General features: G+C 54.6%; 5 protein-coding genes across 8 annotated transcripts; 3 read left to right on the top strand and 2 right to left on the bottom strand.

Moving 5' to 3' along the window:
- Positions 1–7,576: 7,576 nt before the first annotated feature.
- On the top strand, positions 7,577–19,839 carry LOC111161471 (ATPase H+/K+ transporting alpha subunit). The gene is made up of 22 exons (XM_022525141.1): positions 7,577–7,599; positions 7,694–7,834; positions 7,920–7,979; positions 8,382–8,585; positions 9,640–9,753; positions 9,993–10,245; positions 10,433–10,701; positions 11,320–11,518; positions 11,873–11,982; positions 12,062–12,196; positions 12,667–12,859; positions 13,633–13,808; positions 14,918–15,054; positions 15,135–15,285; positions 15,370–15,538; positions 15,647–15,801; positions 16,883–17,006; positions 17,370–17,515; positions 18,739–18,872; positions 19,128–19,229; positions 19,321–19,412; positions 19,586–19,839. Exons 1-22 carry the CDS (start codon positions 7,588–7,590, stop codon positions 19,612–19,614), a joined length of 3,105 nt encoding a protein of 1,034 aa, XP_022380849.1. The 5' UTR covers positions 7,577–7,587; the 3' UTR covers positions 19,615–19,839.
- Positions 19,840–22,019: 2,180 nt separating this feature from the next.
- On the bottom strand, positions 22,020–23,768 carry LOC111161495 (transmembrane protein 147). Of its 2 annotated transcripts, XM_022525193.1 has the most exons (7): positions 23,592–23,768; positions 23,454–23,523; positions 22,953–23,012; positions 22,731–22,867; positions 22,509–22,593; positions 22,300–22,421; positions 22,020–22,219 (listed from the first exon to the last, which is right to left on the bottom strand). In XM_022525193.1, exons 1-7 carry the CDS (start codon positions 23,666–23,668, stop codon positions 22,096–22,098), a joined length of 675 nt encoding a protein of 224 aa, XP_022380901.1. In that variant the 5' UTR covers positions 23,669–23,768; the 3' UTR covers positions 22,020–22,095. The 2 variants fall into 2 exon arrangements, with proteins under 2 accessions (XP_022380901.1, XP_022380902.1); XM_022525194.1 differs by lacking the exons at positions 22,509–22,593; positions 22,731–22,867 and having other exon boundaries at positions 23,592–23,756.
- A 213-nt stretch (positions 23,769–23,981) lies between these two features.
- Positions 23,982–33,813, bottom strand: LOC111161515 (glyceraldehyde-3-phosphate dehydrogenase, spermatogenic). 3 transcript variants are annotated; one of them, XM_022525231.1, is made up of 12 exons: positions 33,747–33,813; positions 31,077–31,138; positions 30,940–31,040; positions 30,134–30,230; positions 29,866–29,972; positions 27,059–27,149; positions 26,845–26,963; positions 26,402–26,483; positions 25,738–25,889; positions 25,415–25,577; positions 24,260–24,357; positions 23,982–24,176 (listed from the first exon to the last, which is right to left on the bottom strand). In XM_022525231.1, the coding sequence occupies exons 1-12, from the start codon at positions 33,811–33,813 to the stop codon at positions 24,104–24,106; spliced, it is 1,212 nt and encodes a 403-aa protein (XP_022380939.1). In that variant the 3' UTR covers positions 23,982–24,103. The 3 variants fall into 3 exon arrangements, with proteins under 3 accessions (XP_022380939.1, XP_022380938.1, XP_022380940.1); XM_022525230.1 differs by having other exon boundaries at positions 30,940–31,138; XM_022525232.1 differs by lacking the exon at positions 31,077–31,138 and having other exon boundaries at positions 30,940–31,066.
- Positions 33,814–37,905: 4,092 nt separating this feature from the next.
- LOC111161604 (suprabasin) lies at positions 37,906–42,038 on the top strand. The gene is given in 5 exon segments (XM_022525363.1): positions 37,906–38,472; positions 38,474–39,499; positions 40,952–41,017; positions 41,120–41,164; positions 41,989–42,038. Coding segments are annotated over 5 exon segments (1,728 nt in total). The 3' UTR covers positions 42,013–42,038.
- A 6,120-nt stretch (positions 42,039–48,158) lies between these two features.
- On the top strand, positions 48,159–61,203 carry LOC111161563 (dermokine). Its single transcript, XM_022525304.1, has 20 exons — positions 48,159–48,685; positions 48,945–49,160; positions 49,276–49,332; positions 49,624–49,674; positions 49,839–50,057; positions 50,658–50,711; positions 51,094–51,159; positions 51,421–51,471; positions 53,056–53,100; positions 53,712–53,765; positions 54,700–54,750; positions 54,898–54,945; positions 55,155–55,202; positions 57,386–57,442; positions 57,729–57,776; positions 59,396–59,440; positions 59,560–59,601; positions 59,915–59,983; positions 61,019–61,042; positions 61,156–61,203. Exons 1-20 carry the CDS (start codon positions 48,308–48,310, stop codon positions 61,201–61,203), a joined length of 1,671 nt encoding a protein of 556 aa, XP_022381012.1. The 5' UTR covers positions 48,159–48,307.
- The last annotated feature ends 6,131 nt before the right edge of the window (positions 61,204–67,334 follow it).

Genomic DNA, 67,334 nt, shown 5'->3' with positions numbered 1-67,334 from the left:
TAATTAACCTGGAGCTGTATGGCAGGAGAGCTCCCCCTTCTGGCCTACCATGTTATGTTATGTTGTTATGTTATGTTATGTTATGTTATGATATGTTATGTTATGTTATGTTATGTTATGTTATGTTATGGAGAATGAGAGAGAGGGAGAACATGAGAAGGGGGAGGGTCAGAGGGAGAAGCAGACTCCCGGCTGAGCAGGGAGCCTGATGCAGGACTAGATCCTGAGACTCCAGGATCATGACCTGAGCTGAAGGCAGTTGCTCAACCAACTGAGCCACCCAGGCACCCAGGCCTACCATTTTAAATGAAGTTTCCCTTGATTACCTTTCAAACCCTCATACTTGGTTTTTGAGCCCTGTTCTGAGCTTTTGCATACGTCTCCATCCAAGGATACCTTTTCTAACTCCATTTTTCTCAAACTTCCCTGCCAGAGGTGGAGAGTGGGGGAGTTGGCCTGCCCTAGGCATAAATTGAGGCCGTGGAGGCCTCAGGGTTTGTATCTAAGTGAGTTTTGCCTTCAACTCTCCCATGTGTGCCCTCATTCAGCAGAAAGTGAACCAGCTGCTGTGTGCTAGGCTCTGTGCTGGGCACGGGGGTCACTCAGGAATGCTGAACTAAACCACTGCTGAACCCATCCCCCTTCTTGAGGCTCCCTTTTCCTTTGCCTCCTGACCCCCCTACCACCCACCCCTTCCTGGTTCTTCCTATACCTTTCAGATTGTGCTTTTTATAAGCAGTGGCTCCCCTCCTAGCTCTTCTCCCCACCCTTGCCAGAGGCTGTTCCACCTCCCCTACCTCACTCTACCCTTTCTACACTAACAAGGCCCTCATCACAGTTGTGAATTCCATCTTCTTCCAGAAGCTCCAAGACCCAGTTGTCCCATAGCTTCCGGGTCCCCCATTTCCTATGTAGGCTCTAACCCTTCCACAAACCTACCCCTCCTCCTGGGTCCCATCCCAGGGGAGCAACCCCCCGCCAGGCCAGACACCTCCTGCCCCAGCCCATGTCCTCATAGGAGATCTCCTGAGCCTCCCTCCCCCAGCCTCCCCCCCAGGAGGAAGCTTCTAATCTCAGCCTCCCTTGAGTGTCCTCCACATGTCAGGCAGTGGGGACATCTTCCAGACTCAGTCCTGACCATGCCCCTCTTCTGATCAAACCTTAAATGCCTTCTGCTTCTCCTAGACTAAAATACTAACTCCTCCCCCTGGTCCACAAGGTCCCACATAAACCGACCCCCACCTTCACGTTGTGCCACCCTCCCCTCACTGACCTTACCCAGCCTTTCCACCACCGCTCCTGGCTGACTCTTACTGTCACCCTATTCCCAGACCTTTTCCCAACCGGTTGGGTTTTGTTCTCGCTGTTCCTTTCCCTACATTATTTATTCCTAACTGTCTCCTCATCCTCAAAGCCTCAGCTCAGGTGTTACTTCCTCAGAGCCCCTTGCCTAATACCTAGTCTATCAGTTTTCTCCCCTCTGCCTCTCTCCTCCAGGACCCTGTGATTTGCCTTAGTGTTCTTATCTGCCAGTGAAGATTCATTTGTTTGATTACTCCAGGAGAGTGGAGTGTAAGCAGGACCATGACTGTTTTGTTCCCTGCAAATCCCAGGGCTTAACAAAAAGCTTGGCACATAGCAGATGCTCCAGCAACATTCCATAAGTCATGGAACAGAGTGCAGTTTTTTTTTTTTAAAGATTTTATTTATTTATTTGACAGACAGAGATCACAAGTAGGCAGAGAGGCAGGCAGAGAGAGAGAAAGGAGGAAGCAGGCTCCCTGCGGAGCAGAGAGCCCGAAGCGGGGCTCGATCCCAGGACCCTGGGATCATGACCTGAGGCGAAGGCAGAGGCTTTAACCCACTGAGCCACCCAGGCGCCCCCAGAGTGCAGTTTTAATAGGAGGTCTCTATGAAATGGTGTCTGGCATGATTCTGTGTACCCACAGGGGAAGACTTTCTAGCCTGACTGCTTGGGTTCAAATCTTGCCTCTGCCCCTTACTAGCTGTGTGACCTTAGGCAAGTAGGATAACCTCTCTGGGCCTCAGTTTCTTCACAGTAAAACTTGAGTACCTTCCTTGTAAGGTTGTTGGGAGGATGAAATGGGCTCACACAAGTGACACACTGACCCAGGGCCCGAGGGCAGTGAGCTCTTAGTGAGCGTCATTCTTATCACGGGTTTCCTGTCATTGTGGCTGTTTGAGCCTGACCCTCTGCTGTAGGTTGGGGCAGTGTGTTTTTGGGGAGCCAAGAGCATCACCCAAAGGCAGGACCACGTGTCCATGTCAGTATTTGCGGCTAGGATTGCTGCTGCATGTTGTGGAGTGTCTCGGAGACCTGAGATTTATTTCTTTCAACAGAAGTTTCTTGAGTGCCTATTATTTGCCGTTTGACATCAGTCCGGAAAAGAAAAAAAATACCAGGCAAAAATCCCTGCCTTCATGGAGCTCACATTCTGTCAGGGGGATTCGGAAAACACACAAGGAACCTGACAGATGAGAGCAATGACCCAGTGCACGAGAAGATAATGGGGACAGAGGCGCAGGGGAACTGCAGGTCACGGTGTGAATTCGGCCCGTCAAGGAGCTCACACTGGGATGGCATCATTTGTGCAAAGACCTTGGAGGGGGAGAGGGAGCCATGCAGGTGTTGGGAGGAGAGCATTCCAAGAGGAGGGCAAGGGCACAGGCAGAGGCAGGAGGCTGTTTGCGGTGTCTGAGGCAGAGCAGGGAGCCAGTGTGGCTGCAGAGGAAGGGGGCAGGTCTGGGAGGCCAAGGCCAGACCATTGGCTCTGGGCACCAGCTTACAGACTTCCTTTCAAGAGTTCGGTGGAGCTAAGGGAGGGTCAGCCCGGAGAGCCCAGACTCCAGAGGTTCACAGGCTGCCTCTGGCTCTGGGTGGGGGGCAGGTGGGGCAGGGATGGGAGCAGGGAGACTGGGGCAGACGCTGCTCTGATGTCCAGGCAGGAAGGGACAGAGGTGGAACCAGCATGGGAGCCGGGAAGGGAGAGATGGTTGGGTTCTGGATATGATTTTAAGATCCCAGATGAGGACAGCCATGCAAATCTCTTGAGGGTGATTGACATTTCCACATCTGAAAAAAGCTGGTAGAGGAACAGAACATGGGAGACCTGGCTGCCAGCTTAGCCGGGCTGGGGCCGGACTTTGTCCCTAACTCGTTGACCCACTGCTTGCTCCTATACCAGCCTGAAAGGGAGGGAGAAGCAAGGTTCCTTCCGGCTCTGCCCCTCTCTTCAGTCTCCCCAGGGCCTGGAGATGGCGGGGGATGGGTGACCTGCCCAGGAGGCGAAGGGCATTGCTGAATGCACTATCTTATCAGAGAATCCAAACACAAACCAAAAGTCACGGTCACAATGAGTTCTTTCAGTCAGCAAACACTCCCCAGACTGGGTGATACAGGGCACACAGGGGCGACTGAGACATCCTGGGTCCCGTCCACAGGCGTCCTGGGGGCCAATGAGACATCATCACATGGAGACTGCCCAGAGCCTGTGATGGAGGAATTACGGGTCAGAGGGGTCGGGGCTGGAATAGGGAAGCCTAGGGGCTCTGGGAACCCAGGGGAGGTACCTGCCCTAGCTGGGGTGGTAGTGGTCCCAGAAGGTTCCCTGGATAAAGCAAAAGAAGGGGAGTAGCTGAAGGTGGGGAGGGTGCAGGGTGAGTGTTTTAGGCAGAGAAAGCTTCACGGGGCCAAGATCTTGAAATAATAGTTTTGATAAACAGAAGGACTGCGAGGGCTTCATCCCAAAACATGAAAGGGGAAGGCATGAGGAAGGAGGCATGGTCAGGCCTTGTAGGGGGCTGAGTTATGTGTGGCCATGATTCCAAGACACTCTTGTTCTGATTCCCCCCCCAAACCCACTCAATATTCACCAGCCATTGAAGAGTCTGTCCTCTGCCCTTTCTCAGAAAAAAGAAAAACTCAATTCTGACCATTAATTTTCTTTTTAAGATTTTATTTATTCATTTGAGAGAGGGAAAGAGAGAGCATGAGTGGGGGGAGGGAGAAGCAGATTCCCCATGGAGCAGGAAGCCGGTGGCAGGGTTCGATCCCAGGACCCTGAGATCATGATCTGAGCAGAAGGCAGACGCTTAACTGACTGAGCCACCTAGGCGCCCCTGTGACAGCGTTTTAAATAGAAAATAAAGAGATCACTGAATAGCCCTCTAGTCATTCCTTAAGCCTCCAAACGTGCTTCCCATTCCAGACAGCCTGAAGACTAAAAAATGGGGCCCGTCCTGCCGAGAATGTCTGAGAAGGGCGCACATCACTGCTGCCTTCCTGCCCAGCACACACGACCTGAATCTGATCCTGAACTGAGCCAAACTGAGGGGAATTCTGCAACACAACTGACTGATGCTTTTCAAAAAATTTCAAGGTCATGAAAGACAAGGAAAGAGTAAAGAAACGTCACAGATTGGAGGAGACCAAGGAGACATGACAGCTAAGTGCGAAGTGTGATCTCGGACCAGGAAAAGGACACGACTTGGAAAACATGAAGTTCAAATATATTCTTTGGATTAATTCTTTTTTTTTTTTTTAAGATTTTATTTATTTATTTGTCAGAGAGAGAGAGGGAGAGAGAGCGAGCACAGGCAGACAGAATGGCAGGCAGAGGCAGAGGGAGAAGCAGGCTCCCTGATGAGCAAGGAGCCCGATGTGGGACTCGATCCCAGGACGCTGGGATCATGACCTGAGCCGAAGGCAGCTGCTTAACCAACTGAGCCACCCAGGCGTCCCCTCTGGATTAATTCTTAATGTCTTATCAATGTGAATGTCCTGGATTTGACTACCAGACTGTGGTTATGTAAGAGAGTGTCCTTATTCACGGGAGACCCACACCGACGTGTTCATGGGGTAACAAGCATCCCGTCTCAAGTGGGCCAGCCTGAGCTTTAAAAAAAAAAAAAAATGAATCTATTCTCTCCCTCACCTCTTGTCTATGTAGAAACTACAATATGGGAAAATCATTCAATTTAGCTGAAGGTCAGGCAGGTCTTCGTTTTACTATCCCTATAACTTGGGGGTCTGAAATATTTAAAGTAAACCATTGAAAATTAATGTAATAAAACTAAGAAATGATAAAAAGGGGGGTGGGCCACAAATGGGGCAGAGAGTAGAGAAGGACAGTCCGATTTTGACAGACGTCTGCCCATGTGGAGGGTCAGTCACCTGCTGCCAGTGATGGTGCCTTGTTCTCCCCACTGTGACTTAGGTTGTTCCTGAATCTGTGCAGACACAGTCCCATAGTTGCCCCAGGCTCTGGATGCTTTCAGGGGTGGTGGTCATGGTGGAAGAGCTAGAGAGAGCCAGAGGCACTGGAGGAACTCCCAACGACTGAGACTTCCCGGGGGCCTTCCCCGGAGCTCCAGGTTTGTTAGTGACTAGTTCACACTCAGCAGTGTCTACTGACCATCGACAGTGTGTCTAGGGAACTGGTATGGGTGCTGTGCACACAACAGCAAATACAACCAAGTCTCAGTCTTCCTTCTAGTGTGGCAAGGTTGATACCAAACAAATGAAAATAAAATACAGTGTCAGGTTGGGACAAGGGGTACAGGTAAAGCAGGGCAAAGGGGGTGGGGCTTGAGGGGGGTCCCATATTAGAAGTGAGGACTCTCTGAAGAGATGACATTTGAACTGAGGCCTCACAGCAAGAAAGCGCCGTGCGGGTATCTAAAGAAGAGAGCATCAGGCAGAAGGGATCACATGTGCAAAGGCCCTGGGGCAGGAATGACCTTGGCCTGTAGGAAGCACAGCAAGAAGGCCAGTGCCAGGGGAATTGTCACAGAGACTGAGCCGGGGTGGGGGGTAAGGCTGGGCTAGATCTTGCAGGAATGGTTGTGGAGTTTATTCTGTGTGAGAATGGATGCCTCTGGATGGTTGTAAGCAGGGGAGTGAAGGGACACACGGTGTTTCACACGTACAGTTCAGAGAGGCAGACTCATTGTTGGTGTGACTTCACCCCACCTGCTTCCTCTCTGGGGGTCCCCGGTAGTGGGCTGGGGTGACCAGCTGGGTGGCTCTGGGGAGGAGGTTGGGCTGCTTAGCAGCTTAGCCTTTCCCAGGTGACCTGCCCCAGGAGAGAAGGACGTCGCCCCAGTGATTATCTTATCGGACACATTCACTCTGTGCAGCCCACACAGGAGATACCGAGAACCTGCCATTCCAGCGGTCCAGCCCCTCACTGCGGCCCACAGAGGTCCCTGCATGGGGGACCTCAACCCTGGCACCAATACCAAGATCGAGCCCAGGAACCTTGTACACCTCTTTTCCCCTACTTTGCACCTTTGTTTCCCCATCTGGGCAGTTTGGGGTGGAGATGGGGATGACAGAGCTGTGATGGCTACAGCTGGAAGTGTGGGGCACGTCTGGGACCCTCCCTGAGCCCCTCCAAGACTTGGTTACCCTCTGTGCACAACAGGAGTGATAGTGCCACCCACACAGTTGTGGGGATGCTGGGGGTCACAGTGTGCAGCTCCTGGTCCGTAATCGCTGCGGCTGCTGTGAGGTCTGGGTTCTCTCCTCAGTGGCCCCATGGGAGAACTAGGCTCTGGGGTCAGACCTGGGCTAGAACCCTCTCCTGACACTTAGTCACCACAACTTTATTTATTTATTATTATTATTTTTTAAATTTTATTTATTTATTTCACAGAGAGAGAGCTCACAAATAGAGAAGCAGGCAGAGAGAGAGGGGGGAAGCAGAGAGCTGATGCAGGGCCCGATCCCAGGACCCCGAGATCATGACCCGAGCCGAAGGCAGAGGCTCAACCCACTGAGCCACCCAGGTGCCCCTATTTATTTATTATTTTAATAAAGATTTTATTTATTTGAGAGAGAGCGAGTGCGAGCGGGGGTGAGGAGGGGCAGAGGGAGAGGGAGAGAAGCAGACTTGCCGCTGAGCAGGGAGGCCAATGCGGGACTTGACCCCAGGACCCTGAGATCATGACCTGAACTGAAGGCACAAACATCCCTGGGCAGACCCGTGGCACGGAAAGTCCTCCCTAAAGAACAGCCGCTACAGCCACCGTTGTGAGCATCTTCCCCCTCCAGGAGTCAGACATGGGCAGTGTGGTCTGGAAGAGGACACTGCAGTCCAGATACCTGGTTTTGAGTCCTGACTCTTTCCCATCCTAGCCTGGGGACAACTGGCAAGTGACTTAATTTCCCTGCGCCTCAGTTTCCCCATCACTGTGGTAGGGGGAGGTAAGAATGGTACTTGCCTCAGAGGGTTGTTGGGAGATTCCATGAGTTAGTACAGGAAAGCCCCCAGCCCAGTGCTCGGCACACAGTGAGCACCATATGCTTGATATTCTTGTTGTCGTTACCATGGACCTACTCAGAGATCCCCTGATCTCAGTGGCAGGTAGAGATGGGTCTGGGCAGTTTGGGGCAGCCCAGTAGTTAATGCCCGAGCTGCTTAGGCCTGGAGGTCACCTCAAGGAGCCCCGCAATCAGTTCTAATCAGGCCTGTCTTGCTCCATCCCCTCCCTCCCCGGGTATATCAGGGCTGGTCCAGACCCTAGGCTCTGTCTGAGCAAAGGAGGGTGGCTGTCCCGGGCACCATGGGGAAGGCAGTGAGTGAGGCCCGGAGTCAGGGGTCGGGGGGATGAAGGCTGGAGGCAGGAGTTCCAGTGGGATCTGATGCCTCCCCCCTCCTCCCATCCCCAGGAGAATTACGAGATGTACTCGGTAGAGCTGGGTCCTGGCCCTGGTGGGGATATGGCCGCCAAGATGAGCAAGAAGAAGGCAGGCAAGGAAGGAGGCAAGAAGAAGGACAAGCTGGAGAACATGAAGAAGGAGATGGAGATCGTGAGCGTGGGGCTGGGGGCCTGGGCGGGGGACAGGAGTGTGGCTGGTGAGAGCTGGACAGTGAGTGTCCTGCCCCTCCCCACAGAACGACCACCAGCTGTCAGTGACAGAGTTGGAACAGAAATATCAGACCAGTGCGACCAAGGTGAGCTGGGTGCAGAGGGAGGGGGGCGCGCAGAGAAGGGGAGAGAGGGAGAGAGAGAGGGAGAAAAGGGAGAAATGCATTAGAGAGAAAGGGAAAGGACCAAACAGAGAGAGAGAGATGGAGTAGGAGAAGCAGATAAAAAGAGGCAGAGAGACAGAGACAGGTAAGAGAGAGAAACAGATCGGAGACAACAGGAAGAGCCAGGCGGAAAGATGAGAAAGACACAGCGGAGGGCAGGGGGAAGGGGCAGGACAGAGGTGAGGATGGACACAGAAATGAAGAGAAACAAGACAGATGGGGGGAGCGGGGTGGGGGAGGAGGCAGAAGAGCTCCCCTCGTGGAGGAGCGTGTGGTGAAAGGAAAGCCCTTAGCAGCCACCATGACCACCCGCCCCATCCCCAGGGCCTGTCTGCTGGCCTGGCCGCCGAGCTGCTCTTGCGGGACGGGCCCAACGCTCTGAGGCCACCGAGGGGCACTCCCGAGTATGTCAAGTTCGCCCGGCAGCTGGCAGGTGGTCTGCAGTGCCTCATGTGGGTGGCTGCCGCCATCTGCCTCATTGCCTTTGGCATCCAGGCCAGCGAGGGTGACCTCACCACCGACGACAATGTGAGTGGCAGATGTTGCGGGCTGATAAGGGACACGGGGACCTGGAGGAGAGAGGACATTGGGCATGGACTCAGGATGCAAGGGACACAGGATGGGGATATGGAGATGTGGAAATTCAGTCAAGACATGGGTCATGGGCGCTGAAGGACACTGAGGTGTGGGGCAGCCCCAATGACCCAGGTCACAGGGGACCCGGAGAATGTGTCTCAGATATGATGGACACAGGTGGGGATACAAAGACATGGAAATGTGATCCTTAAGATAGGAGACTGGGAAACAGATGACATGGGACAGACCAAGGGCACAGGGGACATGGGACACAAGGGCATAGGGACATTGGGGATGCAAGACTCAGGAGAGACAGAACACAGATAAGGAAGCACAGAGACAGAAAATACTGAGATGCAGGACAAGAGGTCGGAATAAGGGACATGGGGACTTAGGGACATGTGGCATTGGACAGGCGTTTGAAAGTCACAGGACATATGACACAGGATGGGGACTTAGAGGTACACAGATGTGGGGAGACACTGGACATAGGGATTTGGGATTTGGAACATGATCATGGAGCCTACAGGGTATGAACCATAAGATCGACAGCACACAAACATGGAAATGGGGACACGGCCTAGGGCACCCAGAGGACAGCGAGCAGATGATGACAACACAGAGTACAAAAGCTGGAGCACGGGCTACAGGGCATGAGAACATGAGACAAAGGATAGTAACATGGGGAGCACAAGACTTGGAGGACACAGGAAAAGGTGCATCGTGCCACCGCAAAGCCACAGGATATGGGGACACAGGGGAGGTAGGATCCGGGACGCAAAGAATATGGGACACAGGGGACGAGGACACAGGACACTGAGAATACAGGGAAGCTGAGAATGGAACATGAAGAGGCCCCAGGAACAGCACACGTGACTTTCTAGCAGAGCGGGGAAAACCCCCAGGTGAGCCCAAGAACAGGGGGACAGGGAGCAGGCAGGGGCCCTTGTTCCGGGAGCTTCGGGCCCCTTCTCATCCGCCCGGCCCCCTTCCCTCCTCTACCCAGCTGTACCTGGCCCTGGCCCTCATTGCCGTGGTCGTGGTCACTGGCTGCTTTGGCTACTACCAGGAGTTTAAAAGCACCAACATCATCGCCAGCTTCAAGAACCTGGTGCCCCAGGTGGGTGCTGCAGCCCGGTCACGTCAGTTCCGGGTCTGCACTTGGGGGAGGGGGCACAGGGAGGCTCCTGGCATCTGTGTGGGCCCTCCCACCAGGCCCAAGCTGCTCTGCACCCGTGGCCTCCGGCTTGCCCCTTGGGTTCTCAACGCTCCCCCTTTGCCCCTCCCCACCTCCCCCTGCACTCCGCAACCTCCACTCCCATCCCCTGCCCAGCTCAACCTTGTGCCCCTGCCCCACAGCAAGCAACTGTGATCCGAGATGGGGATAAGTTCCAGATCAACGCGGATCAGCTTGTGGTGGGCGACCTCGTGGAGATGAAAGGCGGGGACCGAGTGCCTGCGGACATCAGGATCCTCCAGGCGCAGGGCTGCAAGGTGGACAACTCCTCGCTGACTGGAGAGTCTGAGCCGCAGACCCGCTCGCCCGAGTGTACACACGAGAGCCCGCTGGAGACCCGCAACATCGCCTTCTTCTCCACCATGTGCCTTGAGGGTCCGTGAGGCCCCGGCCTGCCTCCCGCAGCTGACCACACTGTCTGCCCTGCCCCTCTTCACCCCATACTGAGCCACACTGCATCCCCGCCACCCCCCTCCCCCCGCTACCCGCTTCAGTTCCCACGATGCACACAGCCCTGCTGCCACCTGCCGGGCCCTGAGGCGCCCTCTTGGCCCCGCTACAGGCACAGCACAAGGCCTGGTGGTGAACACGGGTGACCGCACCATCATCGGGCGCATTGCGTCCCTGGCATCAGGAGTGGAAAATGAGAAGACGCCCATCGCTATTGAAATCGAACATTTTGTGGACATCATCGCGGGCCTGGCCATCCTCTTCGGCGCCACATTTTTTGTGGTGGCCATGTGCATTGGCTACACGTTCCTGCGGGCCATGGTCTTCTTCATGGCCATCGTGGTAGCCTATGTGCCCGAGGGGCTGCTGGCCACTGTCACGGTGAGTGGGGGAGACAGAAGAGAGGCGCAGAGAGCCAAAAGGCTCATCCATCCGTCTGTGCATTCACCCAGGATTGCCTCTGTCATCTGCGGCCCACCCACTCACCTGCCCGCCTGTGCCTTCCCTCAGCCATCCTCCCCACTCTCCTTCTCTCCACCTATCCACCCACTCAGCCACCACTCACCAAGGCCCCTCTGGGTCGCACCCTAGACTGAATGCTGAGGACTCACAGGTGAACAGGCCTTGTCCTTGACCAGAGGAGGCTGAGACCCAGCGTGGGCTGCCCTCCGCAGTCAGCACCCAGGGCAAGACCAGCCCCAGAGAAGACTCGGAGGATGTTTGTTTTCTCGGTGTGGTTGCGTTGATGAGAGAACTTAGAGAACCTCAGCTCTGGCAGCTTAGTGAGGGGCCTAGTGAGATACCTTCATCCGGGCCCACTGGGGAGGCATCCCAGGTGGCAAGCATGGGCTGGGAAGAACGCTGAGGCAAGAAAAGTATGGGTTTTGCTGTGTGCATAGTACGGTGGCTGGGGTCAAGGCTCCCTGCGCTGTGAGAGAAGGGAAGGAGGACCAGAAGCAAGGACTGTGCCCCCTAACTGCTTCTCGCCCCTTCTGACAGGTCTGCTTGTCCCTGACAGCCAAGCGGCTGGCCAGCAAGAACTGTGTTGTCAAGAACCTGGAAGCCGTGGAGACACTGGGCTCCACGTCAGTGATCTGCTCGGACAAGACAGGGACCCTCACTCAGAACCGCATGACTGTGTCCCATCTCTGGTTTGACAACCACATCCACACTGCGGACACTACGGAAGACCAGTCAGGTGTGGTGGTGGGCGGAGACCGGGCTGGGCCAGGATCTGGTAGAGGGCAGACTGGAAAGGGAACTCTGGGGAGGGCTCTGCCTGGATCGAGAGGGGCTCCTTCCCGATCAGGGACAGGGTCTATGAAGCTGCAGGTCTGCGAAGCGGCATGGTATCAGAGGTCCTAGGAAATTCAATACTGGCTCTGGAGACAAGGCTCCGCCCCGGGGTATGAGGAGAGGTTTGGGTCCCACCAGTCTGGGAGGGGACCTTCTCATGAGTCTAGGGGGAGAGGCTCGCTTCTGGTATGGGAGAATGCTGCTCCGGGCTTGGGGCCCGCCCCGCTTGGTCCCAGCCTGGACGCCTGGCCTCCAGGGCAGACGTTTGACCAGTCTTCAGAGACTTGGCGGGCGCTATGCCGCGTGCTCACCCTGTGCAACCGCGCTGCCTTCAAGTCCGGCCAGGACGCGGTGCCGGTGCCCAAGGTGAGACCCGCGGACACTCCGGGGAAACCCGGGAGATGGTGCAGCCAGGCTCGCCCCTGACGCCAGCCTCCGCTTCCAGCGCATCGTGATCGGGGACGCGTCCGAGACGGCGCTGCTTAAGTTCTCGGAGCTGACGCTGGGCAATGCCATGGGGTACCGCGAGCGATTCCCCAAAGTCTGCGAGATCCCCTTCAACTCCACCAACAAGTTCCAGGTGTGCGCCCGCCGCGCCCCACCCCGCCCACGGGGCGGCCCCGCCCACCTCAGGCCCCACCCCCACCCCGGGCTGGCCCATCGCTGGGCTTCTCTCTGTTTCCTCCCTCTCCACCCACCCACATCTCCCGCCCCTCCCACAGCCGCTGCTCATGTGTGGTCAGGGGACTCGCACAGTCCCTTAGCTGGGGGCTCACCGCCAGCTCTTAGGCCCTCCGTTGGGGTAGCTCGCAATCCACATCCCGCCCCAGCCCAACTCCGACCCTAATTCTGCCCAATCCCAGCCCCCAGGCTTCTTACTACTCCCCTAACCCTCAATCCCTACCAAGGCCATGCTCAGCACGCAAGCGCTTCACCCCAGCCACACAGCACCCTCTATACCCGCGGCACCTTCGAGCCGTCAGCCCCGCCCCTCTACCAAGCCCCGCCCCCGGCCCGCCTCCTAGCCACCGTTCCCTTCCTCGCCTGCAGCTGTCCATCCACACACTGGAGGACCCGCGGGACCCCCGGCACGTGCTGGTGATGAAGGGCGCCCCCGAGCGCGTGCTGGAACGCTGTAGCTCCATCCTCATCAAGGGCCAGGAGCTGCCATTGGACGAGCAATGGCGCGAGGCTTTCCAGACTGCCTACCTTAGCCTGGGAGGCCTGGGTGAACGTGTGCTTGGTGAGACCCCCGGGGCTCGGTGAGCCCCCACAGTAGATGGTAAACCTGTGGGTGAGGAGGAGCTAGCACAGAACCTGCCCAACCTTCCTGGCCTATCCCTGACCATGACCTTTGAGGTCCCTGGCTGACAGCTAACCTGTCCAAGTGCACACACTCACATTTGACTTTCCCTGCCTCAGTGCTGACCCTTTCCCATCCTCAATTTCTACCTTGACCCAGGCCCTCCCCACCTGTCCTTTCCCTGGGATCTTCCTTATCCTGACCTGACATCCCTTGATTTTTCCCAGCTCTTGCCTCAGCTTTGACCTGCCATCACTTTTACTTCCACCTTTCAATGTCCTCCTCTTGACCCTTCGACCCTCCCCAGTCCCTGCCTCAACTCAAGACTCTCCAGTCCTTGTCCTGACCTCTGACCTCCCTGAACATTTTGTCCGGACTGCTAAACTTCCCTAACCACTGCCTCAACCCTGGAAGGCGCAAACCTGTGATTCAGTTCTGGATCTTTCATCTTACTTGCTGTGGGACCGCTGGCAAGGATTGTTCCCTCTCTAGACCTCAGTTTCCCTATCTGCAACATGAGCGTGCTAATAGCCTCCCTGGCTGGTGGTGAGGACAGACTGATCACGTGAAGGATTCAGGACAGGGTCAGGTATCTGTAGGTGCTTGGTGTGAGGGGCCTGGTGATTCTGCCTGTCACCTGATGATGGTCTGATGGCCATGCTAGGCAAGGGTCTGCCGAGGACTTCTCTCTGACTTCCCTGTTTTCTGGTCAGGCTTCTGCCAGCTGTACCTGAGTGAGAAGGACTACCCGCCTGGCTATGCCTTCGACGTGGAGGCCATGAACTTTCCAAGTAGTGGCCTGTGCTTTGCGGGACTTGTATCCATGATAGACCCGCCCCGGGCCACCGTCCCTGATGCTGTGCTCAAGTGTCGCACGGCAGGCATCCGGGTATGCAACCAGGAAGAGGAGGGGGCAGGGGTGAGAACAGATGATGATGGTATCTGGGGGCAAGGAACCCTGTGACAGAGAACTCCCTGAAAGTCGTTTGAACCAAAAAAGGAATATATTGATTCACAAAACTGAAAAGTTCTGGGGACTGAAGCTTCAGGTATAGCTGGATCTAGGAGTTGAGTGTCATTAGGAATTTGCCTTTCTCCATGTCTCAGTTCTCCTCTTCTTTCTGGTGGCTTTATTCTCAAGTAGTTCCTTTATTTGGGTGGAGAAAGATGATCACCCCCAGAAGCTCCAACCTACATCCCACCTATTTAGCCACTCCAGAGAAAAGAGCATCTCTTCTGCTTTTGTCCCAGATTGGTGCACAGGTTCCTTTCTGAACCCAGTCACTGTGGCTGGGGGGATGGGGATACCTTGGTTGACCAGCTCTGGGCTTACTTGCCCATTCTTGGCCAGAGACCTTACTTCAACTCTGGGGGAAGGGGGTGGTCCCTGATAGACAAATCAAGAGTTGGGGAGCCAAGGCTGGGCAAACAACACCCACGTCCTCCCCATGGTCTCTAAGCCCTATAAGGGTTGGGTCCTGTTACCTTTCTAAGCTGATTCCTTAGCTCCCCACCTCTCATTTACTGCTCTCCAGTGTGCTGGCCTCCCCGCTGTTCCTCCAACAGTTCACGCATGTTCGCACCCCAGGCCTTCATGTTGGCTGTTCCTGTTGCCAGGAACACTCTTCTCTCCATTTGTCATGTGGCCAACTCTCTCACCTCTTTCAGACCTCCGCTCAGTTGTCACCTTCTCAATGAGGCTTTCCCTGGACATATTGAAAATCGACACTACTTTTTCCATCCAACATTTGCCATCTCCTTTACTCAGCTTACTTTCCCCCTCTCCTAACATGCTGTATCATTCGTCCCCTTAATTTGTGTCTCTTATGTCTCCCGCGCTAGAGGGTCAGCTCCACAAGAACAGAGATTTTCGTCTCTTTTGTCCCTGATATTCAGTGGTTGAATGAGCGAATGGGTCATCAGTAGAGGTCCGCCAGGGAGGGCAGGGAGTCGGCTGCACTGAAGGCATCAGGGTTCTGATGGTCCCCTCCCCAACAGGTGATCATGGTGACGGGTGACCACCCCATCACAGCCAAGGCCATCGCGGCCAGTGTGGGTATCATTTCGGAAGGCAGCGAGACCGTGGAGGACATCGCCGCCCGCCTCCGTGTGCCTGTGGACCAAGTTAATAGGAAGTAAGGACGCTGCTGCCCTCCCCGTGGTTCTTCCCACAGCCCGCGTACACAGTGACCCTGGTGATACCCTCCTTTCCCAGGGATGCCCGTGCCTGCGTCATCAATGGCATGCAGCTGAAGGACATGGACCCGTCAGAGCTGGTCGAGGCACTGCGCACTCACCCTGAGATGGTGTTTGCTCGTACCAGTCCCCAGCAGAAGCTGGTGATCGTGGAGAGCTGCCAGCGCCTGGTATGGCTCTGCAGAGGAAGGCGGCCAGTGGGCTAGGCTGGCCCTCTGTGGGCCTCTCCCTGACTCCCTGCCCCCGCCTCGCAGGGTGCCATTGTGGCTGTGACAGGGGACGGTGTGAATGACTCCCCAGCCCTGAAGAAGGCCGACATTGGCGTGGCCATGGGCATTGCTGGCTCGGATGCTGCCAAAAACGCAGCAGACATGATCCTGCTGGATGACAACTTTGCCTCCATTGTGACAGGCGTGGAGCAGGGTCTGTGCCGGGGCGGAGATGGGGGCCACGGGGAGGCGATGTGGGCACAGGAGGCGGTGGGTGGCCGGAGGCTGAGGTGCCCACTGTTCTCCCCGATCCCCCGCACAGGCCGGCTGATCTTTGATAACCTGAAAAAGTCCATCGCCTACACACTGACCAAGAACATCCCTGAGCTGACCCCGTACCTCATCTACATCACCGTCAGTGTGCCCCTGCCCCTCGGCTGCATCACCATCCTCTTCATAGAACTCTGCACCGACATCGTGAGTCTCCAGTGCCCCCCCCCCACACCCTGCGCGGGGCCCACGGGCGCCTGCCCACAGACATCATGGATGATGCCCTTGGATGCAGTGTGCAAAGGCAGCCAGACAGGGACACGCAGGCAGGCGGGTGATCCCAGACAAAACTACAGACATAGACGCACAGGTGGACACTCAGGTTGGCACAGACCTACGGACTCAGATAAGGACCCTCAGATACACACACACACACACACACACACACACACACACACGTATCTCTGGTGACACTTGGATCACAGACAGACATCCCTCAACAGCCTTGGACAGATTCTGTCAGGCCCCGGGGGCAGACAGACAGACAGACAGAGAACCACAGATACAGGCATGAATACAGCCGGGGGCGTGGCCATGTTGACTTTCTTATTCAGCAGCACTCGCCTGGTGTCTTCTCTGGGCCAGGCTGACATTAATTTCCTTAATTTTGTTCTCAGAAACACTCTAGGGAGCAGCTTTATTTATTTGTCATCCCCATTTTACCGACAAGCGAAATGAGACACAGACAGGTTGAACGGCTGGTCCCACAGCGAATAAGTTGCACGCTGGGGTTGGAGCCTGGGCAGTCCGGGGCCCCAGGGCCTCTGCTCTTGACCAGGCTACACTGTGGCCACTCTGCTGTGATGGACAGATGGGGTGGGGGATGGGGAGGACAGGGGGGGGAGGAGCACAGAGACGGAAGAGATGCAGAGAGAGTGACGGGGAGAGACAGGACACAGGGATACAAAAGCAGAGACAGTCACAGAGAAAGAGACCAGAGACAAGGACAAAAAAACAGTAGGGGAGGAGGGGGTGGGTAGTGGCAGATGTTCTGATGGAGATGGACGGCTGGTCAGATGTGGACACAGCTGTGGAGGGACATGGCAACATGGCCTTGTTGGGGGCCAGCTGGTCTGTGCTGTCCGGGCAGGTGTGCCTGCACGGCCACCTGCTTCCCAAGCTCAGTCCTGTCTCTCTCCACTGGGGTGAGGGTTGCCGGGGTGGAGGGCACTTGGACACATAGGGGATGGGCAAACCCATAATCCCGACACTTTCCGCTCCTGGCCAGTTCCCATCCGTGTCCCTGGCATACGAGAAGGCAGAGAGTGACATCATGCATCTCCGTCCCCGGAACCCGAAGCGCGACCGGCTGGTTAACGAGCCCCTGGCTGCCTACTCCTACTTCCAGATTGGTGAGTGCCCGTGGGGCCAGGGAACCCCGGGTTTCCTGCAGGGCTGCTCACCTGCCCTGGTGTCTCTAACCTGAGCTGTGGCTTGTTCTGGATCGTGGGGTTGGCATTCAATCCTGGGTCCCTGTTGTTTCCTGAGTCTGTCTGCTGTGATCCCCGTGTCCCTTCTCTGTCTCTCTCTGCCTTGTCTCTTCCATCCCCTGTTGATCACTCTTAGGATCCTTGTCTCTGTGTCTCTCTGTGTCTGGCACTGTCTGTGATCCTGTGTCCTTGACCCTCTTTCTGTGGCATCTGTGTCCCTGTCTTTCCATGTCCGTGTCTGGGTCTCCATCTCTGTCTCCCCATGTCACTTCGCCTGCCCCTCAGGTGCCATCCAGTCATTTGCTGGCTTCACTGACTACTTCACGGCCATGGCCCAGGAGGGCTGGTTCCCACTGCTGTGTGTGGGGCTGCGACCATATTGGGAGAACCACCACCTACAAGATCTGCAGGACAGCTACGGCCAGGAGTGGGTGAGCTCCGGCCCCTCACCCCTGTCCCGTGGCTCCCTCATTTCCAGTTGTCCACACGTGACGGAGCTCAGCCGGGGCATCCCAGGTACCCGGACTCTGTGCGGGTTCTGGGGCCTCTCCCACCACTGTCTTGAGCTCCGCCCTCCTGCTGCTGACGGTCACAGCAGCCCCTCGCCCGGCAGTGGCCTGTCATCTCTGGGATGGACAGCATCCCGATGCTGTCACTGTGACTGTGGCATCACTTACAGAGTATTCGCCTGCGTGGCTGCCTTTAATGAAGGTTTGGTGCCCGGAGAGTCGAGATCTGGCTAGCAGGGTTGTTAGTTTGCCCTGTGTTGTGACAGTTCAGGATGTTCCCCGATCAGTTGGGAATGCAGACCTTGGGAGCCAGGCTGCCTGGATTCATGGCCTGCCAGCATTCTTCACTAGCTGTGTGATCCTGGGCAAGTTGCTCTGCCTCTCTGTGCCTCAGTTGTCCCATCTGTAAGTGGAGATGCTCTCTGCCTCCGTGACCTCGCAGTGCGGTCCTCACACCAGCAGCAACACCATCACCTGGAAACTCGTTCGAAAGGCAAATCCTCAGTCCCCACCGCAGACCTCTGGGCGTGGGGCCTGGATGGCTGTGTTTTAGCTAGCCCTTCCAAGAATGCTGAGGATACTGTAGTCTGGACCCCCCCAATCTTCCTCGTAGGATTTTTTGGGGGGATTCAGTGCGGTAATCCAAGTGTAACACGTGGGGCCCGAAGCATAGTGCGTGTTCCTCACAATTAGCTGGTATTATAAACAGTTACATTGAAGAAATGGTCTGAGTAGTGGTTGCTCCTTTTAAATGGGGCATGCGTCCTGTTCCCCAAAAGCCCTTCTGGCCCACGTCACTCATTTTGGCCATTTGCCCGGGCACCAGTCACTGGACTTTGCAAATTTGGCCCTAGGAGTCCGACTCTCTTTTCCCAGGTGCCTTCCCGTGTGCGGGAAAGGCTGTAGTGCTTCTTCATTGTGAGAGTGACTGGCCTGAGCTCCCATGTGCCCAGGTGTGATGTCTAATCTCTGCAAGGTCACGATCTCCAGCCACCGCCCCCCCGCCCCAACCTCCAGGGTCCGGCAAACCTGGGAGAGACACCGTCTCCCTCCTCTCCCCCACGCCAGCCTCTGATGGGAGGGCTTCATGGCCACAGGCCGTCTCCATCCCAGCTCAGGCTGCTTCTGCTCCCCTCTGGCTGCAGACGTTTGGGCAGCGCCTGTACCAGCAGTACACCTGTTACACCGTGTTCTTCATCAGCATCGAGATGTGCCAGATCGCTGATGTCCTCATCCGCAAGACGCGCCGTCTCTCCGCCTTCCAGCAGGGCTTCTTCAGGTGTCCCCAGCTGGCCCAGCACCGCCCCCCTGGCACTCCTCTCCCAGCCCTGCTCCAGCTCCCACCACCTGCCTCCGCAGCCCCCGGCCCCTCTGTTTTTATCCACCAAGGGGGAGATGGGACAGGACCCGAGTCCACTGTTGAAGCATCTCCCTGCTCTCCCTGCTGCTGATGACATGTGGTCCCCGCTCCTTGTGGCCTGTCCTTGTCCTGAACCCCCTGGTCTGAGCCTGTCCCACCCCCACCCGCCCACAGGAACAAAATCCTGGTGATCGCCATCGTGTTCCAGGTTTGCATCGGCTGCTTCCTCTGCTACTGCCCCGGAATGCCCAACATCTTCAACTTCATGCCCATCCGGTGAGGGGCCGGGAGCTGCGAGTAGGGGGATGGGCACAGGGACATAGACTTGAGCGTAGCCTTCACCTTGTCATCTCGCCTGGGCCTTCAGGTACCAGTGGTGGCTGGTCCCCATGCCCTTTGGCCTCCTCATCTTCGTCTATGATGAGCTTCGGAAACTGGGAGTTCGCTGTTGCCCAGGGAGTGAGTGTGGAGACCAAGGGCCTGGGGCTGGGTGTGCTGGGAGAGCCTCAGAACAGCTGCCCTTGACCTTTGACCTCCAAGCCCTTGACCCTCCATTGATCCATACCTCTGAGCCCTTGGTGCCTGTGACCCATGTCTCGCAGCCCTGAGTCTCCTCTCTCTCTCTCTCCCAGGCTGGTGGGATCAGGAGCTGTACTATTAGAGGGACTGCTGCGTTCAAGCCATCCTTGCGCCCCTGACAGCAGAGGTGGGGGGCATGGACCCTCGGGGCAGCCACGTGAACATCTAAGCGACCAAGAGCCCCAGCACCACCTGTGTCTGCTCCCGCGGCCCACGGCACCCCAACCTTGGAGAGACCGTCCCATTCCCCTTCCCCATCCACAGAGAGCACCCCGCACCACCTGGCAGAGCCGTCCCTGGGCCCAGTGCTCTGGGTGGGTGGGCAGAGGGTGGGAGCTCCCTGCCTGGGGCTCTTCACACACACACACTTGTGTTGCGTCGTAGTAATAAACCTGCTCACACCAATCAGGCTTTCATTTGGTGCCAGCGCCTGTCCAAGTGTCTTTCCTGATCCCCTTTCAACTCCCACAGTCCTCCAGCTCAGAAGCTGTTTGCTCAGGGCTGTAGCTCAGTTCCTAAACACAGCCTCGTGCAGAGTAGGGACGCTTGGCACCTTCCTTGGGGGAATGAATTCCTGTTCCTTTGCCTGGGGTGACAGTGTTCACAGCGAGCTCACAAGCCACCTCAATCTTATTCCAGCCAATTCTTGTTTCACTGGAAAAGCCAGGCCTGCTCTCTGACCTCAAGGCCTTTACACAGGATTCGCTACAAGGATTTTCCTCCTGCCCCAAAAGCTTATCCTTTAGGTCTCAGCTCCCATCTCCTTTTCCAGGGAACTCCTCCTGCCCCCAGCCCAGCCCTGGTATGGCCTTTGCTCCCCTCACTTCAGCCCCGGCCGCTCTGGTCTCTCCAAGCCCCACATAAGCTGGGATTATTGCGCACAGTTAGCCACCAACAGGGGCTCCGAATCAGAGTCCCTGCTCAGCAAAGAGTTGAAGTCATTTCTGCAACCTTCACTTGTCCCCATACTGGTCCGAGGCTAGGCAGGGGATGGGAGGGAGGTGTGGGAGCGCAGTCCTATCACAGGCCCACCCCACTGGGCTGGGGGAGTGCCCATATTCTCCATGACCGTTCAATTGCTCGCCTCCCCACCCCGGACACCTGTGGACCACTTCTCTGGGACACAAGGATAAGGGTGCAGGGCTAGGTGGTGGCTGCCCCACCTGAGGGCAAATACTCCCTCTGAACACACCAAGACTCACAGCACAGCTGTGCTCTGTGCCTTCCCAGCCCGGGGTTAAGCAACAGTGTGGCAGGACCTGACAGCCAGAGGGACGGAGGGAGCAGGCACTTGCCCTATTGCATGTGACTTGGGAGATCCATCGGGCTGGAGAGCTCCTTCCTGGGTGGGCATAAACATGACATTCAAAGCCCTGCTTCTGACCCGTGTCCCTCAGGGAGGGGGAGGGAATGGGGCAGGCAGCTGGCTCCACTAGGGAAAGGCTGGGGTGATACTGGAGCTGGAGAGCCTGTGAACGTGACAGGTTGACCTGTGAGCTGGGAGGCTCCTCACCCCCTCAGTCCTGGGAATGTGCATTCTCAACTGCCCCTCCCTGATGCTGGACATGGCCTTGAGATAGCGATGCGGTACTAGATGGTGTGTGTGACTGAACCCAGTTAAGGCCCCAATCTAAACTTTTAAAATTTGGAAGGTGGGTGCAGAGATCTAGGTGTCTTGCAACCCAAAGAAAAGCCTTGAAAAGTTCCCTTGCTTCTTAAACCCGCCACCTACCAACCTGGAGTGGCCACCTTTCTCCTCTCTGCCCTCTGCCTAATGGGGGCAGTTTCTGATCGCACCTGAGAAGCTCCCAAAGAGTTTGTGAAACAAGAGGTAGGGAGGGCAACATCTGGGACAATATCCAAGTTGGTGGGCTCAGCTACCGTGCTAGTGGGCTGCAGTGGTGTCTATACCCCACCCTGAGGAGACTCCCGCCAGGACTGGATGGGAGGGCTACAGACCCAAAGCAGGGAAGAGCTCGGAATCATGGATGTCTGCTCTCAAGAGCAAACCCGAGTGTGCAGGTGGCTGGACTGTTCAGTGTGCAATGGGGAGTCTCAGATGGTTGTAGACAAGGAGGGTCACTAATAAAACTGGGATTTCAGACAGATCTCTTTGGCTGCCATATGAAGGGTGGATCAGAAGAGGAGAGCAGGACTGAGAGCCCCGGAGGAAAGCAGCCAGGGAAGGGCCACATTAAGGCTGACAGGAAAAACCTCCAAGAACTGTATTCCTGGATTCTGGCTCCCTTCTATCACCTGTTGCCCCAGGGCCCTGGTCTCTGCAGCTGCTCAAAGATGATCTCTCTACTCTAAGCCCTTCTATCCTGGGAAAACAAGGAGCTGGGGAACCGCTGCAGAACACAGAACAAGCTAGTGTTGGCCAGTTTCCAGCCTGTCTACTGGGCATCAAAGCCAGAACAAGGACCTCTAGAACCCAATGAGCGTGGTACTGGTAGACCATTCTAGAGACAGAGATGAAGGCAGAAACAACGTTCCAAATACTGTTTACTTCACTGAAACCTGGAGGCAGAGAAAGGGTATGTGAATGCCTGGGGCACCAAGCCTAGGAGTGCACGTTGACAACGGCGACATAGAGGGCCAGGGTGCTGAGGGCCAGCAGCCCCGTCACTACTGCCCGGGCCAGCAGTGCTGTCCAGCTGCCCAGGGAACAGAGGTGGACGAAGGTCCTGTGGGGAAACATCATCATGAGAGGAGAACAGATAATCCACCCCCACTGGGACCCAACCTCAAACCCCATGCAGCTCACTCCATGACAAAGGCCTTGTAGACGCTAAGGAACATCAGTAGGAGTACCGCGGGCCGAAAAGTGTGGTAGAGGTCATAGCGTGTTATCATCCAGACCTGGGCAGATGCGACGATATAATGGACCTGCAGGGAGGCAGGAAGTCAGGGCCAGGCCTCGAGGGAGGGCACAGCCACTGGCAAGGAGGTGTGTGGGAGAGCGAGACTTCGTACCAGACTGATGTTGGAGTCAATGCTCATCTGGATATACTTCCAATCAAACTCAATGCCCCGGGCTCCAACCCAGAGGGGGATGCAGCTGAGGAAGGCAAAGGGAAGGATTCTCCAGCATCCAAACACCCTCAGCACTCAGAATCTGAGCCCCCGCCCTCCAGCACCTCCCTAGAACCCAGGTGTCTTTTCTCAGGATTCTGGGCTCCAGGCTGCTGCACACACCGGGACATAATGAGCTCGGCGGTGGCCCAGCCCAGGGCAGCAACCATGATCTTGTACTCCCCCTTGCCTGCATTCCGGGACATGACAAGGTTTAGGCCTATCAGGTCTGCCACATCCACGCTGGCCTTCATGAACTCCTGTGGGTCAGATTGAGGTTTGAGTGAGCACAGGTGCCAGGGGGCCCCACTCCTGCACTCCCTCCCCCTCCCTTGCCCCACTCACCCCAATGAAGTCATAGATGCCGCCTTCCCAGGTGGGGAAAAAAGTGGCCAGGAACAGCATCTGAGGACAGCAAACAGAGAGATCACTGCAGGGGAAGAGAATAAACCAAGTGGAATACGTAGGAAATCAGTGTGGATGTGGAGGGTAAGACTCTGAGATTTAGGGGACCCTTGTGGAGAGAGACCACCAGAAGGGGGACGAGATTACAGGATCAGGGGAGACAGAGGATAGGGGTCTCAAGTTTGGGTTTTGTGGTGATCCCAGGCCATCGGGTAAGGCATGCAGGTGCCAGGGCTAGCTACCCCAGCAGTGTTAGCAGCACCGAGTGGACCCTGGGGTTCCTTCGCGCTCCCTAAAAGTACAAAACGCTCCACCACACAACTGAGTTTTCTCCATTTTACTAAGGTGCTATACAAAAGTTGCTCGGGGACCTCTCCCCAGTCCCACCCCTTCCGGAGCACGTCTTCCAGGGTATTTTCGGGGGGACCCAGGCGTCCTCACCTTGCACAACTGCACGAAGAGGTAGGTGACCCCGGCCTGCACACACTTCCAGAAGGCGTTGTACTCAGACCTGCAGGAGCGGGCGGTGAGGATTAGCCCGGGCCCGCGCCCTCCCGCCCGCGGACGCCCCGCACTCACAGGCCGCTGCACTTGTAGGTGATGAAGTAGGGGAAGTACGCCAGGGCGAAGCAGTTCCCGAAGTGGAACAGGGTCATGGCGCCGGCCGCCCGGGCCCGCCGGAGCGCGGGTCTCTGCCTCCGCCTGCCTGGCGCCCGAGCCTGGGCCCGCCGCCCACCTGCCTCCGCCGCGACCCGCGCGGCCTTCTGGGAGCCGGAGGCCAGTGGCGCCGGCGCACTGACGTCACGGCCCGCGGCCGGCCCCCGGAGCGGGCGGAGCCCCAGTGCGCCCGCGCTGAGCTAGGCTCGGAGGTGGGGCGCGGTGGCCGGCGGGCTCAGGTGGAGTGCGGTTAAGTGCCGGGCGTGCCGTGATCCCGTAGTGACCGGCGCAGAGACAGGGGTGCGGCTGTGACACACTGCGTTTTTATTTCTACAGCGGGGCGCCCTCCTTCCCCCGGGGAGGCGAGAGCGGGAACGGGAGGTAAGGGTTCCAGGGTCCGGAACCCGGGGAAGCGGAGGAAGGGCCATCCTGCTTCACTTGTTGCGGCTGAACATATAGCGGAGGAGATCCACCACCCGGTGGCTGTACCCGTATTCGTTGTCGTACCTGGGGAGGGAGGAGCCGGGTTGGTCATCCCTCCCGACCGCTCCTGGTCCGCCCCCCACGCCCCGGGATTCCTCTCCCCTCACCAGGAAATTAGCTTCACGAAGTTGTCGTTGAGCGCGATGCCGGCCTTAGCATCGAAGATGGACGAGTGGGTGTTGCCCACAAAGTCGGTGGAGACGACCTGGGCGTCCGAATTTCAAAGATAAGTGTGGGTCGCAGAGCAAGGCCTTCCAGGAGCCCAGGGTCTGACTCTTAGGTACATGGGCCATCCCTTCACCTACAAAATCTGGCGGAGCCCTGCTGTGCCCAGGTTCTGGGGATGGTGAGAGGAAGGCACGCAGGGACTTTGTCTGCAGCCAGAGGACGAAGACCACAGACCCCCTGTTGCTGCACCAGTACACATCACTTCCCGGCAGTGATGCAGGCCTTCACCGTTATGGGGGGCCAGCATAGAGGCCCTCTCTGAGGGCACACGGGGAGGCTGGGTCTGGATGTCTAGGAGCATCTAATCACCTCGGGCCCTCCACAGTGGCTGAGGTGGAAGGAGCTACAGCACAGAGGCTCTGAGGGTTTGGCCCTAGTGATGTGGTGTAAGGCCCCAGAGGAAAGTTGTCAGCAGCAGGAGGATGTGATCTGCTTTCCTTAAAACCAGAGATCCTGGTGGCTGTGTGAGAGGGGAGCTGTAGGAGTTAAAGCTGAGACAGCACCAGAGGTGGAGGTACAGGGATGGCACGGCTGCCAGCAAATGCACGGTGACATCCTTTCTTCACAGGGAAGGCCCCTGGCCATGGCCTGCCCTGAACAAGTGTTGAAAAAGAGGAGCCACTGTCTTGTTCACTAAGCTCACATTGAGCACCTGCTGGGGTGCCCTACCCTGGGACGATGGCTGGAGCCATGGAGTCCCAAAGTCCCTGCTTTCTTGTGCACATGCTAGCAGGGCCAACAGTGACTATGAAATGAAATTTCAGGTAAGGGAAAGGGCCAGAAAGAGACTATCTTACTGAGGACAGGGATTGAAATAGAGACTTGGAGGAGGTGAGGGCAGACTCTGTGGCCACCTGGAAGAAAAGCTACCCAGTCCAAAGCAACAGCAAGTGCAAAGACCCTGAGGCAGCAAGAGCAGACCTTCCCAGCCCTACAGTCCCTGTCTTGATACATTGTAGCAGCTCTTTGGCAAGTGGAAAATCACATTTTCTCCTCAGAGGGCTCCTCCCAGGGTTCCCCTCCTCAGCCCCTACCTCATCCTCAGTGTAGGCAAGGATGCCCACCATAGGCCCCTTGGCTGCTGCTTTTATGGCGTCTTTGATGGCCTCATACGAGGTAGGCTGGGCCAGGCGGCAAGTCAGGTCCACAACAGATACATCTGGGGTTGGCACCCGGAATGCCATTCCTGTCAGCTTCCTGGAGAATCCCACATTAGAGACGGGAGTCAACCCAGGACCTTTCCATCCATCCCACATCGTCTCTACTTTCCCCTCAACAGACGCTTCAGGGATTGGGAGCCAGTCCAGTCCTCCTGGGGTGTACCCCCACCCCTGGTTGCAGCTTTCTGCCCTCATACCCTTTGAGGTCTGGGATGACTTTGCCTACAGCCTTGGCAGCCCCTGTGGAGGCTGGGATGATGTTCTGATGGGCACCCCGTCCATCTCGCCAGGACTTCTTTGATGGCCCGTCCACCGTCTTCTGGGTGGCAGTGTAGGAATGAACTGTGGTCTTGGGGAAGAAGAAAGCCAAGTTGAGCCCTTCCTGCCTCTTTTTCTCAGGCCTGAGGTGGTGACCCAGGTGTGGAGGCTGGTGGGACCATCCCTACAGACCACAAGAGGGCCATGTGCAGGCCAGGGTCCAGCCTTGTCTGCAAGTTGCCCGGTGTTTTTTTTGTTTTTGTTTTTTTTTTTTTTTTTTAAGATTTTATTTATTTATTTGTCAGAGAGAGAGAGTGAGCAAGCACTGGTAGATGGAGGCAGAGGGAGAAGCAGGCTCCCTGCCAAGCAAGGAGCCCGATGTGGGACTCAATCCGAGGATGCTGGGATCATGACCCGAGCCGAAGGCAGCTGCTTAACCAACTGAGCCACCCAGGCATCCCAAGTTGCCCAACGTTTTAAGAGACTTCACCACTTCCTCCCAAAACTATCTCTCCCTGTTCACCCCACACACTAAGCAGTACTGGGAAGAAGAGGTAGAGTTTTTCTGCCACCCTCCTGCCTCAGGCCCTCTCCCCAACTTACCATCAGCCCTTCCACGATCCCGAATTGCTCATGGATGACCTTGGCAAGGGGGGCCAGGCAGTTGGTGGTGCAGGAGGCATTGCTGAAAGGGCGCGGGTGTGAGAGGGCACCATGAGGGGAGTCACAGAGCCAGCCCTGCACCCTCCCCTCCCTCCTGGCTGATGCACAGGGGCCTGGTTTTGTGGAAGTCAGGATAGGGATGAGAGGGGTCAATGGGGGTGCCCCAGAGGTATGGTTTGGGAGGCTCCCCAAGCATGTTCTCCAGGAGTCCTGCCGTTATAACAGCCAGTTTCAGGAAAATGTTAGCATGATGGCATTAAGGCTTTGGGAAGAGAGGTGTGAAGACAGCCCCAGGGGTCTACTGTGGGTGGGGGTGAAGAGGGTGAGGCTGGCATGTCTTCTGGGTGCCACCCACACTCTTGAGAATGTTGGCTGCCTGTTACCTGACAACTTTCATGGAGCCAGGATCATAGTCCTTCTCATTTACCCCCATGACAAATATGGGCGCATTGGGTGAGGGTGCAGAGATGACCACACGTGTGGCACCTGCGTCGATGTGGTCCTAGAGGAGCAGCACAGGTGTCAGGGGGGGCCCTTTGAGCACCACCTCCACGCCCCCTCCCACTGCCCAGCCCTGGGCACCTGTCCCCCACTTACTGAAGCTTCCTCTAAGGACAGGTACATGCCTGTGGACTCCACCACAAAGGGGTTCCCGACGGACTTCCAGGGAATGTCTCGGGGCTGCATGCTGTAGAGGGGTGGCGGTGCCTAAGTCAGTCTCTTTCTGCATGCCCTGGCCTTTGCAGTTGTGGCCTTCACTGTGCCAGAGGTCTTCACTGTGCTGGACACCTTCCTGCCTGGCCTGCAACCATCTCTTCCCCCCAAGCCCAACATCCTCACTGTCCCGATGTGGTCCACCCTGCTGGGCTCCCCTTCCATCACTGACTCCACCTTGCAGGCCAGTTTTGTTGACCATCCCTGCTGTGCCTGGGGACCAGCTGCCACCTTCCTTACTCAGGCCTCAACCCTTCGGGGGAACCATCCAGACTGCTCCCAGCCAGCTCAGGCCCATTCCTCCCGTGCTGCCCAGAATGCACCCCAGGAAGGTGAGGCCGGCTGGCTGCTTCTGATACCTGGCCCTGGCAACCTCCCCACGGCCCTCCTTGCCCCTCCTTACCACACGGCTCCCGCTGCCAGAGGCTGGGCAGCTCTCTGAAGACACACTGCATCCCAGAGAGCAGCTCCGGGGGGGAGGACTGAAGCCTGAGGCAGCCCCAGGGCCAGCAGTGGCTAGTGGTTTACATTAGAAAGGGAAAGGAGGGCCACCTGGGTGGTCAATTCTTGGTTGGGATCTCGGGATCTCAGGATCATGGATGGAACCCTGTGTCGGGCTCCCTCTCAGCCTAGAGTCTACTTGGATTTCTTTCTCCCTACCTCCTGCTTTCTCTCTCTCAAATAAATCAATCTTTAAAAAAAAAGATTTTGTTTCCTGTTTGAGAAGATCACATTTCTACTCGATATCAAATGTTTGTATTTGAAACATTAAACATCTACTAGATGTTGCCGTTTTCTACTTGGCTTTAGCCAGCAAGCGATGAATAAAGAAACCGTATACTGGTTTCTCCCCCTCACAGGGCTTATCCCAACAGTGGTGTTTTCTTCTGTGATGATTTGTTAACATCTGTCTTGTCCTCTAGACCACTCTACGCCACAGCCTGGCGGGTTTCAATCAACGTTTGTGGGTTTTGTTAACCATTCTACATGTTTACTGATCACCTGCCGCGTGCTCATGTTCTAAGTGCTCTTACCTGTATTGACCCCTTGAACCCTGGTAACCTGAGGAGTAAGTACCAATCCTGGCATTTCTCAGAGCCAGCCAGCCCCAGGGCAGGGAGGAGGGGAGAAGCTGGCACCCCAGAAGACCCCAGCCCCTTGTCTAGATTGTCCTGGGCCCTGCCCTTCTGCCCAGAGGGCTGGCTGGTTTGAAGATTGCGTTCATTCATTCTTAAGGAAGTACAGAGTCTACCCAGAGTCACGGCCTGTGTCTGTGATGGAGACGTGAAGCAAGGAGGGGGCCCTCCTGGCGATGAGGCTGTGGCTTTGCGGAGAGATGCCCTTCCTGGTGTCCCCACACACCTCTTACCTCCAACTGTGCTCCCTGCTCCCGCTCTGCGGGCTGTGATCATCATGCCCATCAGATGCCCTATGAAACAGGCTAGGGCAAGTTCAATCTCTTGCCCAAAGTCACCCAACTAGGAAGGGGTGAGGTGGGAGTAAAGCATGCAAGCAACCTGGCTTGTGCCAAGTGCCCAGAGAACATGGCCTAGGGGCTGAGCGGGGCAGATGGGAAACGCTGCTGGAGTCACCAGAGAGGGCAGCACCTGGTGCTGTTTGAGGGGACAGCTGTGTGGGGACCAGGAAGACAGGGAGAGTGCCCTGAGTGGCAGCAGTGCCAGGCCGAGTAAGGAAAGGACACGGGATGGCTGGACAGTGACTCCTCTGCTGGAACTGTGTTTGGTGTTAAGATTTCAAAGTTGGGTCGGGCAGCTTCTCATGGGCACCAAGTCTCCAGTCCCTGCCTCCACCCACCCTCCCACTCCCACACCCAGGGGCTGAGCACCCCAGCATAAGCTCTCCTGCCCGCAGGTACAAGCCCCGAGGCTGGGAGAGGCTGCATCCCAGGGCCCGTGCACGAAGCCAGAGCAAAGGGAAAATCTCATGCCGTGGAGGGGCCCACAGAGGCTGCTAATTCACAGTAGAAAGGGTATGGGGGCGCCTGGGTGGCTCAGTGGGTTAAAGGGTCTGCCTTTGGCTCAGGTCATGGTCTCAGGGTCCTGGGATGGAGCCCCGCATCGGGCTCTCTAATCAGCGGGGAACCTGCTTCCTCCTCTCTCTCTCTGCCTGCCTCTCTGACTATTTGTAATCTCTGTCTATCAAATAAACAAATGAAATCTTAAAAAAAAAAAAAAAGACAGCATGGACAGCTGGAGTGGTTGGGATGATGAGAAAAGGCAGTGGGGCAGCGCATAGTGCTGGGGCCCTCCCGTCCTTTGACGTTTGTAAAAGACCTCTGTGGCTGCTGAGTAGGAACCGAGTGGAAAGAGTTGGCTAGATGGCCGTGCCATTTCCTGGGGAGGGAGGTGATTAGGTTTGGGGGTTGAAGGAGACTCAGAAGTTGAGTGTTATACTTACTGAGCTGACACGCCTGTGAGGAAACATGTAGATGTGTGTTAAATAAAAAGTATTTTGAGTAGAGTGGGATACCTTTCTAGATTAGTGCTTTTTAACCATTTTAGGGGTCAGGGACTTCTCTGAGACCCCTCTCTGACCCAGGACCCAGAGGCATGCACACACACATTTTGGGGGGTTTTGGAGCCCACCTGAGAGGTTGGAATCCCGCTCCAGGCCCCCCCACGGCCCCGGCATTAATATGCCGCAGGCAGGCGCCATCCAGCTGTGCTTACCACTGGAAGACGCTGATCTCCTGCTTGTCTACCACCAGCTTTCCATTCCTGTACTCCACACTCCCCTTGTACTGGCCATGGGTGGAGTCATATTTAAACATGTACACCTGCGGGGGACAGGACGGCTCCCAGTCTTGGGTGGCAAGGGTGGAGGCGTGAGCATCCCTGGGGAGTCCCTACCTTGGTGAAGGTTCCACATGGCATCTGGGAAGCTCTCCTCCCCACCCCGTCCTACCTTTCCCGGGTCTCCGCCTTGCCCGCTGCTCACCATATATTCCGGGTCAATGAACGGATCGTTCACCGCCACCACCTTCACATCCTTCTCCATGCAGGCGCGGAGCACCAGGCGACCGATGCGTCCGAATCTGTTCAGGGACAAGGCTGGTGGGGTTGTGCTCAGAATCCTCACCGCCGGCAGGCAGAGGAGGGGATGGGAGAGAAAGGGATAATAGAGGAGGTGCGCTCTAGGGGGCTGGGCAGGACTTCTCAGTCTGGGGAAAGAAGGCAAAGTGTGGGCACTGTCCTCTCTTGCCCAGATGTCCTCTCCAGGCTCTTAACTGCTTTTCCTGCTTCCCTAGCCATCCATCGCTCCCTCGCATTCCTGACCTTGTAGCTGGATGGATCCTCTATAGAACTTCAGGTCAGGGTATGTCACTTGGCCTGAATACCTCTATGGCTCTCAATCAGTAAAACCAGATCCGGACTGCTTACCGTGGCTGCCAGGCCCCTGCCAGCTTCCCACCTCCCTTCCCCTTCCTCCTTTGCTTGCTCCACACACCGACTTCTTAGCGCACTGAGCCCAGAGCTGGCTGCCGCTGCGCTCCCCAGTCTCAATGTAACCGACTTCCACACTGTTCACAACATGCGTCACTGAACTGTCGTGTTCCTTCTTTCATTGCTGTCTTCCCTCTGGAATGTGAGCTCTCTGAGGGTGGAGCCCTTTTCCCTGTGTTTCCTAAGGGTGGGCAGAAGGCAGGCACTGACGGTGAGAAATGGGGAGATGTCCCAGGCAGCAACCAGAGGAAAGACTGGGCCCTAAGACTTCAGGCATGGCTCAGGCCGGGGCCAACTCACCCATTGATGCCCACTGTCAGCTTCTGAACCACAGAAGCCTTCTTAGGTTGAGGAGGTGGGGGTTCCTCCTTGACTGGCTCAGGCTCTGGCTCAGGCTGGGGCTCTGGCTCGGCTTCAGGCTGGGGCTCTGGCTCGGCTTCAGGCTGGGGCTCTGGCTTGGCTTCAACCTTGGGCTCCGGCGGGGGTGGTGCTCTGGTCACTGTTGGGGGTTGGACGGGGGGAATGAGCTGCGCCATCACGGTGGGAGAGAATGAACCATTTTGGCCACCCAGAACCCATTGCTGGCTCTTGGCCCCTGGCGGCTAACCATCTAGCTGTTTTCCCAAATACCTGATCTACACAATGAGCAGGGGGTGGGCTTGCTTTAAAATACCAATGCCAGGGGCGCCTGGGTGGCTCAGTGGGTTAAAGCTTCTGCCTTTGGCTCAGGTCATGGTCCCAGGTTCCTGGGATCGAGCCCCACATCGGGCTGTCTGCTCCGCAGGGAGCCTGCTTCCTCTTCTCTCTCTCTCTGCCTGCCTCTCTGCCTACTTGTGATCTCTGTCTGTCAAATAAATAAAATCTTAAAAAAAAAAATACCAATGCCAGGGCCCCTTCCCCAGAGAGTCTAACTCAGTGCACATGTCTTTTTAACAATTACTTGGGGTGATATTGTCTGTGCCTCAGTTTCCTCCTCTGTAAAAGGAAGATGATGGTACTTCTGAGAGTCACTCTGATGATGAAGGGAGGTGATGTAATGCTTATGAGAGTGTCTAGGAAAGAGTCCACTTACATGAGTATTTCAAAGATCGTTTCCCAAACTCATCTGATAATTGCTCTAATTCAGCACAGCACAAGCTGTTATGATAAGAACCCCAGGGTAGGCCTCTTCCCAGGGAAATCTGACTCAGAGGCCCAGGAATCCTGGTTCTAAAAGCACTCCAGATGATTCTTATCCTCAGAGTAGGAAATAGAGGTGAAATGGCTAGAAACCCACGCAGTGTCCACCTCTGCAAATGCACACACCCCCACTCCCATACTGTGTTTTGAAAATCCCCGTGCTCGGATGTGTGTGAGCCTGGCTGCTGATGAGGAGGAGAGGAGGGCAGATGTGGAGGCAGCAGTCGGGTCCGCAGAGGTTTCCAGCTGGGAATCAGGCCTGACTCTCATGCACTGCCCAGCCACCTGCCAGCTGTGTAGTCTTGAGCAAGTTAATGACCTCTCTGGCCTGTTTGCTGGGGCCACATCTGACCTTCTGCCTGGGGGCTACTGTGAGGACTCAGATCTCACCACCCAGTAGGTGCTGGCGTCAACAGAGGGAGGAAATTGCTACTAAGAGTATGTGTGAGGAAAGGAAGCGAGAAGAGGTTGGAGTGGGGCTGGAGGAGGAAGGTTGCCCTTGCTCTTGGCACCAGAGTCAAAGGCACTGGGAGAAGGTAGGCTGGAAGCCACAGGCCAGCTGGCCTGTGGGGCCCCCTGACCTCTAGGGGCTGCTGCAGACCATGTGGTCTGAACCTGGGCTGTGGGTTTCCTATGGCAATACCAGTTCCTAAAGGTATTATGAGTGTTTATTTGCGGCAATGACCCTGTGGTTTTGGTGACCCTAGAATGTTTGCATTCCTAGGGGTTCTGCTTCCACGATCACTAAAGGGGAAGATCTGTCCATGGGATTGAGTGGGAATCTGAGCCCACTCCTCTCGACCTTTCAAAAGAAAATTCGGGTGGTTCTCCTCTCCCATCTTCCCCCAGGCTTCCTCTCCTCCCCTCCTCTCCAGGGGTGGAGTGCCTGGGCTGGAAGAAAGCTGCTGCACTAGGAAGGAAGAGCCTGAAGGAGCTTCAGTGATGAAGCGTCACCTGGTAGGTGAAACAAGGACACGGGTGCGCGCTCTCCTAATTGGATGACGCTCGCACTTCCTGGGCGCCGCCACGGGCTAGGCAATGTGCGGAGCACTTGCGTGCACCAGCTCGCTGAGCGCTGTAAGGCGTGCGCTATAAACCACCTTATAGAGGGGAAATCGAGGCCCGAGGTCACAGAGCGAGTGCTGAGCAGGGAGGAGGTTCGAAGCCGGCAGCAGAGAACCTGTCCCGGCGGGCGCTGTTTCTTGGGGGGTCCCTCCCACTGCCCTGACCCTGGCGTCCCGCCCACCCCGGCCCCGCCCGCCAGTGCGGAGGCAGCGAGGCAACGCGTGTTGCCCTGCGGGCCGACCTGGGTTCATCCGGCTGGTGTGTGCGTGCAACTCTGGCTGGATGGGTAGGGCTGCCCAGTGGGGCCAAGCAGAGGACTCTCGAGTGTCAACTTTGCTATTCCGGTGCTGAGAGCCCTAGGGAGGCGACTTGCGCCCTCTTACCTCTATGGCCGCTCCGTGAGTGGCGACAGTAAACACATTGGCCTCCCCGGGGGGTTGTGAGGCTTCAGTGCGCGCACGCGTGGAAAGTGCTTGGCGCGGCCCCGGCAGGTTGCTAGCGCCCAAGAGGACAAAGCCCACCAACCCCCAAGCGGCCCTTTGGCGCTGGGCGACCGGAGCGTTCATCCCCAGAAACGCGCGCAGGGAGGCTCGGCTCCGGCCCCGATTCCACCCTTCCACCGCTTGCTAGCGGCGCCGAGGCAGGTGGGGACCCTCTTCCTGGCCCGCCACCATCGCTATAGAAACCACTCCACTGGCAGGGCAGGGATAGGGAGGGTGGGGCAGGAGAGCGGGAGGGAAGGGACGCCGCAGCCGGCCTCCTGCCCCCTCCCTCCTGCACACAGCGAGGTGGGCACGAGCGCCGCAGGGGCTCCCGACTGCCCTGTCTCCCCTTCCCTGAGGTCGCCCCGTTGCCTCCCTCACCCCGGCATGGCTGTCGCAGCAGCTGGACAACGGTGACATTGGTAAGGACGATGTCACGTTTCGACATGGTCTAAGGTTTCATGACCTAGGCGCCTGGGGACCACCGCGATGTTACTGCAGTGCGGGGGCGCCCGGGCGAGTGGGGCAAAAGCTTCTCGCCGTTACGTCACAGTGCCCAATGACGTCACAGAGGCGGAGGCGAAGCGCGTGATGAGCGCATGTCAAGCCCCACGGTCCCCAGGCCACCCCCGGCGTCCAGCATAGAATCCAGCTTTTCACACTGGGCTTCAAAGCCCTTTTCTCTCCCCCTTGCCTTCCTTCTCCCTGGCTCTGTGTTGCTCCTTGACCCTCCTCTTGATAGTTATCTACCCTAGCTGTTTTCTCTTGCCTGGAAAGCCCTGCCCAGTCCTTGCTCAGGACTCCTGGTTTCCCTCAGGTGCAGCCCTTTAAAAGCGGCCCTTCTAAATCCCCATGTAAAGTTCTCTCCTCCCTCAGTCACCATAGCCGTCACCCTCTCAACCCGCTCATCTTCCAGAAGCCTCCTCTGACTTTGCTTGCTGGGAGAGATGCTCCAGATACTCCACAGCTACCCTCTCTATATTTTTTGTTTTCCTCATAGCCTATGTCTCTCTCTCAAAATCGTCCTGTTTATACATTTTCTTGCCAGTTTTCTGCCCAACAGACTGTACACTCTCGGAGGGCAGACTGCTGGTCTAACTTCGCTTTTGTATCCCATTGGTTAGAAGGTTTGGCACCTGCGGGTGCCAGAATGCATATGTAAATATCACTGCCTCCCATTCCTTCTGACCCCCAATCTTTAAGTGACCTCTAAGCCAGATCCCCTCACTGCACCCCATTCTTCTCCTCAGGGCTTTTCACATAGCTTTGTCATAATCTAGTTACTGATTTACTTGTTCACTGTGTCCTGTTGTTCACCATGGGGCCTCCACCGCCACCTAGAACTCCGCCTGGCACAAAGCAGCTTCTGGGGAAGAATAGGGCAGGTGGCTCTTTCCTCTAACGCACTGGGGGTGGGCGCTCATTTGCACACCTCTGATTCACAGATAGGCGCCTTCACCTGCAGGGCTGGCTGACACAGCTGTGACCAAGATTTAAGGGGTGTAGGGGTTTGGGCTAGGAAGGAGTCATCATCCCAGACAGAGGTGTGGAAGCAAGAAGGGGCAGAATGACATAACCTCCTCCTTCCCTGAGTCTTCACGGGAACTCAGTTCGCCAAGCACCTGCAATGGGACAGGGTGAGGGCAAGGCTCTCCTCCTTGGATGGTCCAGGGAGGTGGAAATGAAAATAAATCCAGTGTACAGATGGGGAATTTCAATGACCCAAGGCCAAAATGCAGGTCTTAATTAAACAAAGGGGACAAATTTAACACATGTGATGGAGATTGGGTGGAGGCAGGGTGTGGAAGATCACACAAATAAAACCACGACTGAAAAGGGGTCAATTTTGTACAACTTTACAATAATAGATATGAGAAACTAGATGCAATTAAAATTTTTCTTATAAAATATAAAGGCTCAATCCTGCTTCAAACAGAAATGGCAAATCTCAGCAGGCAAATAACAAGAGAAGAACTGGAGCTACGATCTCTCCTCCCCAAGGTTGATTCAGATCCAGATGACTTTATCGGCAGGATTTGCCAAAGAGCATTGGAACAAATGTCTGCCAGCCAGTGGGAACTGGTGCAGATCCCAACCAGAGTAGGGAAGTCAGGTGGCAGCTCTGCAAGGTGAGGCTCTGGGCATGGCACGTGCTCTGAGGCCCCGAGGCCCCAGGGCCGCACAGACCCGCCTGCACTTTTCCTGGGTGTGCTCTGCAGTGCTCTGCGGGAGGGCTGTGACAATGGGCCATGGAAACCTCCTCCACTTGCTCTGGCAAAGCAGCAGGTTCATATTCCCCAAACCAGCGGAGGGCAGCAAAGAAGGGACAACTCCAGGCCAATCTCTTATGGGGACAGATGCCAAAGTTCTGAATCAATTAGTGGCAAATGGGAATGGGACCAGGAGGGATTGGGGCTGATGGAAGATGGTGGGATGGGCAGAGAGAGGGGTGGAAAGAGAAGATGGGAGTACATTTCAAAAGGAGAAACCCCACCTCTCCATCTCAGGGTGGACTGGGATTCTGCAGCTCACCGCCCACCCCCCCACCCTGCAATTTCCTGGCATGGGAAACTCCCTCATTTAGGCACTGGACAAGGGCAGAAGAGCCACGCCTGAGGTTGCCCAGGGATCTGGCTTTGTCCCTGGAGCGTGAAACTGGGAAACAGATTTAATGAGCTCAAGCTCGTTGAGATGGCCTGATTAGTCACCCTCTATAGGCAGTGCCTAGAAATGGCAGAAGCTCCTGGGTCTCTGGGCCTGGGTGTCCAGGACCCAGGGTGGAAGCGTGGGTCCTCCGAGGGGAGTGGGCCTGGTCACCCTTATTTGAGCAAAGCCTGAAACCACGTGCAGATTCTCACCCAACCCAGGCGCCCACACACATAACTCTGCCACCCCACCAGCTCACACCCTACACATTCCTTCCCACCAGCCTGCCTGCCCGCAATCCCACCTCCACCCCCTCTCTGTCTCTCCCCTTGGCACCAAAACCCAAATATCTTTCACCCCTGCACCCAACTTACCCACCCACTGGCTCTTGCCCTTCTGGTCTTGGCCTTCCTCTAAGCTAGCCCCAGATGGCTATGCTGCCACAGACCTCCCAGCCACCACCTGCCCTTCCTTCTGATGACCCTCTTCATGCCCAGGGTAGACTCTCAGCTGTTCCCCTCCAACCCGTGCCACCATGTCAATGCTTGGGGCTTTAGGTTGGGACTGAGGAGGCCCCAGGGGGAGGAGGGAAGGATGAGCCCCTGGCCTCCAGCCCAGGTTCTGGCTGACAGTCTCCTGCTGCTGCAGGTCTTCAGCCCCTCCCCGTGGCTGCCTCAACCGGCTTTTCAGGAGACACTGCGTCCTGTCCTAGCTCATGGCAATTGGTCCTCTGCCCTCGCCCAAGGGCTGGGAAGCGGGAGGCCAAGGTTCTGTTATGAGAATGTGTCCCAGCTCCAAAATCTATAAGCCTCCCTAAGGAGCCCCAGGCTTCTCTGGGGACCCAGGCACTCTTCTCTCCAGCACCCTCTGAGACTCAGGCTGAGGCTTGACTGGTCTTCTCTGGGCTTCCCTTAGCAATCATACTATGGGCACTTACATCGCATGCCTTTTGGGAGTGCTTCTTTTAATCCATCCATTTGTTCAATATATAAATATTTACTGAACCCCAGGCTATGTTCTAAAAATTGGGGATATAGCAGTGACCAACACAAAAGCCCTGTCCTCTGGAAGTTTACAATCCGATAGATGAGGCACACAGTATAAAAGATAATTTCGGATTGTGGTAAGTGCTTGTAAAAACAAAAGGATGATATCACCCAGTGTAACTGAGGGATGGCCAGGGAAGGGTTTTTCTGAGGTGACATTTGAGCCAAGAACAGAATAAGAAAGAACCCACAATGTAAAGATGTGAGTTCTACCTTCCATGCACATAGCATGTGCAAAGACCATGAGGCAGGAATGAGCCTGGTGTGTCTGAGAACCAAGGAGAAGAAGACCTGTGGGGCTGGGATGTGGTAAGCATAGCGGGGAGTCAATGAGAACAGAAAGAGCAAGGTCTGATGATGCCCTCAACTCCCCAGGAGTGCTCTTCCTCCCCTGACTGAGCACCCCCCCCCATCTTTCCAGACTCTTGCTGATGGGGAAACTGGATCCTTCGATCCCCTGAGAGGAGTGAAGAAGCAGGCCTGGGTCCTGGAGATGGGGGTGATTGAAGGTGGGGTTGGGAGAGAGGAGGCCTGGATAGTGGGTGAGGAATGAAAAGAGGAGGTGATTGGAAGGGCAGACATCTGGGCTTTGGGGTGGAGGGGCCTGAGCTGGGCAAGGAGCAGAGATGCCACGTGAGTGTTCTCCATTCATGACTCACCTTCACTTCCTCCTCCTCTTCGTTGCTCAACTCAAAGCTCCCTGGGAAATACCTCCCTGACTGGGGACCAAGTCAGTGCCTCACAGGGGTAATTGAGTCATGAGGGGTGGAGATGAGAGGGAGGTAGAGTATAAATAGCAGCTTTGCTTCCCTTGCACCTCTCTGCATCCTCCCTACCCTGCCAACAACATGCACCTTGCCAGTTTGGTCAGCTCCTGCTCCCTCCTACTGCTACTGGGGGCCCTTCCTGGATGGGCAGCCAATGATGACCCCATTGAGAAGGTCATTGAAGGAATCAACCGAGGGCTGAGCAATGCAGAGAGAGAGGTGGGCAAGGCCCTGGAAGGCATCAATAATGGAATCACTCACGCTGGAAGGGAAGTGGAGAAAGTTTTTAATGGACTTAGCCACATGGGGAGCCAGGCCGGCAAGGAACTGGACAAAGGCGTCCAGGGGCTCAACAACGGCTTGGACAAGGTAGCCCATGGGATCAACAATGGCGTCGGACAAGCAGGAAAGGAGGCAGAGAAGTTTGCCCATGGGGTCAACCACGCTGCTGGACAGGTTGGGAAGGAGGCAGACAAAGTGATTCAGGGGGTCCATCATGGGGTGAACCAGGCGGGAAGTGAAGCAGGGAGGTTTGGCCAGGGGGTCCACCATGCTGCTGGGCAGGCTGTGAATGGGGCAGAGAAGTTTGGTCAGGGGATCCATCATGGGGTGAACCAGGCGGGAAGTGAGGCAGGGAGATTTGGCCAGGGGGTCCCATCATGGGGTGAACCAGGCTGGGAAGGAGGCAGAGAAGTTTGGCCATGGGATCCATCATGGGGTGAACCAGGCTGGGAAGGAGGCAGAGAAGTTTGGCCATGGGATCCATCATGGGGTGAACCAGGCTGGGAACGAGGCAGAGAAGTTTGGCCATGGGATCCATCATGGGGTGAACCAGGCTGGGAAGGAGGCAGAGAAGTTTGGTCAGGGGGTCCATCATGGGGTGAACCAGGCGGGAAGTGAGGCAGGGAGGTTTGGCCAAGGGGTCCACCATGCTGCTGGGCAGGCTGGGAATGAGGCAGAGAAATTTGGTCAGGGGGTCCATCATGGGGTGAACCAGGCTGGGAAGGAGGCAGAGAAGTTTGGTCAGGGGGTCCATCATGGGGTGAACCAGGCTGGGAAGGAGGCAGAGAAGTTTGGTCAGGGGATCCACCATGCTGGTGGGCAGGTTGGAAAAGAGGGAGAAAAAATAATCCAAGGGGTCCATCATGGGGTTAACCAAGCTGGGAAAGAGGTGGAGAAATTTGGCCAGGGGATCCACCATGCTGCTGGGCAGGCTGGGAAGGAGGGAGACAAAATAGTCCAAGGGGTCCACCATGCGGTTAACCAGGCTGGGAAGGAGGTGGAAAAGTTTGGCCATGATGTTAATTATGCTGCAGGGCAGGCTGGGGCAGAGGGAGACAAAATAGTCCAGGGGATCCATCCTGGGGTCAACCAGGCTGGGAAGGAGGTGGAACACGTTGGCCAGGGAGTTCACCATGCCGTTGAACAGGCTGGAAAGGAGGCAGACAAGGTGGTCCAAGGGGTCCACGATGGGGTCAACCAGGCCGGGAAGGAGGCAGAGAAGTTTGGCCAAGGGGTCAACCACGCTGCTGGCCAGGCTGGAAAGGAAGCGGAGAAACTTGGCCAAGGTGTCCACCATGCTGCTGGCCAGGCCGGGAAGGAGGTGGACAGGTTGCAGCAGAATGTTCATAATGGGGTCAACCAAGCCGGCAAGGAGGCCAACCAGCTGCTGAATGTAGGTGAACAGAGGTGGGAAAATGGGGAGAAGGGGCTGGGGGAGGGAGAGGTTAAGCCCCTGGGACATTTGGGTTGTCCATGTAGGCTTCATTCCGTGAAAGAAGCTTGGGGAGCTCTATGACCACATTCTCGTCTTTCCTCTCCATCTCCTCACAAAGGAGCTGGTGCTCAGCCGGTCAGATGGATCAAACCATCTCGTCCGCAAAGCTCTAGATCAGACAGCGAGAACCTTCACACTTCAGGGAGCTGCCCTCCTAGTTAAGGAGGTGTAAAGAGAGGAACATGAAGCCTCTCCTGGGGAACAGGAAACGATTACTGAGTCAAGATCTTGCGCAGTACAAACAGAGTGAGTGTTGAGAAAATCCAGAGCATCAGAGTAAGCATGAGGAATGGCTCTGGGAGATAAGCCCTGTTTGTTTTAATTTTCATAACAAGCCTCTGAGGTAGTCAGGGTGAGGAGGCTGACTCCCTGATTCTCAGATAAGGAGACAGAAGCTCAGTGAGGTTTTAAGGGGATTTGCCAAGGTCAGGTGGCTAGTGCGCAGGTCTGGCGAATCATAGGTCAGGGTTCTTTCTCTTCCCCTATACTGCCCCTTCGGGGGTAGGTCTCCTGGAGGATTTCTGTAGAGGAAACATTTCTGTAAAGGGAACAAATACTGGAGGCCAGCGGGGAGCAAGGGTCACAGCGGACCAGGCTGGGGGCTTGGGGAATAGGAGAAGGCTGACCTCTGCCTGCCTCAGTCCCCACTCTCCAATCTCAATGAGGAGTCTTTGGGACACCATCTTGAAGACCAGCCCAGACCTGGAAGCTGATAGCCACATGGGCTGCAGGCAGGGACCCAGGGATGGGTGAGTGGGGAGGCAGGGACTCCATAGAAAGTGTGCCCAGTAGAGGAGTGGGCAGTCTTCACTGGGAAGGGGTCAGGAGGGGGAGGTTTGTTATGGGATTCAGAGCTGGCCACAGCAGCAGCAGAGGCATGGCTGAGTATCTGGGTGTAAAACGAGGACAGGGATCAACCGATGTTAGGGACCAGGCCAGAGGGCATACAGAAGGGTAGAGCTGAGGTCGGGGGTGAGGTTAAACTATGGTCCTAGGATTTGCGTGGGTCCCCTGGGTTCCCTTTCCAGTTTCCAGTCAGGCCCTTCTCAGCGACTGAGGGCATTTCATTCACTGACATAAAAGGGAATTGGGGGAAGATTAGTCAGTAGGGGCAGACATCCTTCCAGGATTTTCTTTCCATCTCACAGAATTCCCACAGCGACATGGGCTTTGGGTTTCTTTCTGCATAATGAGGGGGTAGAGGGTTAGCCTCTGCCTCCACCCTGGCCCCAGTCACCCTAGAGGATGGCAGGTCACCAGGGAAGAGGAACCCTCAAGGGATTTAAGAGGGGAAAGAGAGCCTCAAGGGCTGGGGCGGGGTTATAATGACAGTCTGGGCTTCTTCCGCAGGGCGCTCATCCAGGCGTTTCCACCGGCCAGCACGGAGGGGCCGCAACCACAACAGCAACATCTGGAGTAAGTCTCCCAAGCACAGCCAGGACTCGGTGGGGGGAGGGGAGCCCTCCTAGGATGGGGGGATGGATGAGGGTGACCAACCCTCTCGTTCTTGAATTCCAGGCTTCGGTCAACAAGCCCTTCATCAACTTTCCAGCTCTGTGGAAGGTGAGTGCCCAGGAGGTTTTAACTTTCTGCTTCTTGTCTCTGGAGATGGTCTCACACTCCCTTCCCTCTGCGTGTTCATGGACAACTTCGTTGGGGAGAGACTCTTGGCCTTGCAGAAACCCTCCAACCTGTTTCCCAGCTCTGGCCTTCCCCGTTCTTTGTCCCGGACACCCTGCTTTCCTCTTCTGCCTGCTTCCCGTCCCTGCTGAGGCAGATGCAAGCTGGCGAACAGACCCCCAGGGGCCAGGGAGGGAGGCGCTGCTGCACCCATCCCTCTGTGTGCCCGCCACGTCTCATCATCTCCCCCCCCCACCCCACCCCTCACCGAGTCTCTCCCTACCTCAACCCACTATGAGGCCCTCGGCTGCCTTACAGCAGTAGGCTGGGGTAGGAACCTGAGGCTCTGGGCTTCTTCTGGCTCACAGGACCCTGCAGTAGAAAGCCTCCTGGGGAACCCTGGTCCCTACTCTGGGCCCAAAGCAAAGTCCTAGTTTTGCATTTATCTCTTTGCATGTAGCATATGGCAGAGGACGACGGTGTGGAACAGCTCAGTGGACTGTGCCCTGAACCCAAAGGCACAGCCTTGTTTATTCCTGGGCTAGGGGGTTGCCAGGGGACCCTTGGAGGCAAAACAGACAAGGCTTCTTGGCTCCTCCACAGGCCCCTGACACTCTCCTAAGACATTCCGCAGAATATAAGCAATTTCTAGGTCTGAGAAGCTCATGTCGATGTCCCCCTCATTTCTCTCGCGGACGTGAGGGCAGAGGTCTGGGTCCCCTCAGGGCTGTGTTTCCTGCATTCATTCCCTCTCTCCTCTCTTCCAGAGCGTCGCCAACATCATTCCCTAAACTGACGCACTGGCCTCACTCAGCAGACAGCCATTCCTGTTATCATACTAGCTGAAATGACCCGGAGGAGCTGGGGTTGGGGGGGTGGGGGTGGGGGTGGGCAGATTTCCTAAGTCCTAGAAGGGGGCTGTACTGGGATTTGTGAATAAATATGACACGTTATACTCTCATCATGGTCCCCTGTGCTCCCCGAGGAGGGGTGGATGGGGGGAGGCTACTCTTTCCTTGCTATTTTGCGGAAGGAGCTGGATGCTGATGCACAGGGGTGCTGAGCTGGAGACTTCAGGCAGGTCAGATGTAAGAGGGTGTTCACAGGGACAAGCCAGGCTTCGCTAGCGGTCAAAATCCATGCGTGCTTGGCACTAAGGGAGCATCTGTGCAGAGAAGGCCACCTTAGGCCAGCAGTGGGGGCGAAGCACTAGCGAAGAGAATGGCCGGAACCTAGGTGGAGCCCAAGGGGGTAGCATCCTTGTTGGGGGGGGGTGTGGCACGAAAGGAATAACAATGGTAACTTGTGTTTATTGTGCAATGCTGGGCTCCCTGCTGGGTGCTTTCTATGCATGACATCACTGAATCCTCCCAATCCCCTGGTTAAGTAGGAGGTTCTGTTATTGCCCCTTTTACAGAGAAGCACATGGAGGTTCCCGCAGGTTAAGAAACATGACCAAGGTCACATAGTCAGGAAGAGGAGGACAAGTGACTTAAGAGCTACAAAACATACTCTGAAAATACAGTCTTTTCCTGTTTGGCATCAAGTAGTGGGGAACCGTGCAGAGAGGAGAGGAAAGGGATGCGTGTGGGAGGTCCTTGCACGGGAGAAGCACCAAAGGCTCAGGAGGAAGGCACCCTGGTGACAGGAGGGCGGGCCTCTTTACAACGACAAGAATGGGGACACAGAAGGCCTGGTTTTCAGATGTGTGATAGCTGAGACTGTTCACTAAGCACTAGCTAGCTTCCAGGACTGTGTGAAGAGCTAAAACCATTTAAGCCTCCCACAACCCAAAGGCTTGAAGTCCTCTTGTGATCCCCATTGTATGGATGGGGAAACAGGCTTAGAGGGGTCAGGGTCCTGGCAGTCCACTGCCAGAACCTGACCTTTCACAGTTGCCTAAAAAGTCTCTAGAAGGTTTGCCTTGTACTGGCCTGGGTGCGGGGAGATGTGCCTTCCTAGTAGGACCATGTACCTGTGGGCAGCTCCCTTCCCTTCTGGGGGCCACAATTTCCTTCTATATTTGGGGGGGGGGTTGTGTCTGCAGAGAAGGGACAACAAACACGACTTCCAGCACCAAAATTCCATCAGTTGTGGGACCAAAAATAAAAGACCAAAAATTGCCCTTGGGGAATTTACAGGCTCCCTGTGGATAGAAGGCACATAAACAGAATATGAAAACAAATACGAAGCAATGCATCAGTAAGAACTAGATGCCACCAGGAAGGGTCTGGGGGGGGGGACGCTGTGTGTGTACAATAAAGGTGACGTCCCCGCCACTTCATGGTCACTGCCTTTTTCCTGATTTGTAGACTATCATCATTTTTATGACCTGTGGTCCTTTCCTTCCCTTATGATATTTTAATTTGAAAATGCTGCAAACGCATCATAAAGATGAGTTTCATAGTGAATACCTATGTAGCCACCACTCATAGTCTACCATGAACATTTTACTCTCCTTGCTTTATCACACATCCGTCTGTCACATATCTATACATCTAACCACGCATCAATACATTTTTGATGTGTTTCAAAGTAAATGGCAATCACCTATTTGCCAGTTTTCAAGTGTAAAAGAGGCATGGATCACTTCTGCCTTGAGGTCCGGTGTGTCCCTCCCTCTGCCAGGAATATTCCCCCATGTCCCTCTTGTGCCCTGCGCTGGCGCCTCCTGACCCTGCTGGTGTTGACAGTACCTGTCCTGGAGCTGAGCTTCAAATCCTGACTTCTCCCCTTTCTAGTTGTGATCTTAACCTTGACCACACCACCTGAACAGAGGGCCGCCTTTGCTACTCTCTGGCCTGGCACACTGATCTTTTTATTCATGGCACTTCTGACGATGTGTAATTAGGTATTTACTCATTTAACGTCCATTTACCCCCTAGACTAACACGTTCAAGAGGAGAGGTCGAGGCCAGGCACAGATGGCCGGCAGCTAACAGGGGGGAGTCTGCTGCCTTGTGCGGACTTGGTTTCCCCTTTGGCATGGAGTAAGTGGGAGCAGGAAGCGGGCACCTGAGACAGACAGGCAGAGGCAGGCTAGGGGTGAGGAGAGGAGGGGCCGGTTTGTGCAGAAGTGGAAGAACAGGGAGGGGAGTTGGGGCGGGACCCTCACAGCCCTCTTTTATTGCGGCTGACTACGTCTGTGCCGAGTACTTTCAGACATGATTCATTCCACCTGCCCAAGCTCCCCGTGAGGCAGGCACCATGACGGTCCCCCTCCCAGACTGAGGACGCCCAGCTAGTGAGTGGTGATGGCCCCGGCTCCTCCTAGTCACGAGCACTTCCCTGCTGCTGGTCCCTGCTGCTGGTCTCTGCTGCTGGCCTGCCTCCCTGAGACCCTTGGGGGAGTGAGAAGGAGCTACTTCAAAATAAGTCCTCTTTAAAATTAAGTTTCTGCCTTCAGGAGGTACGTGCATGCCTGTGTATGTGTCTCATAATTAAACTGCAAAAAACCACTCCAACAATCCCAACATGTCCACCACTAGCAAGAATACAGAGCGCGTGCACAGGAGTGTGCCAGACACCATTCTGAGCACCCCGCCAGGACTCCCTCCCTTCACCCTCGCATTCCTGCCTCTGACAGTCAAGGAAACTGCTGCACAGGTTAAGATCACAGCTAGTAACGGGAGGAATCAGGATTTGAAGCTGGGCTCCAGGACAGGTACTGCGCACAGGTGGATCAGCAGATGCCAGCTGGAAGCTCAGGACACCATGGAGGGGAGCAGAGACAGCACCCAGACCCAAAGCCTCATCTCCTTTCTCTGCTCGAGTCCAGCCTCTGTCCTCCCCCACTGAACCCTCCTCCCTGGTCTCTGTACCCACCTCCTGCCCCTTGCCCCCAGTCTGTTCCTCAGAGGGACCCTGTTAACACTGAGTCAGACAACAGCCCTCCTCCATCAAAACCCACCACTCTTTCTACCTCATTCGGAGTAAGAGTCCGAGTCCTCACAATGGCCCCAAATCCTCCTATCTGGGCCCGTTTCTCTTTGACTTCAACACTTCCCATTTCCCCCCCTGCTCCAGTCAGTGGTCCTCAAATAGAGTAAGTAGTTCCCTGCCCCAGGGCCTTTGCACTGCTGTCCCTCTGCTTGGGATACTCTATCCCCAGACATCCTTATGGCTCACTCTCCTGCTTCCTTTGGGTGTCAATTCATAAGTCACATCTCAAAGAGCCTTTCCTGATTGCCTGATTTAAAATACTCACTGTATTTTTCATTAGTGCTCACCACCTGCTATGTTAATTGTCCAACATCCTCACAGTGAATGTGAGCTCCCTAAGGGGAGAGATTTAGATGATCTCCCACGCTGTATCCCCTGTGCCTAGAACAGGGTGTGACACACAGAAGGTACTCAATAAATACTTAGCAGAATGAATGAATTAGTGACTTAGGAATGCTGAAATCAGAGGGTCTTGGATGTGAGGTCACGCAGGTCAGATTTGTGGATGCCATTAGGTACAGGCACAAAGGAGCCATGGGGATGAGGTAGGAAAAGCTGGTTGGAGTCAGACAGACCTGGGTCATATTCGGACACCACCATTTTACCACCATATTTTCAAAATACCTCTTATATGTGTATTGACCAGCCCTGGGCCTTAGTTACCTCACCTGCAAAATGGGAATATCTACTCCCCCTGCCCCGAGGTTGTTGTAAGGATTAAATGAGATCATGCATATGGAAGCACTTAGCCTTCTATTTGGTTCACAATAGGCATTTCATAAATATGCCTGCAGACCGCAAGAGGTGACCTCTCGGGTCCGGAGATGTCTGAGGGCAGTTTCCCCCAGAAGGCAGAACATGGGAGCACGGGGGAGAATCCAGCTGGTTCAGGAACATGGCTTTGAGTAAGCCTGAATTACTCAGTGAGAGCCCTGCCCTTTTCTCAATTTTCCCTCAAGCTTTCTGTTTGTGTTAGAGAGGAAGACTCAAGTTCTGTGCTCCTGTGCCTTGACTACCTCCCTCATACTTGCCAATCTCCTTTTTTAACACAGGAGCCACGGCCAGCTCTCGTGTAACACCGCTGTGTACTTCTCACTATGTTTTCTGTTACTTTCTATTTGTGGACAAGTGATCATGGCTTTCTGTTTACAGTAGCAACGTAAAATATACTTAAGAAAGTAAGCTGGCTTAAAGAAAAATATTAATAACAGAGATGGGTCAGGAGGCAGATATACACCACGGTGAAGGCGGTGGCCCATGAGGGAAGTGTGGGAAGGAGTCTCTGAGGCAGGGAGCGTTCTACCCCCAGCCCCGTGGTCCTGTCCTTGGACGCGGAAGCAGCTGGCTCAGGGGCTGAGGTGTCCATCAGCAATCCAGAGGCCTCAGATTTACTCCTGGCCCCTGTCCCCAGCCTTCCATTAGGCCCCAGGGCAAAACCACCACCAATTCCATCCAGAGAAGAATGAAGGCTTGACAAGCAGTGGGAGGTCTGAGACAGAGGATGACAGAACGTGCTGGGAGCAGAGTTTAGAAGTAGGGCAGGCCTGGGCTTGGCTTTGGCTCTACCACACACCACCATTCCCCTCTGAGCCCCAAATTCTCTGTCTCTAAATGGGGTAATTCTAAGACTATCTCTCAGGGCTGTGTGAGCCTTAAAGTGTTTAGTCCGGCACTGGCACCCAGAGCCATGGATAGACTGGAGCCGCAGTGACAATTACGGTGATGATTACCACTACCACCATTATCACTCTCATTAAAGGAAGGTAGAATAACAAGGAGGTGGGAGGCGCCCAGGACAGACAGGGATTGTGTTTACGCGGTGAGAAGTGGGGGATAGTACAAGCTGGGGTGCGGGTGCTGGGGTGGAGAGAGACTGACTGGAAGACATTGAGAAAGGCGGATGGAAACCAGCCCCTCCTAAGTCGGTGATGAGTTCCGGTGATACAAGGCTGGCGACAAGTGGGAGGCCCCAAGGCCCTGGGAGCAGAGAAGTGGACGGGTGCTGGACAGGGGTGATATGGGTTAGATGACTGAGCTGTGTGTCCTGAGCTGGGACAGGGAGAGGGCCATGCTGCTGACAGAGGGCCCTGGGAGGGTACAGGGTGGGGGGCTTGTGCTGTCCCCTCCTCCCCTGCCACCAGGTCCTGGGGAGACTGGGGGTGGGGTAGTCCCAGTCCTCTCAGGAGGCTCTGAGCTCACACACGTGCCCCTGTGGGCCAGGTAAACAGGATGGGTGCCTGGGTCAGCTGCTCCCTCCCACTCATCCCGGGGGTGGCTGGCCCGCCCAGTTCCCTGCTCCACACCCAGCTTTCTCAGCCAAGAGCAGCCCGAGTGCTGAGACGCCCTGATGACCACTCTGGCTACTTCCTACCTCTATACCTGGGGTCCCCACTGAGGGCAGTCTCACAACTCCCAGAGCCTCGGTGGAGTGGAAAGCATGGAAGAGTGTGAGGACAGTCACCTTTAGGTGGCAGCATGGGAGGGAAGAGAGATGGGAGAGAAAAAGGCCACCAAAACTGAGAGAGCAAGGCCAAGAAAGCAGCTGCCTCTCATCCCGGTGCCCCTGATCCAGGCTGGGTTACACCTTGGGTGTGTCTCGCCCCATCGGGTTCCCTACACCTGCCTCCTGGTTGGGTCCTGCCTGTGGTTCCTTTCTCTTGAGTCCCCTCCACCTACCACCCCTAGGAGACATCAACCACCTATCTCCTCAAATGTCCCCATCCCCACCCTGCGCCCCAAATTCCTGGGGTTGGGAAATCAGAACACCTTTGCACCTGCCTCATCCAATTTCTTCCTCCCTGATGCTCGGGCTCCCTCTCTGTTTCAACACAGACTCTCAGACTCACAATTACAGCTCATTACCCTATCGGTGGCTGGCCCTGAGTCATGAGGGAGGGACTCTGGGCTCCCCAGCCCCGTCACCTTCTCCCAGGCCACAGTATAAGGAGTAGCAGCAAGGAGGAGGACTTTGGGAAGGCAGGGGAGTCTGGGAAAGGAGAGAGAAGGCTGCGGACTTAGAGGAACGGGGAGTAAGTCAGGAGGAAGAACACAAAGGAGGGCACACGCAGATACGGGGGTAGAGGAAGGGCAAAGAGAAGAAAACTCGGGTCGGAAGAAGATAGGAGGGAGAGGAGCGAGGCAGAGATGAAGTCACAGGGCTCCCTGGCCTGCCTCCTGCTGGCCCTGTGCCTGGGCAGTGGGGAGGCTGGCCCACTGCTGCGAGGAGGCGAGAGGGCTGGAGCAGGTGCTGGGGAGGCCTTGGGACATGGGGTAGGAGATGCCATTGGACAAGGGGTGGGAGATGCTATTAGCCATGGAGTCGAAGAGGCTGTTGGCCAAGGGGCTGGAGAGGCAGCTGGCTCTGCAACCAGAGAAGTCATGGGTCATGGCACGGGGGAGGCAGCGCGTGCCCTTGGAAACACTGTGGGCGAGGCTGGCAGACAGGCTGAGAACATCATTCGACGTGGAGGAGATGCTGTGCACAGCTCCTGGCAGGGGATGCCTGGCAGCAACGGTGCTTGGGTGAGTAGCGGGCAGCTGGGTGTGGAAATGGAAGGCGTGGGCAGTTGGGTTGAGAATCTTGGAAATCGGTTGGAAGGATGACTGGGTCTCTTATTTGTGGCTGTCTGGGGTGGTTTCCCTCCATGGGATGACACCTCCTTCTTCCACCATGCTGGGGTCTCCCTCTATCTGCCTCTGCCTATGTCCTGCTGTGCCTGCCCTCCCCTATCACAGAGGGGGAAGGGCACACACACTCAGTGCAGGCGTGTTGTTCTTGCAGGGAACCGGCGGCCAGCCTCCATCTGGAGGCCATGGCATCTTTGGCTCCCAGGGTGGCTCTGGAGGCCACAGCCAAGGCAATTCTGGAGGTCCAGGGACTCCCTGGGGCCAGGGGTATCCTGGAGGTCCAGATGGCAGCTTCGGAACCCACTCTCAGGGAGGCTCCTGGGGCCAAGGAGGCAACGGAGGGTCTTTCAGCTCAGGCACCAACGCTCAGGTACAGTAACCACCCGAGCCCTGAGGCTTTCCACCCCCTGCCCTTCAAGCCCACACTCTCCATGCTTCCCTCATCTTACTGTCGGTACCCACACTCGGCCTCCTCCTCTCTGCAGGGGACTGTGGTACAACCTGGTTACGGGTCAGTGAGAGGCAGCAACTCACATACAGAGGTAAGGGAAAGAGTATGGGGAAGAAGAGGGTGTCCAGGTGCGTGTGCCAGAAAGTAGGAGAGACGAAGAGGAAAGAAAGGCTGGGGGGGTCAAGGTACAAGGCAGATTGGACAGGAAAGAGATGGGCCAGATGAGGAGGCCAGGAAGAGGGGAGGGAAGTGGGATGGGCGTGGGGGCAGAAACAGGAGGGGAAAGAAGGCCAAGCCACAGGAAGCAGGAGAGCCTGGCCTGTGGGGATGGCTTTCACTGAAGTCCGGAAACTCACCTGTCCCTGGAAACTTTCCTCCGCAGTGCACCAACCCCCCACCATCCGGCTCAGGCGGAAGCTCTAGCAACTTCGGGGTAAGGGGATGGGCAGTGGGAGCATGTTGTGCAGGGAGTAGACAGAACGTCGGCTCCCCTCAGACTGTGCTGTGGGGAATATGCTGGAGCCAGGGAGGGAGGGGAGGGAGGGAGGGAAGCAGACACTCCTGATATTCTCACTCTGGTCCTTTCCTGCCCCTTAGGGAGGCAGTGGTGGTAGCAGTGGCAGTGACAGCGGCAGCGGCGGGGGCAATGGCAATGGTGGCAGTGGTGGCAGTGGTAGCAGCGGCAACAGTGGCAGCAACAGCGGTGGCAGCAACAGCGGTGGCGGCAGCAGCGGTGGCGGCAGCAGCGGTGGCGGCAACAGTGGCGGCAGCAGCGGTGGCAGCAGCAGCGGCGGCAGCAGTTATGGGCCCAGCTGGGTGAGTTCTACTCTGCTGCTCACCATCCCAGGGCTCCTCAGCTCCTGCTCCCCACCTTTGCAGCCCCCCAGGCAGGCTTCCTTACTCAGCCGGCTCTCTGGGGCCTCAGCAGAGGTGCCCCCGCCGCTGCGTCTGCTCACTCGGCTCCCTTCCGCCCGGCACGGGTGGGGATGCCCTGCCTCCTGTCTAACCCGCTCCCGAGGCCGCGTCCGCTTGGTGGATAGGACTAGAGCTGGGGGTGGCAGACGGGAGAAGAGGGGTGGATGCAGGAAATGGGCTTGGGAAGCTCCCAAGAGAACGGTGGCAGGACCGTCGCACACACGGAGACAAGGACACGTACAGAGCTGGGGTGATAAATACAGGGCACAGGAGGCCCCTCCCAAAGGGCTGAGGGGACTGGGGGGAGAGTGGACTGTAACCTGGCAGCTGGCTTAGGGCGACTCTCCCAGAGGGGCTCTGCAAAGCGGGAGCACAGTTGGCTCCCCCAGGTATCTGGGAAAGGTCTGAGGCAAGAAGGGGTAAGTAAGGAGAACAAGCCAGGTCACATAAGCTGCTTTAACTTACTGCTTCATAGACTATCTGTTTTCCCTCCCAACCTAGGACCGTCCCTTAGAAAATTCTAGGAATTTTCAAAGCGGCTACTCAGGTTCACAGGTAAGGACTCTTAGGGTCCCTTCCTCTACCTATGTTCCAGGAGAGGGAGGGGAAAGGAGAAGAAGGGGGAGGACAGGACAAGCCCTTAGGTGCCAGGATCAAGGCTCTTAAGATGTTAGGCTCCAAAGGCTTTTTGGCTTCTGGCATGTGGTGGGGGAGAGGACAACAGCTCAAAAATCCCCAAACTGTCCCTCATTTCCAAATACACCTGGTCATACCTGTCCTTTGTGCTCTGAATAACTTCCCTCAGTAGCCAGCGGCTCAAGATGGGAAGAGATGGAGGTTGGCAGAGGGGAGTAAAACAAATTATAATGTCCTGACAGTGATCTGGTTCCCACTGAATCCTTTTAAGACCCTGTGTGGACTCTTGTTCCCCTCGTAGGGATACAATACCGGCTCTTCCTGGGGTAGCAGTGGTGGCGGAAGTGGCAGTGGAAATAAACCTGGGGTGAGTGTCTGCTGAGTGCACACCTGCACAGATCTGCCTCCTTTTCCTGGAGGGGAGGGGAGATAACAGGTGCTGAGGCTCCTTGGATGATGGGAGATCTGGGAGATCGCTGGCCAGAGCTGAGAATGGGGCCGAGGTGGGGTGGCTGCTGGCTAGCCTCAGCGTTAACGGATTCATGGGATTCATGCGTGCTGCAGTGTGGGGGCTGCCCCTGGTGTCTAGGCCTCAACAGAGGGAAAGCTGTCTCTCTCTCTCTCACAGTGTGACAGCCCAGGGAATGAAGTCCGCATATCCGGAGGATCTGGGGGTCAGGTGAGAGCCAAACTTGGGACTGTGCCCACTCCTGCTTGGCGCCACTCCTAAGGCTAACCTTTATCCTAGCCCTGTCCGTGGGAAAGAAACCAAATGCATACTCCTACAAATATTAAAAATCTCCAAAGTAATAATTAATTGCAAATCCTTACATGATGTGCCTCACTTTATACCATGGAGGAGGCTGTGAAAAATCACATAGAAACCAGTCCTTTTAGAAACATAATCACTTCAAGTGACCTACACCCACCTGGCCAGTAAACAGAAGGCCTGAACAGAATGCCATGACCTCTTCGACAGCATTTGGAAACTGGGTTTGGAATGCACAGATTTTCTTCCTAGTTATTCTGGAAATCTGGGCTTTTTGTCAGTATCTACAGCACTGACAAGAGGAAGTGTTACGCTAAGGTCCCCACGAATAGCCTAGAGGTCTTGTGAAAACGCAGGTTCTGAGTCAGCAGGCCTGGGGTGGGGCTAAGATTTTGGTTTCTACCAGGTTCTGGCAAGGCCGATGTGCACTGGTGTGAGCAGAGCCAATGGGGAGAAGGCTCCCTGAATATTAGGCTCCTCGGATATTAAGGATACTAACCTCTATGGATAGATAGGTGTTAGTTTCTTAACTAGCGATTTCCTAACTAACTAACTTCCCAGCTTGTAACTCTGTTTCTAGTTCTTTGTATACCAAAGTCTTAAATACGTGTCAAATATACCAGTCTCTTCTTCTATGGCTTCTGCTCTTGAAAAGAAAAAGGCCTCGATTTTCTTCTAGAACTACTAATACATCTATACTTTCATTTTTTCTATTTAACTCTTTAATCTACCAGGGCTTTACTTTGCTGTATACAATCTAGTCCCATTCCTCAGTTCGGCTAGACTTGCCCCACATTTTGGATCAGAGCTGCGTGCTCTCTTATGAAGGGAAAACCAGATAAAAACAGAAGGGGGGGGGTACCAGATAGGTATAACTTGCGCCCCCTTAACCCTCCAAATATTTACCTGGTGTTGCCAGCCACACACATTGAATTATTTACACCATTGATGTAAAATGTCACTTGTAAATACCTTCATACTTTAGGCTCTATCAGGTCAAACTGACTCCATCTGTTCTGTGACATGGTTTTCTTTATGGTACATTAATATCCGCCAGTACAGGTCATCCTTTGTTGCCTGTCTTTTCCAGTGTTTTTTCACCTATTCTTTTTTTTTTTTTAACATTTTGAAAAAAATTTATTTATTTATTTGACACAGATTGAGACAGAGATTACAAGTAGGCAGAGAGGCAGGCAGAGAGAGGGGGAAGCAGGCTCCCTGCTGAGCAGAGAGCCCGATGTGGGGCTTGATCCCAGGACCCTGAGATCATGACCTGAGCCCGAGGCAGAGGCTTAACCCACTGAGCCACCCAGGCACCCTCACCTATTCTTAAACATTTATTCTTCCAGATGTATTCCAAGATTATTTTGGCCAATTCCAAAAGAGAACTCCATGAGGACTATTAGAGGAACTGTACTAAATCAATACAGAAAGGTGCAGGGAGGGACCTAAGATCTAAAACAATGATCTCTGTTGCACTGTCTCATCCCTCAGGGCTTTGGAGGACAGGGAGGTTCCGGCAGCTATGGTGATCTCAGGGTAAGGAGATGACCAGCACCGAGACCGGTGGCGGGAGACGGGATGGAGGTCTCCTTTGCAGCAGCAATGCTAACAGAGCCGATAGTCCTGCACCCAGGCTGGTCTTGATCTTAGCTCAGGGAATTCATCTCAGCACCAGGAAAGTGGGACTGAAGAAGTGCCTCCCTCTAACTTAGGAGGAGAGGAACCAGATGACTTCTGTTCCGCTAGGCTCCCACTGACTCTCCAGCCAGTGGCCCCTCTCTGACCAATGCGACACATCTGCCCAGACCATGGCTTACAGTTTGCATCAGTTTAGTCCAAAAGTCTGGCTGGCTTCTGCCTCAAAACCAGGGGACAGTTCAGATACTTTGGTGGCAAAGGCCCTTCCTGTTAGATTTTGGGCAATTGCAGAAGTGAATATAAAGAGATGGTTATGTTGCCAATTGAGTAATAACCCAATCCACAGGAAGTTGAAGCAAGATTTGCCAGGGAGAAGAGCCTCTCTTGGGGATCTGGGAAATCTGCTTGGTTTGTGCCCTGAATCAGGAGTCCCTTTCCCACATCCTGCTATCTTGCCCTCTCATCCTATATGCGCCCTCCACAGACTCTCTTCCATTTTCTCTCTGTAGGAAATAAGCAAAGAGGGCAGTCGTCTAGTTGGGGGTCCCCAAGACAATTATCAGGTGAGCACAGATGGCTTTAGGAGAAGGGCTGGTAGAGGTGTGGGGACAGAACACTAAGGGATTGGGGAAAAGAAACAGAAACATCGGTACCTTCTTGCAAGCTGCTCTGACTCTGGGTTGAGTGACCACCAGGAGACTAAACAGGGGTCTGGGATCCCTGTCTCTTTGGTTCATCCATTCCTCTCCCTTCTACAAACTATGATCATCACTGTGTATCATCACTGAGAGGGGAAACACAGCCAAAAATAACAGGAGAATGGTCAAGGGGCTATTTTTGGAAACCATACTAAAGAAGTGTTAACCTCTGAGTTAGAAAGCAGTGACCTCTGAGTTAGAAGATGGGGACAGCCGTCCCACCTGTCCTCTGTGCATCTTCAGGCAGGGCAGTTGGCCTCTCTGAGCCTGGGCCTCCTCTTGGGTAAAATGGGGATGGTGAAACCTAACTAGCTCCATGCCACAGTTACTGTGGAGCTTTCTGAATCATGACCAGAGCAAGATGATTCAGGATCTGGACAGTGGAGTCTGACAAGGAGACAGAACCTGAGGCATGCTGCTGGACAGCTCTGAGTTTGCTTCCCTCCTCTGTTAAGTGGAGACATCTCCACACAGGAATGTGGCGGGATAAGGCACTGTGCTAGGCATGTGGTGGGACTACACATGAGCTCCCAGCAGTCTTTTTGGGACAGGCTTTGGGGGGAGGCAGAATAAGAATATGATTCAAAGGAACGGGCAGGGTTATTCTAGAAATAAGTGGCAGAACATTCCAAGAAGGTGGGACTTCCTAGCTGCTATGTGAGAAAAGAGAGGAGGTGGCTTTACCAAGAGTACACAGAGCTTGAGCAAAGGCAGAGCTGGTGGGCCAGGAGCAGGCTAATAGCGGGCATGCATGACAGGAGGCACAGGCCTTGAACAGTAGCCCCCCCTTCCTACCCAGTGGCAAGGGCCCAGCGGAAGAGGTGAAGCTGTCAGTGGGATCAATACCTTGGTGAGTGGAGGCATAACCCCACCTTTGGCTGGGACCATGGCATCAAGCAATCCCTTGCCTCCCCTCCGGACCTCCAGAGCTCCCGCCCCTGCCTCTTGCTCACAGGGTGGGTTCCTACTCTCATCCCCTTTCTCTTTGGTTCCTTAGAACTCTCAGACATCTCCTGGGGTCTTCAATTTTGACACTTTCTGGAAGGTGAGTTCAACAAGATCTCTCTGCCTACTCTCTTTTGGAAAATCAAAGTTCTGTCCCTCTGCCCTGTGGGCTTGAAGCCCTCTTTCCAGAAAGACCGACTATCAGTGGTGGTCCTTGACCTCTTGCCCTGAGGTCCTGAGACAACATTATATCACATTACAACTCAATTTGCCATTTTCCTATTTTTTTTTTTTTTTTAATCTCTGCAGAATTTTAAATCCAAGCTGGGTTTCATTAACTGGGATGCCATAAACAAGGTAAGGGCTAGAAGGCCGTGCCATTCAATCTTTGTGGGAGAGGGAAAGAGAGAAGAAAGCTAACTGCTAACCCCCCACGTGGGGAGCTGGGGAAGAGATGATGGCACTGGAAGGGCGTTCTGTCCAGTGCTTAAAAAAAGGACAAAAACAAAGAGGAAGGAGGCAGAGCCAAGAAGAGGGGGTAGTTTGGAAACAGCTGGGAGTCCGGGAGGAGGAAGGAATGGGCCTCTTTCATGTCTCAACACACAAACTGAACAGGTGTGAACCTCAGTTTCTCCTTTGAGACCTGGAAGATTAAGGGGAGAGTGAGGAGGCCTAGTCCTTGTAGGGGAAGGACTGAACAGTCAGGAGGAGCTAGAGGCTCCAGGAGGACTGACGCTGAGAAAGAAGGGAAGGGCAGTGATTATGTGCCCAGTGCCTGCTGGGTGCCAGGTGTTCTGGGTCCTGGGTGTGCATAGGTTGAAGAAGCACTTGGAGCCCAGAACCCCCTTCTCCTTCCCCCCTGCCCACCCCTTCCACATTCAGGGATCCCCTGGCCAGGCTCATCTGACGCCCAAACAGCAGACTCGCCTCCAGAGCAGAGGCAGGCCAATAATCCGAGCAAACTCCAAAGGCAGAAGTTGCAAGTGACAGCCCACGATGTGCTTTGTTTGAGCCACTGTTTTTTTATTTTAAAAACACTATGAATTAGTTGCCAAAGTTTAAAAATTGAGAGGTTTTACAAAATGACTTGGAATTCTGACTTCTCTTGAAAAATGAGGCAACGCTGGGCCCTTCTTTCCTCGAGCTCTAACGGACAGGAGCTGAATAGCAGCTGTTTCTCTCCTGCAGCCACACGCCTGCTGCCCAACAGTCACCCCAGCAGCTGAGCTTCTGACCCTTACAGTAGAAGAAGGAAGACAAGGGTCCCTGCCCTCTAAAACTTGTGGGGGATACAGGTGGTGGTAGGCAGGGAGGTGAAGAGAAAGCCCCAAACTCAGGCAAGGCCAAGGCTGCGCCTTGGGGAAGAAGGTGGGAGAGCGAAAGACGTGGGAAGCAGAAGTTCCCAGGTGCAGGGCAGTGCAGGTTTGGATGAACTAAAGGAGCCAAATGGACTTTTCTGTTTTAAAGAAAACGGTGTCTGAGAGGGGCGAGACTCCTTACCGTGGATCTCGGGGAGACCAGGCCCCCAAACGAGGAGCTTAGGGTCAGAGGCACAGATGGATACTTCCCGGGGGGCCAGAAAGGCAGTGAACATTTTTGTACATTGGGGCGGGGGGATGGGGTGGGCAGTAAAGGGAGTGCTCACAGTTAGGCAGGATCCATCTGGGGCAGCTTCCCCAGAAGCAGATCTGAGAAGGGGGGCAGGACAGAGATGGGCAGAGAGGAGAACAGAAGGCCCATCTCCTTCACAGGGAGGGAGCTGAGCATTGGGGCCAGAGTGAGCAGTGACAACAGGGAGACTATACGTAACAGTTCTTGGCAAGTGTGAGTTGTTCCATCCCAAACTGGAATTTCTGGATTTGGCTGGATGACAGCTGCCCTGGGCAAAAAGATCCTTGCTGATTTCGGGAGCTGAGATCTGATCCACATGACTTGGCCCATTAGGTCCTGAATTCTTACTCCTTGAGCTTCCTCTTAGAACTTATTTCTTTGCCCAGGATGAGAGGAGCTTTCGCACCCCGTGACTTCCAGACAAGGAGCTATCAGATGGATGGGAGCCCCCAACCCCTTCTTAAAACCCCACTACTCCACCACTAATCTCAACCCTTATCCTTGAAATAAACCGTAGCTGCCCCACACTCCTGGTCTCTGCTCCTTTCTTACGTCTCCATTGTCATTCCAGGGGGGTTGGAAGGGTCATCCACAGCCCTGCAGCTTCGGGAAATGGGCTGCGGGTCCTGGTCCTGTCCTGAGGTTTGGCTGCAGTGAGGTTCTGTCAGAGGCCGGGGAAGCAGGGAGAGTGAAGAGCTGGTGTGTGTAGCGGGGAGGGGGGCTGGTTAGCGGCTCCCGAGATCTAGTCTCTCTTTCCCCCTCTGCTTCCAAAAGCAATTTACTGGTGTCCCTAAGACACCCCAGCTTCCCTCCAAACCTTAGTCATGATGAAATTCTGAAGGCTGAGTGATGGTGGTAGCGGGAATAGGGGTATAGGTGAGCAGGAGGCCAAGCTCCCTGCTCACCCCTACCCCACCTTTCCTCCACAGGGCCAAGTCCCAAGCCCCAGCACACGCGCCCTGCTCTACTTCAGCCGACTCTGGGAGGTAGGAGAACTCTCACTTTTCAGAGAACTGGGGATCTGGTCATCTGTCCTTTTCCCCACCTCCCTCAAGCTCCAGCCCACCTGTCACAAAATTTGCCCTCTTTTCCTTGTGAGATGGGCAATCTCGCCCAAATACCATCAGAAATGTTAACACCCTCAAGCTCCGGTATGCTTATCTTCATCTAACCCCAAACCACACCCAGGTGCCAAAACTCATTCTTGCACCTTTCCAACAAGCTGCCACACTCCTCGCTCTGTGCCCCACTCACCTCTTCTCCTCCCTCTAGGATTTCAAACACAACACCCCTTTCCTGAACTGGAAAGCCATTATTGAGGTAAGGGTGGCAGAACCTCTCGTTCTGGAAGCCCAGCTCTGGGGACATGGGACCTGGGCTCTTGGCAATGGCTTGTATTCAGTCCCTTTCGCTTACCTTCCCTGCTGAGGGAGCTCCTCCCTCTCTTCCCACTCTCCTCCCTTTCTGCAAGGCTAAGTGGGGGTGGGGTAGGAGAGAGAAGCCAGTGAGCCACTACTGAAGGTTTGGGCAGTCCTCCTTGGGATAAAAACTGAAGCCAAAGACAGGACCTCCACAGGCACAGGAACATGAAGCCCGCCACCCTCTTTGCTCTGCTGCTGTTCCTGCTGGGCGTGGCCTGGCTCAGGGGAAGCCACAGCTGGGTGGGTACTGCAGGGTGAGCAGGGGAGGGGACGTGAGGTGGGGAAGACAGAGGGGCCTGGAGCCGGGGCCAACTCTCAGGACTGGAAAAGGGGTGTTAAGGAGGAAAGCTGAAAGGAAACAGGAGGCATGAGGGGAGCAGGTCAGGCAGTGGTCAAGTGTAAGCAGGTGCAGAAGGTCTGAATATCTGGGTTCTGGGAAGGAGGGGTCCTGCAGAAGGCCGCATCTGGATTCTTCCTGGCCAGTGGCCTTTGGGCACTGAGGCTAAGGTTGCCCACTCACTCATCCGTGTGGGCCAGGTACACGAGGCTGGACAGGTGGGGCCACGCAAAGGGGGACATCAGGGCCCTTCAGGTGCGTGTTGTCATACACTCATGAATGACCAGTGTGTCTTGTTGTCTGAGGGAAATCTGAATTTAGGTGTTTACAACTAATTTAAAAATGCAGACCACGCAAAAATTCCCTGGAGGCCTGTGGTCAAGCCGTTTGTGGTCAAGACCTCAGTGTTAGGGCTAAGAATGGGGCTACAATTCAGTAGGAGTTAAATCGGAGTTAGGAGGAACACCCTAACTCCGTGGGGGAGGGGAAGTGTGGGAGTGGGGGTTCCAAGTGGAGAGGCGGTGGTCACAGAAGCTAAACTTCTCTCCTGCTGCTGAGAATTTTCCTCTTGCCTCAACTGCAGAGGGGAATGGCCCATGCACCTGCGCTGTGTCTCACGGGGCCTCATGGGTTTTCTTACATTTCTCCCCTTTCGCTCCTTTGGCCCAGTGTGAATCTAATCACCTCACTCTGCCTCTGTTTGCTGAGGATAGCATCCCATTCTTCCAGGAACCCTGTGGGAACAGTATTTATGAATAGGAATTATAAGGCTAAGGAGGGAGCAAGGTTTGGTGTCGGTAGAAGGTGGGTTGGGGCTGAGGGGCCGTGTCTGCCCCAAGGGTGCCTATGTAGGCACCGCTCACTTGCCATTCCTGCTTCGTCCCAGGCTGGCCTGCTGGAGCTCCAAATGTGTGGGTGGGGGCAGTTGCCTCACTCCCCCACACTGAGTGTAGAAATCTGTCCTGTATCTATTGGGGTCATCAGTGTCCTCAGGCTCACTGGCTTCTCTGGAAGCACTGCTGATCCTGGACCATGGAGAGGGGTGCGGCGGGATGCGTGTGTGCTGGTATTTGCGCGGGAGGACAGGGCCTGGGTGGCAGGCTGCTGGAGCCCTGCGAGTCCGGCAGGGCTCAAGGGACCTTGGACAAAGACCCCCTTCACGGAGACTCTCTCCTTTCAAGGGTGCTGATGCATCGCTCCAGAAGAGGTCGGGCGGTGCCGGTCAGGTGAGTCTCTCTGCCCTCAGACTGCCGTTGACGGTCCCAGGTCCCTCTTGGTCTGGTTCTCGGGGCTGGCCAATCTGAAATTCTCTCTCCTCCATACCCCCATGCTGTTGTTTTCTCAGTCTGGCGGAGGATGGCAAGAAGTGGCTGCTGTGACTTCTAAGGTAAGACATCTGCCATCTGACCACCTGATTCAAACCGCACTCATTTCCCTGGTCTCCTGCCTTTACCTCCCAAGTGATACTTGAGGAGATGCGAGAGGTACCAGGGAAGGAGGAGGCAGGGCCACTCAGACTATAAGGGAGGTGAGGCTATGGGCTCTGGCTGGCTGAAGGAGATTCAATAGAAAAAAATGCATGACACAAGGAGGGAAGGCAGGGTTTGGAAACAGGTCTGGTCCAGGCCAGGAACCGGTGTGTTTATTCCACAGCAAAATGACCTCATCCCTTCTCTCTACCCCCCTGCTTTCTTCCACAGAATACCTATAACCAGCAGGCATACCCTACTCCTTCTGGTGGGCAGTACTCAGCCAAGATCCCCTCTAAGGTAAGACTCCCAACTGCCTTATTTCCCCACTGGGGTCCCTGCATGGGGTTGGGGGGGGGGTGGCGAGGGAGGCTTTCACAGCCAGGCTTAGCTGAGGCCGAGGCGGAATCCTGGTCATTTTGACAGTCATGTCTCTCTGCCCCTGCGTAGGGAGACTCAGGCTCCTTGAGAGCCATTTGGAAGTGGAGGGTGGGAGGTTCAGTGTTCTTCACTCCCACCCACTCAGAAAAGGTTACAAGGGGGCAGCAGTTGTGTCGCACGCCCTGGAGAAAACTGGGAACCAACATCCTCTCAAAGAGGGATATTCAGCTCTAAAAAAACCTCACATGACACACAGCAAAACAAGTAGCCTTCCCATGTCGTAGAGTCTGCTTCCTCTGCCTCTGTAACTGCTGACATTTGTTCATGGGATTGGCGGAAGGCGAGAGGAGGGCACGCTAACACTTAGGGGAGGCTTGTCCAGAAACCTGTGGTTGGTGGGAAAATTAATGCTTTGTTCCACAAAGGGAATAACAGAAAAGGAAAAAACAAAAAAACCCAACCCTGAGAATTTTGTTTCATTCAGATGCAAAGAAGGCAACCTTATATATTCAGTAAATGAACACGCTAAATACTAATTGGACTGGTAAAGAAAAAGCAGGTGCTATTTCCCGCCATCTCTCAGAACAAGGAAGCCCCTGGCCTCAGGGACGGGACTTATACTGAGAGATCAGGAGTCACCTCCTGACTGGGAACAGGTGAAGCAGTAGTTAACGCTGTCCGTGGGTATCCACTCGCTAATTTCCATCCATCTATCTCCCTATCTACCTTCTGTTCACTCTGCTTGGCCAGTGTGTGCTCATCTTGGGTAAATGTACTTAGGATGATAAATCTGCTTTGAAAAGAAGTCCATGGGCTGAATGTCCACAGTCAGACCCAAGGGCCTCCGAGATAAACTGGGTCTGAGCCTGCCCCTGCCATTGGGTCCCTCCTGGGCCCCGAGAACAAGGCAGAGGTCACTGTAGCCCCACATCACCTCCTCTGATCTCTTTCCAGGGGATAACCACGCCTTCTTCCTCGGTGAGTAGTGAGGCCGAGAAAATCGGGCTCCTGAGAGAAGGGATCTGGGTCCAGAGGGCGTGCAGGGCCAGGGTCAGGACCATGGCCACTCAAATGTTCTCTATGTCCCACAGGCTTCCCGGGTGCGCCCTGGCCTGCTGCAGTGGGTGAAGTTCTGGTAGGTGAGTGTCAGAGCGAGTGGTGCAGGCCTCCATCCAGGAGCTGAGAAGCAGCCACCCTGGGGGGCAGGGCTGGGATCTTGGCATTTGCTTTGCTTTGGGTGGATGCTCTAAAGGCATGGAGAAGGAGACCCCAGTGGAGAAAGACTCATCAGGAAACCAGTGAGGACACCTGGAAAGCACCCTCTGAGTACCGATGGAAGGCCCACTAGAGGCCCCTGCCCTGCAGGGACAGCCAGAGGGAAGGTGGAGGGGAGGGATGGGACAGAAGGGTCTGGGGGAACTGCAGGAGGAAGTGAGTCTCCAATGGGGAAGGGCAATAGATTAGCTTGGCAGAACCACAAAATCTGTTTCAGGGAGAAGCAAGAGTAAGGGGACACGCAGGTGAAACAGATAGGACACCAAAAAACTGTGGGAGATCAGAGGCTGGATGAAAGGATACCCGGTTTCAACACGTTCAGGAATAGCCAAATTCTACCATTCGGTCTTGTCTTTCCTTCTAGAAAATTACTTCCAATCAGGACCGAGGCCCTGAACATCAGCCGTCAAGGAGCCCATCTGTGCCCTGCCCCCAACTCTCTCCCTGTGTCAGACCTGGCCTGGGTGCTGACACCTGCTTTTTCTAGGTTGGGGACTTGGTCTGTCTGTCCCTCATTTCTTCTAACTGTGAGGTCTCCTTGTCCAGCAACCTCATCAGATAAACCTGCCACTTTGTTCACCTACTCCGTTTTGTGACCTCAAGTCACTGTGACAGTTCTTCAGGAGAAGCTTCCTACTTTTGAGTTTCTTTGTGGAAATAAAATATGAATCTTGTTTCCTTACAATTTCCCAAGCTGTGTTCTTTAATGTTAGGCTGATAGCCTGATCAGGGAGGATGGAAGTGATCTAGGGGCAGATAATTTGCCTTCCCGCTGAGAGTGGTAAACCAACGGGGTAATTGAGAGAGGTAAGACCTAGGGGTTCCTGACAAGCAGTAGTTAGCTGCTCCCCTGGGCCTCAGTTTCTTCATTGTAAGATGTCATCTTGGCCCAGCCTACATCTGAATGCCCTGCCCCCCAGCTGAGGCTCTCAGAGGTGTTCTGCTAGCCTGAGAAGGCAAGAGGGAAGTCATCCACATCAGGAGGTGGAAGTAAAGAGGGTTTTCAAGAGAGGAGGCCAGTCCCAGAGGGTCAGGAAGGTGCAAGAACAGGGGCCAGGGGCTAGCAGCGCACATGCCCCAGCCTTGTAAACACATGGAGGTGTGGATGAGGCTGTGTGCTTAGGAAGATGTGGGCAAGCGGCTCATAACCAGCCCAGTGCCTTGTTGTATGTAGTGGCTCTGCGTCTCTGGGATACAGAGGGGGAGGCGGAGACTTCTACTCTATGAATGTGCCAAGGAAACAGGCAGAGGTTCCTGGCGCAGGCTGAGCCCAGGCTTATCCCAAGCCTAGCAACTCTGCAGACAGGCCTGGAGAGTCTGCACTTAGAGTCTCCGAGTCAAAATCCCATCAAGGCCATATAATGTCTCCAAATTAGGGAGTCCCCACCACTCATCCCTGACATCCCTGCAGGGACCCAGGGAGAAAAAGGAGGACAGGAAGCGCCCTGCCGGCCTCAGCAACTCCCTCTGAGACTGCAGGTTCCCCAAGAGCACAGATCCTGTCTGCCTTGGTCATTGTCGCTCCATCCTCAGCACTGACCGCAGTACCTGACAAAGGGTGGGCCTCAGACAGTTGGTGAATAAATGAAAAATCCTGGTCCAAAATGGACTTGGGGAAACTGTCTTGATTAAACCCATCTGGGCGAGAGAAAGATGAAGGCCATTCCTTTGCCCCGCATCCTCTTCTCACTTTTGTCCTTAAATTGGGGCTACCACTTTGTGGACATACCCCCATTTTATTGTGCTTTACTCTATTGCATTTTGTGGATATTATGTCTTTCACAAACTGAAGGTTTGTGGCAACCCTGCATCAGGCAAGTCTGTTAGAACCAGTTTTCCAATAGTATTTGCTCACTTCGTGTCTCTGTGTTACATTTTGGTAATTGTCTCAATATTTCAAACTTCATTATTATTATACCTGTTACGGTGGTCTGTGGTCCCTGATCTTTGATGTTACTATTGTAATTATTGTGGGGCACCACCTTATATATCCATATAAGGACGGCCTTATATGCCATCCATATAAGATAGCAAACTTCATCCATAGATGTTGTGTGTGTTGACTATTCCACTGACTGGCTGTTCTCCCATCTTTCTCCTCTCCTTGAGCCTCTCTATTCCCTGAGACAGCAATATTGAAATTAGGCCAAATTGAAATTGGGGTGTCTGAGTGATGCAGCTGCTTAAGCATCCGACTCTTGGTTTTGGCTTGGATCCTGATCTCAGTGTCGGGAGATGGAGCCCCCTGTCGGCTTCCATGCTCAGCAGGGAGTCTGCTAAGGATTCTCTCTCCCTCTCCCTCTGCTCTTCCCACCTCTAATTTTTTTTTTTTTTTAAAGAAAGGACATTAGGCTAATTAATAACCCTACACTGGCCCTCTAAATGTTTAAGTGAAAGGAAGAGTTACGTGTCTCTCACTCTAAATCAAGAGCTATAAATGACTAAGCTTGGTGAGGAAAGCATGTGGAAAGCTGAGACAGGCTGACAGCTAGGCCTCTTGCTCCCTGGCCATTTGAGAATGCAAAAGAAAAGTACGTGAAGGAAATGAAAAGTGCTACTTTAGTAAGCACATGATTGATCAGAAAGCAAACAGCCTTGATGCTGACAGGGAAAACATTTCAGTGGTCTGGATGGAAGTTCAAACCAGCTACAACATTCCCTTCAGCCAAAGCCTGATCCAGAGGTAGGCCCTGGCTCTCTCCAATTCTGTGAAGGCTGAGAGAGGTAAGGAAGGTGCAGAAGAAAAGCTGCTAGCAGAGGGGCGGTTCATGAGGTTTAAGGATAGAAGCCATCTCCATGACATAACAAAATCACAAGGTAAAGCAGCAAGTGCTGACATAGAAGCTGTAGCCAGTGACCCAGAAGATCGAGCCAAGGCCGTTCCTGAAGGACTTAAGCAACAGATTTTCAGTACAGATGGAACAGCCGTCTATTGGAAGGGGACGCCATCTAGGACTTGGAAAGCTGGCGACAAGTCAATGCCTGACTTCTCAGCTTCAAAGCACAGGCTGACCCTCTTGTTAGGGGCGAGTGCAGCTGGTAACTGAGTTGAAGCCACTGCTCACTGACCATTCTGAAAATCCTATGGCTCAAAAGAATTACGCTCCATTTACTCTGCCTGTGCTCTATACCTGGAATCACAAAGCCTGGATGGCAGCACATCTGTTTACAGCACGGTCTGCAGAATGTTTTAAGACCACTGCTGAGACCTGCTGCCCAGAAAGAAAAAAGATTCAAAATATTACTGCTCACGTACAAGGCACCTGGTCACCCAAGATCTCTGATGGAGGTGGACAGTGAGATCAGGGTTTCCTGCCTGCTGACACAATACCCATTCTGCAGCCCAAGGATCAAGGAGTCATTGTGACTTTCAAGTCTTATTATTTAAGAAATCCATTTTGTAAGGCAATGGCTGCCATAGATAGTGGTTCCTCTGATGGAGCTGGGCAAAATAAATTGAAAACTTTTTGAAGAGATGCACTGTTCTACATACCATTAAGAATATTTGTGATTCATGGGAGGAGGTCAAAATATGAACATGTGCCAGAGTTAGGAAGACTGTGATTCCAACCCTTGAGGATGACTTTGAGGGGTTCAGGACTTCAGTGGAGGAAGTCACTGCAGATGTGGGGGAAATAGCAAGAGAACTCGAATTAGGAGTAGAGCCTGAGCATGGGGCCGAATTGCTGCGACCTCATGATCAAACTGAAGGGATAAGGGGCTGCTTCTCATGAATGAGCGAAGAAAGCAGTTTCTTGGGATGGAATCTACTCCTGGTGAAGATGCTGTGAAGACTGTTGAAATGACAACAAAAGATTTAGACCATGACATAGACTTATAGTTGATAAAGCAGCAACAGAATCTGAGAGGCCTGACTCCAGTTCTGAAGGAAGTTCTACTGTGGGTAAAATGCTACCTGACAGCATCACATATTACAGAGAAACTGTTCATGAAAGAAAGAGTCAACTGATGCAGCAGACTTCAGTTTGTCTTAAGAAACTGCCACAGTCACCCCAGCCTTCAGCAACTACCATCCTGATCAGTGAGCAGCCATGGACATCGAGGTGAGACCGTCCACCAGCAAAAAGATTATACTTTGCCGAAAGCTCACTTGATGGTGAGCATTCTTTAGCAATAAAGTAGTTTTTTAAACACATTTTTAACAAATATTCTATTTATTTAGTTGACAGAGAGAGACAAAGCACAAGGAGGGGGAACAGCAGAGAGAGAGAGGGAAAAGCAGGCTTCCCATTGAGCAGGGAGCCCGTTATGCGGCTCAATCCCAGGACTCTAGGATCATGACCTGAGCCGAAGGTAGATGTTTAACTGACTGAGCCACCCAGATGCTCAATAAAGTGTTGTACGTTGTTTTTTTTTTTTTTTTTTTTAAGGCATAGTGCTATTGCACACTTACTAGACAACAGGATAGTAATAAACGTAATTTTTATGTGCACTGGGAAACCAAAAAATTCATTTGCCTCAATGGAGTGCCTGGTTGAGCATCTGACTCTTGGTTTTTGGCTCAGGTCATGATCTCAGGGTCCTGGGATTGAGTCTCATGACAGGCTCCACCCTGAGCAGGAAGTCTGCTTGAGGATTCTTTCTTCCTCTCCTTCTGCCCCTCCCCATGCTTGTGCTTTCTCTTTCTCTCTTTAAAACAAGTAAGTAAATCTTTAAAAATTATTTAAAAAATAAACTAAAAAATTCATTGGACTTGCTTTATTGTGGTGGTCTGGAACCCAACCGGCTCTATCTCCAAGGTGTGCTTGCTTGTCCTTGTCCTGGATTTCAGCTGTGTAGGGAGGGCCTTGCAGTACCTCCTGGAAGCCACAGGGAGGAGAACCAAGCTCTCCCAGGGTAGTCAGTCAATTCTTTGGCTGACTGACAGCTGGCTGCCAAGAGTGTGGATGATGAATCAAAAAGAGCTGGAACTCAGGTCTCCTGCAGCCTGTCCCTGAGGGACGGTGGGAGAAGATGAGATGGTCAACATGGTTCTAGACTCTCAGGGTATTCCTGGTCCAAAGGGCTTGAAGCAGCCCTTTAAAGTTCAAAGTGCCATTTGATGCAGGCAAAGGCCCTCTGGTGTAAAGGACTCTCTAATAAAAGGGTAGGATGTCCCTCTCTCCTTCCTGGACTTCTGAAGCAGCCTCTGACTTTCATTTTTCCCTAAAATCCATTCTCCCATGCCACCCAGGAAGGATCCATGCTCAGAATCCTCGAAAGTTTTTCAGTAGCCCTAGAATGAAGTCCCAACTCCTCACTGTGGCTTGGGGATGATATGGCTTCGGCCTCCCTCTTCCTGTCAACCCAGACCTGTTGGGAGACGCTCTCAAGGAATGCTGCGGCTTCCTGTCCCCGCAACTCAAGGTCTTCAGAAGACAGGAGCTTTAACTGCTTTCAGTCCACATTCAAATGTTCCCCGACCCAGCCAGTGGAACCAAGGATACCTACCTGATTGCAATCACATTGAACCTGTTTTATTTTCTCCCCACAACTTGCCCTTCTCTGAAGTTATAGTATTCCCTATTTTTTTTTTTTTTAATTAGACTATGATCTGTCTTCTCCACTGGAACATAAGTTCCACAGGACAGGTACCTTATCAATCTTGAATTCCCAGCGCCAAGAGCCAAAGTGGCTGCTCAATATTTGTGAATGAGAGAATGGGAGGAGGGATCAGAATTCAGTGGGATTGATCCAGGAAGTCTTCCTGGGAGAAGTTCAATAAGCAAAGGGTACACAGGGACAAAAAGTGGGTGGCAAAGAAGAAACCAGACCTGTTGGACAACATGGCTGCTTTTTTGGGTGTGATAGCAACATTGGGAGAGGCACAGGAAAGGAAGGGACAGGATGTCCCGAATTCTGCCTCCCAATACCCCACACCCCAGCTCCTTTTCTCTTCAAAGATTTTAGGCTTTTCACCTAGGTGTTCACCAAGGTCCCAAGGCCCTGGTGTGCATCCCTTCAAATCCCACATTCCCTTTCTGAACCCAGGAGT

Source organism: Enhydra lutris, unplaced genomic scaffold (assembly GCF_002288905.1).
Source record: "Enhydra lutris kenyoni isolate GAN:26980312 unplaced genomic scaffold, ASM228890v2 scaffoldscaffold85, whole genome shotgun sequence".
Lineage (NCBI taxonomy): Eukaryota > Metazoa > Chordata > Mammalia > Carnivora > Mustelidae > Enhydra > Enhydra lutris.
This window is presented reverse-complemented; position numbering and strand designations above follow the sequence as displayed.

Excerpts from the sequence above, each read along its gene's own strand:
- LOC111161471 (XM_022525141.1), top strand. Across the intron at positions 11,519-11,872 it reads CACTACGGAAGACCAGTCAG|GGCAGACGTTTGACCAGTCT; the intron begins GTGTGGTGGTGG and ends CCTGGCCTCCAG. Across the intron at positions 11,983-12,061 it reads ACGCGGTGCCGGTGCCCAAG|CGCATCGTGATCGGGGACGC; the intron begins GTGAGACCCGCG and ends CTCCGCTTCCAG.
- LOC111161563 (XM_022525304.1), top strand. The coding sequence starts at position 48,308 with ATGAAGTCACAGGGCTCCCTGGCCTGCCTCCTGCTGGCCCTGTGCCTG. Across the intron at positions 51,472-53,055 it reads CCGGAGGATCTGGGGGTCAG|GGCTTTGGAGGACAGGGAGG; the intron begins GTGAGAGCCAAA and ends CTCATCCCTCAG. Across the intron at positions 53,101-53,711 it reads GCAGCTATGGTGATCTCAGG|GAAATAAGCAAAGAGGGCAG; the intron begins GTAAGGAGATGA and ends TTCTCTCTGTAG.
- LOC111161515 (XM_022525230.1), bottom strand. The coding sequence starts at position 33,813 with ATGTCGAAACGTGACATCGTCCTTACCAATGTCACCGTTGTCCAGCTG. Across the intron at positions 30,231-30,939 it reads CTGACAGTGGGCATCAATGG|ATTCGGACGCATCGGTCGCC; the intron begins GTGAGTTGGCCC and ends GTCCCTGAACAG. Across the intron at positions 25,578-25,737 it reads GTCATCCCAGACCTCAAAGG|GAAGCTGACAGGAATGGCAT; the intron begins GTATGAGGGCAG and ends GGGATTCTCCAG.
- LOC111161495 (XM_022525193.1), bottom strand. The coding sequence starts at position 23,668 with ATGACCCTGTTCCACTTCGGGAACTGCTTCGCCCTGGCGTACTTCCCC. Across the intron at positions 22,868-22,952 it reads GCATCTATGACTTCATTGGG|GAGTTCATGAAGGCCAGCGT; the intron begins GTGAGTGGGGCA and ends TCTGACCCACAG. Across the intron at positions 22,594-22,730 it reads GCCGAGCTCATTATGTCCCG|CTGCATCCCCCTCTGGGTTG; the intron begins GTGTGTGCAGCA and ends TGCCTTCCTCAG.